Source organism: Camelus dromedarius, chromosome 3, assembly GCF_036321535.1.
Source record: "Camelus dromedarius isolate mCamDro1 chromosome 3, mCamDro1.pat, whole genome shotgun sequence".
Taxonomy (NCBI): domain Eukaryota; kingdom Metazoa; phylum Chordata; class Mammalia; order Artiodactyla; family Camelidae; genus Camelus; species Camelus dromedarius.
Window position 1 is genome coordinate 32115789 of NC_087438.1, and position 72089 is coordinate 32187877.

The 72089-nt window shown below is 35.4% G+C and overlaps 1 long non-coding RNA gene and 1 other non-coding gene across 2 annotated transcripts; both read right to left on the reverse strand.

The window, feature by feature from the left end:
- Positions 1 to 29065: 29065 nt before the first annotated feature.
- LOC135321047 (uncharacterized) lies at positions 29066 to 45916 on the reverse strand. The gene is made up of 4 exons (XR_010380461.1): positions 45831 to 45916; positions 45544 to 45614; positions 39760 to 39834; positions 29066 to 29139 (listed from the first exon to the last, which is right to left on the reverse strand). It is a non-coding gene; the product is annotated as an uncharacterized LOC135321047 (long non-coding RNA).
- Positions 39535 to 39608, reverse strand: LOC116152367 (small nucleolar RNA SNORD28). The gene has a single exon (XR_004136006.1). It is a non-coding gene; the product is annotated as a small nucleolar RNA SNORD28 (small nucleolar RNA).
- Positions 45917 to 72089: the final 26173 nt, after the last annotated feature.

The window sequence follows — 72089 nt, forward strand, 5'->3', positions numbered from 1 at the left end:
TGAAAGCACTTCTTTTTTTTCAGGTCTCTCTTTTCTCATGATAATGACCTTCCTTATAATACTGCTAAATATATCTCACAGACACCTTTGGGCAATGTTCATATATAAAGTGATTTTTTTTTCCCCTTTTACCTGGTACACAGAAAATTGGGAAGTAGGCCCTTAGCTAGCAAGAATTGAGAGAGAAGGCTATTCTGAGAATTTAAAAATCAAAACAAATCATTAAACTTCTATGTATTTTTAAGGTACACATTGAAAACATACTCTGAATTAAACTCATTTGGCCGCCTCTGTTTCCCGTCTGGTTTGGTGTGCAACAAACACATGTTCTCTTAGGATAAGAAAGTGCCTAAGCAAATAAAATAAATTTAGTTCTTGTAGACTCAGAGCAAATCCAGTCATTTAAAGGATTCTGTGATCATCTTTAGAGTAAAAATCTAAGAAAAATTGGCCTTTATAGGTAGAGTTTATAGTGACCAAATTATTGTTTTGTTTGGTTTTGGATACTTTATCTATTAGAATTTAGAAGAGAAATAAAATACTCATTCGTTATCTTACATAAAGATTCAGGGAATGGAAAAGAAAACACAAAATAAGTATGACATATTTTCTACTCTTTAAGAGTTTTAAAAAATATTTATAAGGCAAGTGTAAGGAGAATTCAGCTATTGTTTTAACCAAACACACTACATATGAGGAACCAGTAAGTACAAATTAGGTTTATCTAAATTAATGGTACAAGTACTGGGGTGACAGACTAGTCATGAAGGCTATCAGGTGGGTTTTCGGGGGGAATGTGTTTACTAAAGCTTAGGGTAGGGCTGTCTTGCAGGAGGGAGCACATCTGAAATAGCAACGGGCAGGACGAAACAAGCTGGTTGAATGTGAGAAGCAACTAGAATACTGGGAAGTGTATATTAATATAAGGCCCTGTATATTAAGAAAGATTCTCAAACTCAGTGGAGGGGAAAAATTTTTTTTAAGCAGCATGGGAATGTATCATGAGACTTTCGTAAAATGAAGATACTTCAAAATGAAACTGTCTGAAATGCCAAACCTTACATATTTTCCACCAAAATAGAGAAATGGAGATTCTTTCTAAAAGTACGATATCTAGATTTCTTTTAAAAAGAGAAAGCAAAAAAAGAAGGAAAAAACATTTTGTCAGGTTAAGTCAAGTATTTTGTTACAAAAATTTAGTTCAAGATTAGTGGTTATTAGAGGGGAAGGGGGTCAGGGAAGGTGAAATGGGTCAAGGGGGTCAACTGCATGTATGGTGACAAAATGGAAACTAAACCTTTGCTGGTTAGCACACTGTAGTGCATATGGAGATCTGAATATAATGTTGTACATATGAAACATATAATGTTATCAGCCAGTGTTGCCTCAATTTAAAAAAAAATCATCAAAAAAAGTGCCTCAGAGTATTTTTTTATTTCCTATTTGCAGAAAAAATAAACAATGCAACCACAAACAAACCTTAATATAAATTTTAGTTTCTTCCTCATTGCTTTATGCATAGTTTAATCAACTATCATCTATTCTACCTACAGAGCTGCCAAAATATTTTTTGATCTTTTTCCTAATATATTACAGAAATAATATTCTATTTGGGCTTTATATTTGATTGGCTGTATTTAAGTTTATTTTCCTTAAAAAAAATCACATATCAAAGTGTGAAAAACATCCCCTCCTTCATTACAAGCTAAATTTAAAATTGCCCAGGTGGTGCTACCATCAGCATTTTACCTATTCTTTATGCATATATGATAATCATTTTGTGTTTCTTACAAGCCTTGTAATTTTTCCTAAAATACTGATTTCCTGCTGAGATGCTTCAAGTGTGTATGTACCATATTTTTTTGTTTTCTTTCACCCTTCTGCTAATTGTGAACATCAAACTATAACTCATACCTAAATAATTAGAAGTAATGTCTGTACATAGAACTCAGTAACTGAAGACTAGAGGAATGATTGAATGAATGACGAATGAATGAATGTTAAATGTAGCCACAGGGAGAGAAAGGGAAATACTGATTACATCTGTAATTAATCTGAAAAGAGCTCAAAAGATAAAGTAAGTATTCTTGCTAAGATAAAACTTGAATCTCAGCCAGCATTAAACTAGAACTACAAGTGGAGGGTAGTAATGCTTGCAAATTTGTATCGCGTGTAAGTAATACATAAAAGTATTCTCTGTGTACAAATTTTTAAATTTTGTAGGTAAGATTAAGGTTTCTTTGAACACTACCCCATAGACAATACTTACATTATTGATTTGTGGATATGTGGGATTTTTTTCCAAATGAACTCTGAACAGATGTTTTGTATTATAACAGGAATGAGTGACAAAACCAAGGCAGACTATCCACACAGCAATAATGAAAATAGCTAATATCTCCTAAATTCCAGTCAGTTCTCTTAATGCTTGTGCACATGTTAACACACTTAAGCCTTACAATGACCCGGGGTCATTACCAGATTATTCCCATTGTGCACATGCATAAACTGAGGTATTCAGAGGTTGAGTAATTTCTCCAAAGTCATGGAACTCGCAGGTTGTGAAGCTTAGATTTGAATCAAATCTAGGGTGGCTCCTGCTTCTGTTCAAAACTACCACATTACATACAAAATATGTAGAGAAAAAGGGAGCCTATGATGGAGTGCTGAACATACAACCATTGCTGACATGCAGCCTGCATCTGCATTGGTACAAAACAGGCTCCCATCCAAGTTAATTCATGTTTCTCCTTTGACTGTAGGATAGCAAGTTCTAAGATTTATATTCCACTTTCCAATTGGTTGCTTTTCTTGTATATGGGAAATCTGCTTCAGTTCTCAAATGTATTTCTTCTTGATGAATAACTGAATCAAACTAATGAGTGGAAACTCAGATATTCCAAGGTCCTCTGGTTCCAACTCTGTGAATAAACATTAATATACTTTTGTTCAGTATAGATGGTCCCAGTTAAGCATCATTTCCATTAAGTTGCACATAACGTGTGAGGCGTTTCCACTGTGTCTCAAATGTCCCTTCCTTGTTAGTTTACATGTCAAATCCTATTTATCTCTCAAATTTTTGCTAGGGTGCAGTTTCCAGTGAAGTCTTCCTTCCCTGTGTTACTTCTGTCTCTTATACGTGCTGTTAGTACTGCACCATTATTTCGGGTCTTAATGTTTTTTACGTACCATTCTCATTCTAGACAATAAGGTATCTGAGAATAATCCCATATTTGGGTAGCCCAAACCGAGCACAGCACATTTTAGATGCATCTCAAATGCTTGTGAAGTAAATTGAAATGTGACAGTTACATCAGCATTGTTGCAATCTGTTTTATACAACTACCTTTACAGCTCGGTTTTTAGCCAGGGTATGAATTAACTCCAATTTGTTGAGAAAAATATGTTTCATATCTTCTGAGTATTCCACAAAGTTATAGTCTTCTGATGTCTTATCTTCCCTATTTTCTTGATATTCTTAGTAATATTTTACATTTGGAGAAAGCTTTTTAATTATTTATTTATTTATTAAATTTAGGAAGAGTTCTACCAATTCAAAGCTCCTATATATATATCTGTAGTGGCATTTAATGTAGTGCCCATTTATTTTGAAATTTAGTAGTATAGAAAACAGTATCTAATTCTACCAAAATGAGCTTACTAGCAATTGTTATTCCCACTAAAGGATAAATTCACTTTTGAAATAATTTTTCCTGACTGTACAGTTCTGTAAAATGCAACTCCTGTTTCTAGCAGGAAAACTAATTAAGATAACTTGAAACCCTACCACCACTGTGAATACCTAAATATGACATGGGATATATAACACAACTTATTTTGAATGTGTAACTAAGTTTTCAACAAAGAGGCAAATTGGTAGGTACCAGAAATAAAATGGAAACTGAAAACCAAATGGTAAGAATATGAGTGGAACCTGAAACTGTCCTGTGATGTGCTTTTTCTTCCCAGAACTTTAGGGACTCAAGCTGTACATCCCATGTGAGACTGAGACAGAGGATGTGCCCTTGGGCTTCCATATGACAGAAAATTGGAACTGAGGGATCTGAACAGAGCTGGAACCCCCAAATATCTATGCATTTGGTGGATGATTTGATTTTTTAAATTGCCCAATATCATGGGGAAATAACAAGAAAGCTTGTTTTCTCTCTGCCTCTGGTCTATGAGGAAAAAAAAATCCCAAATTAAGTGAAATTCTAGTCCTATGGCTATGGTGGGCTTGATGGTAAAATTAACATATATTGTTAATACATCATGCTATTCCTGAGACAGTGATTACCATTAGGCCACTTGGCAAAGCTAATGCAAGGCTGTTCCTTAAAGCTGTTCCACATGTATAATCTCACAAGAAAGAGAGGACAAAAGCCTCACTAGAATAAACTGACAATTAAAAACTAACAACACATACGGCAATCATATAAATAAATGGCCATGAAAGTGTTTGAGCAGACACAAAAGAAAGATTAGAGAGACTCAAGAACTTGAGCTACAGATAGGTAACTTAAAAGGGAGTATAAAAATAATGCATATCAATGTAAAAAAAAAACTTTTAAAAATACACAGGTGTATAAACATGGCTGCATTGACAGGAAAGGCAAGTAATGCATAGACCCTGAGTCCAAAGGTCTACAGAAAGGGAGCGATCAGACAGTCTAGATGGGGGAAAGGAGGATCCGTTTATGATAATGCTTATTCTTTTGAAACTATTCTAAAAAAATGCAGAGAAAGGAACACTTCCAAACTCATTCTATGAGGCCACCATCACCTTGAAACCAAAACCAGACAAAGATATCACAAAAAAAGAAAATTACAGGGCAATATCACTGATGAACATAGATGCAAACATCCACAACAAAATAACTAGCAAACTGAATCCAACAGTACATTACAAGGATTATACACCATGATCAAGTGGGGTTTATCCCAGGGATGGAAGGGTTTTTCAATATCTGCAAATCAATCAGTGTGATATACCACATTAACAAACTGAAGAATAAAAAACCATATGATCTTCTCAATATATGCAGAAAAAGCTTTTGATAAAATTCAACATCCATTTATGATAAAAAAAAATCTCCAGAAACTGGGCATAGAGGGAACATATCTCAACATAATAAAGTCCATATATGACGAACCCACAGCTAACATCACAGTCAATGGTGAAAAGCTGAAAGCGTTTCCTCTGAGATCAGGAACAAGACAAGGATGCCCACTCTCGCCACTTTTATTCAACATAATGACATATTCCAACAAAACTTTTGGAAGGCCTAGCCACAGCAGAGAAGGAAAAGAAATAAAAGGAATCCAAGTTGGAAAAGAAGTAAAACTATCACTGTTTGCAGATGACGTGATACTATAAATAGACAATGCTAAAGATGCTACCAGAAAACTACTAGAGCTCATCAATGAATTTGGTAAAGTTGAAGGATACAAAATTAATATACATAAATCTGTTGTATTGCTGTATACTAACAATGAAATATCAAAAAAAGAAATTAAAGTAACAATCCCATTTACCATTGCATCAAAAAGAAGAAAATACCTAGGAATAAACCTACCTAAACAGACAGAAGACCTGTACTCCGAAAACTGTAAGGCACTGATAAAAGAAATTGAAGACAATACAGATGGAAAGATACACCATGTTCTTGAATTGGAAGCATCAATATTGTTTAAATGGTCACACTATCCAAGGCAATATGCAGATTAATACAATCCTTATCAAGTTACCAATGGCATTTTTTACAGAACTGGAACAAAAATTTTTTAAATTTGTATGGAAACACAACAGACCTCGAATAGCCAAAATAATCTTGAGAAAGAAAAATGGAGTTGGAGGAATCATGCTCCCTGACTCCAGGCTATACTACAAAGCTACAGTAATCAAAACAGTGCAACAAAAAAACAGACACAGAGATCAATGGAACAGGATAGAAAGTCCAGAAATAAACTCAGGCATTTTTGGTCAATTAATCTATGACAAGGGAGGCAAGAATATACAATGGAAGAAAGATAGTCTCTTCAATAAGTGGAGCTTGGAAAATTGGACAGCTACCTGTAAAAGACTGAAATTAGAACATTCTCTAACACCATATACAAAAATAAACTCAAAATAGATTAAAGACCTAAATGTAAGACTGGATACTATTAAACTCCTAGAGGAAAACATAGGCAGAACACTCTTTGATACAAATCACAGAAATATTTTTTTGAACCAACTCCTAGAGTAATGGAAATAAAAGCAAAAACAAACAAATGGGACCTAATTAAACTTAAAAGCTTTTGCCCAGCTAAGGATACCATCAACAAAACAAAAAGACAGCCTACAGAATGGGAGAAAATATTTGCAAATGATGTGACTGACAAGGGACTAATTTCCAAAATATGCAAACAGCTCTTACAGCTTAATATCAAAAAAAAAAAAAAAGCAGCCCGATCAAAAAATGAGCAAAGGACCTAAATAGACATCTTTCCAAAGGAGACATCCAGATGGCCAACAGGTACATAAAAGGATGCTTGACATTGCTAATTATTAGAGAAATGCAAATCAAAACTACAAAGTATCATCTCACACCAGTCAGAATAGCCATCATTAAAAAGTCTACAAATAACAAATACTGGAGAGGATGTGGAGAGGAAGGAACCCTCCTACACTGTTGGTGGGGATCTAAATTGGTGCATCCACTATGGAGGACCGGACAGTATGGAGGTTCCTTAAAAACTAAAAATAGACTTACCATATGATCCAACAATCCTACTCCTGGGCATATATCCAAAGAAAACTATAACTCAAAAGGACACATGCACCCCAATGTTCGCAGTAGCACTATTTACAATACATGGAAACAACCTAAATGTCCATCAACAGATGAATTGATAAAGAATGTGATATATTTAGACAATGGAATACTACTCAGCCATAAAAAAGAACAAAATAATGCTATTTGCAGCAACACGGATGGACCTAGAGATCATCATTCTAAGTGAAGTAAGCCAGAGAAAGAAAAATACCATATGATATCACTCATATGTGGAATCTTAAAAAAAAACCAAAGGACACTATGAACTCATCTACAAAACAGAAACAGACTCGCAGACATAGTAAACAATCTTATGGTTACCAGGGAAAGGGGGTGGGAGGGGATAAATTTGAGAGTTTGAGATTGACAAATGTTAGCCACTGTATATAAAAATAGATTTTTTAAAAGTTTCTTTTGTATAGCACAGGGAACTATGTTCAATATCTTATAATAACATTTAATGAAAAAATATAAAAATGAATATATGTATGTACATGTATGACTGGGACGTTGTGCTGTACACCAGAAATTGACACATTGTAATTGACTGTACTTCAATTTTAAAAAATGCTATTCATAAAACTAATCAAACAGCTCCTTCTCCCCAACTCCCAGAAAATTATTCTCTAATTTAGATTTAAAATATTCCATTTCTTTCCTTATGTAAATTGAATACAAAGCAATAGCTATACACAATAATTATATTTTGAATGTAAAAATGCTGGAAGGGAATAAATCTGCTTAAATGTTAAAAATATGACAAATCATGGTAAAACATCTGCAAGTGGAACTTTTTTTTAAACAAGCCACCTGCACTTTGGCAAGTCACAGGATCAATAATCCCCCTGTGATAGTAATCAAAATAACTGATGGCAGTACTTTTTGTAATAGAAAAAAATAGAATAAAATCTGAAGTGTCCATTAACTGGAAAATAGACAAATAAATTATGATAGATTCATAAAACAGAATCTTACATAGTAGAGAGGACGAATAAATCCAAGCTATACAAATCCATATGGGTGAACCTTACAAATTTAATGTTGAAAAAAGTGCCAAAAATATATACAGTATGCTGCTCTTTAAATAAAAAATTTAACACCTCTCTCTATATATGTGTGTGTATGTGTATATATATGTACATATATATATATAGTCTGCCATGCATGGTAGTAATAAACAGCAACTCCAGGAAAATAGTAACCTGAGAAGTTGGAGGAAATGTGATGCTATTAAAAAGAGATTCATAATCAGCTTTAACTATATCAGAATGTTTTATTTCTAAGCTAGTGATTAGCATATAGATTTTTATTAACTTTTTGTTCTTTTGGAATGTATAAAATATTCCATAATACAGTTTAATAATTAAAAATTCATTGACTAAACATTTGTAGTTTCTCAAATATTTGTGTGGTTTAAGCATTAGTCAAGAGAGTATTATCTTGCATAAAAACCCTCATTAGTCTTTACTACTTTCAAGTTTGGAAATTACTTTCCTCAGTATTTAATTAACAATATGTCACTAATGTTATTAAGGGTTGTCTACCCAATTTCAAATCATAACTTACAGAGTTATACATGTACAAAAATCAGAATTAATAATTAGGTAAGAGACTGGTGTCATCTCACCTAGAGTAAGTATAATGATGACACAGTCTCCCTTTGTTATTCATCACCCATGTTTCGTCCCAGGAGGATCTACTAGCTTTTTCCACGTATGACTGAAAAATTGTACTGAACACTGGAATTTGAGACAACATTGTAAAATGATTATAAATCAATAAAAAATGTTAAAAAAAAAAAGATTTGTGATGTCATGTGAATGTGTATGCTGATGCATGTATGTGCACAAGAATGTGTGTGTGTATGTGTGTCCAGAGAAAGGTGTCTGTGATACAATTTTTAATTATGGAAGTTGCTCCAAGCTATAGAACACAAATTGTAATCAAACAGGAATATTCCATTTCTCTGAAACTAAAATATTGATTAAAGAGACTCAAAGAGACTGAGTCTTTGACCTAAAAACTCCTGCTTTGCCAACCTCAGAACTGAAATTATATATTCAGTGTAAACACTGTTGAGATAACTCTGAATGAGTCCAAAGAGAATATTTCTTTTCCTTTCATTGAATTTTAAGGTCAGATCCAGACAAAAATTGTCTTGCAACAGGATGGGCTTTTGGGAAAACAGAAATGTAGTTAGCCATACATTTTTAAAATTCTGTCCCTGATGATATAGTGGTTAACTACACTCTCAAAAGTCTAGACCTCCTTTGGTCACCGGCCAGTTTGTGACCTTACTTCTTGATATTATTTTTCTGTGTCTCTTTTTTCTCACTTGTATAAGTTATCTTGCATTACATTTATAACTACGTGATCCATACTGATTATATTTATTTATTATAAAATATTTAGTAGAATTCGTTTTCCCAAGGCAACCCATGACTTATGTGTGCTGCAGAATTTCCTCCTGAGATTAAAAAAAATTTTCCTAGTACTGCAAAAAATGAAACAAGATGTTTCTCTGGTTCATTCTTGGTAGAGAAAAAAAAAATTAAATTACTTGGAACCTGAAAGAACAAAGAAAATACGTGTAGATGTATTTTTTCTCCCCCCAAAATGAGGAGAAATAGGATGAAGGAAGAGAAGCAACATTCAGGTTTTACTAATGCCTGACCTTTTCTACTTTGCAAGGGACATGCAATTTTTCTTATATAACCGAATTTACTTTATCAAATTCTAGCACACTATATTTTAAATAAGTAAAATATTAATGACTCCATGTGAAAAATTTTATATGCCAGAAACTAGTTGTTTATTTTTGAGTGGATTTAGCTTAACATTTTACATGTTTAATTTATAAAAATTAAATCTTAATTTAAACTTTCGTGGACATTTGTTTAAGGTGGTGTTTGGCTTTATTTGAATTAAAATTTATATTAATTCTCATCTTGCATACATAAAAATGATGTTATGGTGATTCATTTTATTTTATTTTGTTTTATTTTTAATTAAGTTGCAGATGTGACCAAACTGGAGCCTCAGTATTGATCCTTGTAGATCAATGAATATTCGGAAACGTACAACTGTAGGTGGACTTATGGTAGAAATAAAATATAGTAATACCATCAAAGGAAATTTAATCTGTGTCTTCATGAGAAGTATTTTTTTTTTAGGATAAGAGCACAATTAGTTACCAAATATCATTATTAATTTGAAGTAGTAAACACCCCAAAATAGTCCAAGAGGGAAAATTTTCCTTTCTTTCTTTACCACCACCAAATTTCCCCCATACTTAAAGGACTGCAATTATAAAAGCTCATTTGGCTTCTAGTAAAGAACCGACCTCACGTACCTGCCCAGATGCCCACGTTCACATCTCCCCAACTAGGCTTCAACAGGTTGTTCATTGGAATACTCCTACTGTCACCACTGGTGCTTCATCTGCCAACACTTCTGGTGTCTCAGTCCTCCCAGGTGTCAGCTGCTCCAGCACAGCCTTCACGCGCTTTCCACAAGGGGAACCGCAGCAGCCATGCACCCAAGCCCATCCTGATGGGACCCAGAGCAGCTCTGGTTCTTCCTATCACGTCTAGACTCAGACAGAGTATTGTGTTGGGGGCCCCAGGACAGGGCCCCGCCAGCACCTAACAACACAGCTCAGAAGTGTAAGGGTTTAATGCCCCATGGACAAACTTAGACTAATTAGAGTCAGGAACTAGAAAGAGCCAGCAGATAAATTCCTCTCCTTTCCTTCTCTCTCAGACTGTTCTAAGTGGCAGGGGTTCCTTAAGACCTTTTTTTGAAAACTTCCTTACTAATTGTGAGAAATATATTGCACTTCCTTCTCGAATCTGTGGCTGCTTGGCAGTGGAACACTTTTCTTCCTTCCTTGACTCACTTCTTTTTCTCTCACTCTTGTTGCCCTGGCATTGACCCTCTCAATAAAGTCTTAGGACGTAAGCTCTGACTCAGGCTCTATTTTTCAGGGAGTTTTAAGACATCCACTTAGGGGCACATTTAATCTTAAACCTGTGAGAAATCTACAATACCACAATAATTTAAAATCTTTCTGTGAAACTTCCCTTTAATATCCATAGTTGTCATTCTTTAACACAATACCCCAAATTAAAGTAACAAACAAAAAGTCCCTCCCAAAAAACATAAGGCAAAGGTTTCCTTAATGCCAGTAAATTAACTGAGTTCAGGAAAAGATCCTATTTTTCTCATAGCTTTGTACCACATAATGTAAAATACTAATATATTTTTTAAAACTTCAGTTAGAACTGGTAAAGGAAAATAAAATAATAAAAAGTGAGTATTTTTAAAGAAAATACAAGAAACATGATTAGATTACTACAAAAAATAGATCTTATGAACAATAATAACGAACATCAACAAAAGCAAATTCATTCACTGTTTTTTCTTTCCCATGAACTTTATTGAGGTATAACTTATATATAATAAAATGTATCTGTTTTAAGTGTAAAGTTCAGTGAGTTGTCATAGATATCTATACCCATATTACCATCATCACAATCAAGATTTAGGGCATTTGCATCACCCCAAATAGTTCCCTCATGACTCTTTGCGGCAACACTTTCCCGCTCTTAGCCCCAGGCAACCATTGGTCTCATGGGCTTTCACTTTCTGTCACTATAGAGTAATTTTGTCCATTCTAGAATTTCATATAGATAGAATCATCACACACACACACACACACACACACGTTTGTGCTTATGTCTATGTCCAGCTACTTTCTCTCAGCATAATGTTCTTGAGGTTCATCCATAGAGTTGTAGACGTAAGCAGTTTGTTTCCTTTTCTTACAAGGAGAATATGCCATTATATTGATACATTTTAATGGACCTTTTCATTGTTTCTGATTTTTGCCTGCTATCATCCAGCTGCTATGGGCATTAGTGTGCAAGCTTTTCTGTAGATACGTATTTTCATTTATTTGGGGTAAATATCTAGGAATGAAATTGCTGTATCATACAGTTCAGTGTATGTTTAACTTTGTGAGAAACTGCCAAATTATTTTCTGAAGTAGTCGGACCCGCAAACAATGTGCAACCGTTTCAGTTCCATATCCTTCCAAACACTTGACATTGTCAGTCTTTGTAGTTGTAGCCATTTTAGTGGGTAGTGTTATCGCCTGGTAGTTTTAATTTGCATTTCTCTTCTGAGCAGGGGTGTTAGGCATCTTTTCATGTGCTCATGTTCTATCCTTTTGGAAAGCATCTCTTCAAATCTTCTGTTCATTTTTATTAGTGTGTGTCTTCTTATTCACTTTTAAACAGTAAGAAGCCTTCAGAATCCACTGAGGGGGCTTGTGATTTGTAAATATGCCAGAAGATTTTAATTAAATTCATGAAATAAGGACAAGTAATTACCTCATTTTCTGTTTTTATCTGCCTACCTCAGGAAGCTCCAGCCATTCTCACCTTCTGTCTGTGCTTAGAACAGTCATAATCTCCACCTCACTTTGCTCTTGCAATTAGCTCTGCTTGAAATTCTGCTCCCTTGTCCCCTCATGAGATTGGGTCCTTCTCATCTTTCAGGTCTCAGATCAGAGGTAATATCTTCAGAGGTACCTCCCCTGACCACCCAACCTAAAATAAAGCCTTTTATGCCATTTCTTATCACAGTACCCTGTTCCATCACTTCTCATAACCTGCAGTTATATATCTGTGTTTATTTACTTAGTTGTTTATTATTTTCTTACCCCCGACCTGTGCTCCATGAGAGCAGACACCCCAACCCTGTTTTCCAAGGACCCTCCAGCACATTGCAGAGTGCAAAGCCTACATTGGGGGTGGAATAAATATTTACTGCTGAATGAATTAACACCTCAGTTCTCCATGTGTCATTAAATTGAGGGTCATTATATTTAAAGAAATCATTCCCTAACGTTCCTGTTGAAGTTTCAGGCAACTATCAGTAAGTCATAATTGGGGACATCCTTGGAATCCCTTCCTACTCACCTATTCATCAGGAGTTTCCTAGGATAAAAGAGGCTTTCTGAGCTTTCCTACATGACTGTGTGGAACTGCGGGAATTCCAAGGAGCCACAGTATGGTTCTTGGCTTTTTGAGACTCCGTATCAGTGTTGAAACTTTTCAGAATAAGTTTCTCAAAATTAACAGGGTTATCCAAAGTCTATTGGACTCTTTCTGGGCTCACTGAAAAACTAGGTGAATCAGACAATGAGTAAAGCAGGCCAAATAGAAGACAACAGGAAGTGGTGAGTAGCGTGGTGAGCCCCAAGTCAAGTGTTATGCTAAAATGCAGGATCAGTGTTTCCCAATCTCCTAATTTATGAATGATTACATGAATGAAGACTTGGATTCACTTGTAGGCTATGTCTCTTAGTAATTATATCAATATCGGCATCTTACTTAATCTCTATTTTAGTTTCTTTATATTTAAAGTGGAGAGAATAATACCTAATGTGCAAGCCATTTTCTGGATTAAGTGGAATGCTAGTAGAGTGTCTACCACATAGTGAAAGTTTTATTTTGTTTTTTGTTTATTTGTTTCCCAATTTAAATCACTTAAGCTTACATGTATTAGAAAGCAAACATTTTTCAAACCCATACTGTATTCAGTTCTCTATTCAGATTGCTGCTTAATAAATATTCACTCATAGCAATAAAGACTTAATGCATCTAGGAACAAATAGGTAGCAATTATATAACCTAGAGACTGCAGCAGCAAATGAAATAGAACTCTAGTTTTTTTTTTTTTAAAAAAGACATTAAATACATATTACTAAGTGAAAGAAGTTAGTCTGAAAAGGCAACATACTGTATGATTTCAACTATATGACAGTCTGGAAAAGGCAAAACTATGGAGGCAATAAAAAGATCAGTGATTGTCAAGGGTGGAGGAGGAGAAGGAGAGATGAACAGGTAGAGCACAGGGGATTTTGAGAGCAGTAAAAATACTGTGTGATATAATAATAATGGATACAGTATATATATCATTACACATTTGTCCAGACCCATGGAATGTATAATACCAAGAGTGAACTCTAGGGTGAACTATGGGTTTGGGGTGATTACAGTGTGACAATGTTGGGTCATCCTTGGTTTAAAAACAAAAACAAAACGTACCATTCTGGTGAGTGATGTTGACAATGAGAGAGGTTATGCATGTGTGGGGGCAAGGGGTATATGGGAAATCTCTGTACCTCCCTTTAAATTTTTTTGTAAACCTAAAACTGTTCTAAAAATTTTTCAAAGAAAGAAAATAATTCAAAGAAAAATACTTTTCATAATCAATTTCATAGAGCAGAGATTCAGACAAACTTTAAAAATCATTTTTCAAGATAATTCTTGTTAAACATTCTCTAAAGAAATTTAGGTGCTTGACTTTAAAAAAAGATTGTAGTACATTTATTTGACAATATTATGGAACTAGATATTGTATTCTGGGTATATTTTCCAGACAGTCAAATCTTACCCTGTGAAATTTCCTCTAAAAATAATTTTGTCTAAATATTATGTTACTTGTATGTGGAATCTAAAACAAAACAAAACAAATCAACTTATTTATAAAACAGAAACAGACTCACAAACATAGAAAACAAAAATATGATTACCAAAGGGGAACAGGGAGGGAGAGGGATAAATTAGACGTATGGGATTAACAGATACACACTACCGTATATAAAATAGATAAAGAAGGATTTACTGTATAGTACAGGAACTATATTAAATATCTTTTGAAAATCTATAATGGAAAACAATCTGAAGTTGTATGCCTGAAACTAACACAATGTTGTAAATCAACTATATTTAAATAAAAATAAATAAATAAATAAAAATAACTTTAACTATAAATTTATAAATGTGATACAGGTATTATGTAGCAACTGGGTATCAGAGATTAATCAAACTGTACAAAGTTAAACAAATAAGTTGCTACTCAATCCTAGGTCTTTGAGGATAGAGAAGAGAAATTTGACTAAATAAAATAACTTCAGAAGCCACGTCTGAAGTCCATGGATATATAAGTAAAGTCAGTGCTTGTATACAGATGAGTCTCAAATCCTCCTGACCATATACCCCATCTTCATGCTGACCATGCTTGTATATGACCATATTTGTATATGCTGTTGTCACCTTACACTCAGCAAGCATAGAGGAAATGTCTTTATCTCTGCAAAAATAGTTTCACTTTCTCACTTAAAATCCATTTTATTTCCTCAGACATTAAGGCTTAAAAGTATCCATTTGTCTTTCGTCTTTATTTGGTTTTAAACCTCATGTCTAACCAGTTACCAAGTTCTAAAAATTTTTCTAGTGAGATAAGAAAAAGAATCTTTGGTTATTTCTTATTTCCTTTCTTATGCCTCACACCAGAAAGGGGAAAGGAAAGTCTACATGTAACAAGCATAGTTCAATCATTTGCTTATCATTGGAAGAAGGAGCCTGTGAATTTAAAAATAGCCCTTGCCTAGAGTCCAGTGATCAAAATCTATTCTTGTCTCAGCTACTAACTAGCCTGTGACATCAGATAAGACATTTCCCCTCTCTGCTTCAGTTACCTGATCTTCAAAATGGTAGGGAAGTGGGTGGTATTCTAAAATAGATTCTAAAATTCTATGTGATCCTCCCTCTTGTCATACTTGTCCCTTTTTTTTTTCCATCCCCACTGTAGCCAGTCCAAATATAGGCACTTGTTTGTAGATGTTCACATGACTTCAAAAATCACTGCAGCTCTTTGCCCTAAAACCCCCTCTTTGACCTTACTGACAGATTTAACTGTCTGAAATACCATTTTCTTTGTTATTTCTTTAGCCTAGCAATGTCAATTAAAGCCATATTCCAGATCTTTCTAAATCACCTGCCACTGAAATTTATCATACAAACTACTTACATAATCAACCTGGATCATTCCTTAGTATGAAAACATGAACCGAGCTTTCTCATTTCTACTCTTGCACTCATTTTATGTATACCAGTCTCCTCTACCTGGAATGTTCTCTTTGTTTCTTACTACCCACTGAAATCTTGCCCTCTCATGTTTCACATCCTCTAAAAAGTCTGTTCTGATTACCTCAAATCAAAACGAGTTCTCTTGCATCTGAATTCTCACATCAAATGAAAAACTTGAGTGTTAACAGGCTGGATGGGAGAGGGGGCTCTCAGGCCCTCGAGGATGGGGAGGCTTCCCAAGTTGCATGCCTTGTGGTGAGGGATCCCCTTCATTGTTCGACCCCCAGCAATCCTGCTGAAGTATTTAAAAAAAAAATGAGTAGATACTTCAGCACAGGCTGTTGGTGCCCTGCCCATAATTCATCTGTACTGTGTATGCTGATAACTGCTTCCTAGGAGCGCCTGGATTCTCTGGCTGATTCTTTGGCTCCTGGGCAGAGCTGGCCACAAGATCCAGGGAGCTAACACCCCCAAGAGAAACCCTCAGCAAATGAAAGATGAGAGTTCATGGATAAAAAGCCTAGTTCTCTTTGCCCCTCAAGCAGGATAACTCTGAGGGGTGCTCCCTCACACAGTCTTCCAGAGTCTCCAGTGAGACTGGGCCTCAGTTGCCCCCAGCAGTAACCTGTACAAGAACTTTCTTCCCAGTCTTGCTTCTCCACTACCCAATCAGTGCTTTGGGAGGTCAAGTTCTATGTAAATTACTTGGATCCAAATGTTTGTCTCGGGTGTCTGCTTCTGAGAGAAATCCATAGGTCTTCTATATGTTTTGTTTATTAATCGTTTTTCTTTTGCCTTCTTTTGACTTATGTAATTTAATCTTTTGAGAAAATTGTAATTTCATTTATACTTTCAAATTTGTTGATATTTATGCATTATGTTCTCCAGCATTATCTACCATGCTTGTAAGAATGTTTTTTCCAAAAAATTATCCCTTAGTTCTGTTGATCATCATCTCCAATTCTTGGTTATGATTGCTTCTGTTACTCTTGTCATTTTCTATTTTATTAGTGTCTACTTTTACTTTTGGTATTTCTTTCTCTATATTCCCTTGGTTTACTACATTTCTGTTTAAACAATTGCTAAATTTATTTATTCTCAATTTGTCTTAACTTTTAATTAACAGATATAAATTATATATTCCCATTCAAATACTGACTTAGGACCACTAGTTGGAAAATAAAGTGCCTTTTCTGTTTATTAATTTTAGTTATTTTTAAATGTCCATTGTTATTTATTTAGCAATGTGGTATTTTATTTCCAAAATTATTGAGTTTTATTAGGTATCTTTGGTTGCTGATTTCAGTTTTATTTATTTTGGCTAGAGAGTTGTGGACTGTTTAATTTTTTTTTTTTTTTTGAATCTCTTAAAACTTTTGTCTGAAGTAATGATTCATTTTTATGAAGTTTCAAAATACGTGCTTAAAAACATATACATTCTCTACTGAGTGAATAGATTGCTAAAATATCTATTGACTAAAAAAAATTAATCAAGTTTGGGCATTTCAAGACCTGCTTTCTGTCTGCTTAATCTATCAGTTTTGTAATTAGTTGGTTAAAATATCCTACCATAATTCTTGGATTTGAGATTTTCCTTCTTTTATTATACCACCCTTGCTTTATATATTGCAAAGTTCTGGTTCAGTGCACACAAGTTTTAATTGTCATGTATTGGTTGACTGTTCATTTTATCATTGTGAAATATTTCCCTCTGTCACTTTGAATGCGTTCCATCTTCTGGCTTCACAGATGGTTCCAAGTTATGGTTCCCCACTTTACCTGGGGCTCAGAGACTTGGCTCTTCTCTCTGTAGGTGCTGAGGCCTTAGCCACTGTGGAGTTTCTCAGTGATAGTCACTGCATGGCCTACTGGCTTCAAATCTGGCTTATTGCTATATGTCTCTTTTCTGTTTCTAGCAGCTAGACATCTAGACACTTTACTTTCTTGTTCTGATATTAAAAATTCTTTATCTATACAATTATCTATATATCTATCTAGACACTTTACTTTCTTGTTCTGATATTAAAAATTCTTTATCTATACAATTATCTATATATCTATCAATCTTTCTGTTTTGTGTGTGTGTGTATATGTACACACATATTATACATATACATATGTATGTATCCATGGCAGGAATAGATGCATATATGTATGTGTAATATATACAGAAAGAGAAAGAGAGAATGCACACAAGAAGTGGTGTATTAACATGTGTTCCCTCTGCCATCTTGACCTTGAAGTCTGTCTAATCTTTTCTTAAATAGAAAATGTGATTAATTGGCATTTCCATTGAACTTCTAGAATTGCAAATGCATTTCTTTCATTTAGAATTAATTTTCCTGAGCAATTTAGTCAATACCTTCATTGCTCTCCTGTGAAAGTTGCCCAAAAGATTTCAATAAAAGTTGCTAATAACTACTTAGTCCTTTCACTAGAAATGCACAGTTTGCCTTGAGCAATACTACTGATGTGCTTCCATAAATGCCTTGTTAAATGCCTACTCCTTTAGAAATGGTACCTGGGCTGATGCCCAAGCTTACATTAAGAAGGAAATGGTATTAATGTACCCTTTAAAAAGCATCTTTTATAGCCTAGCAGGAAGAAAAATCACTTTACTCTCATAATTTGCTTTATGTATTGCTGTTATCATTGCTAATTGCAGTATCCCAGTAAAGCATCTATTTATTAAGTCTCTTGAATTTAGTTTCTTCAATTAGTAAAATTTATTTTCCTCTCTCAATAAAATTTCTTTTTCCCTATTAAAATGTTACATAATTTGATTGGATAAAGATTATAGATGGATGATCAAAATAACTAATGGCAGAGAGACTGCTTAACGCTTTATTTGTTGTTGTTGTTGTTTTTAATCATTCTCCTCAGACTTAAAAATTTCAAGTCTTTTTCCTTTCTAAAGGTAAAAAACGCTTAAGGAGTTCTAAATCTCGTTTAGCCAGACAGATCCACTTATGTCTTTAACAATTTTGAATATGTTTTGACAGATTTTCTTTCTTTCTTTGCTGTCTAGGTTATAATTTACGGTTTTATTTCACAGCAGTTAAATATTATAGTCATTTTCAGGAAGAGAAAAAAAGTTACCATAATCTAGCTACCTTTATACTGTCATACATGAATCATTTAGAAAAATTTAGGAATCTATCCAACTGCATTTCTCATAAAATACTCCCATGTCTGACTACCGTGCAGTGCCAAGACTATATCAGTGTAGCTTTGAAAATTGAGCTAACTAAGTAAAACAAAAGAAAAGTGATTAAATAAAGCACATTTTGCAGTACCATTGTGACCATGCAACTTGAACAAAGCCTTTTAAAGCAAATTTTGTTCAAGAGCCTTTTCTTACATAACATTTACTAGCATTTTGTATAATATAAAATGAATTAAATATAAAATATGTATTTCACATGTAAGCCAAAAAAAGCTATATTCTATTGATTGTCAGTGACTGCAAGTTATAAAAAAGATATGATTCATTTTCTCATCAAGATTATAATTGTTAGCCCAAATATGACAAGATTTTTTAAAAGGTAAAATGAAGTAATTTATTTAAGATTAATTATAGAGTTATTGTAATAGCATAGCTTGTTTTTATTGTATTTTAAAATCAGATTTATACACATTTAAAAAGGGGGTTTGTGATTCAGTGTACTAGGTAATTTGGGTTATAAATCAGAAAAATCTTTCCTTTAGCACGTGTCCCTTCTGACATTTGGCCTTGAAGTCTACCTAATCTTTTCCTCAGCAGAACAAAGTAATTAGTTGGTATTACCTGATGAAATGATTATTAATCTATTAGGTTTTCTGATTTTTTTGTTTGTTTTTTACCTTTTGCCTTGGCTTGATTATTTTAATATGTTCTTTTGAGAAAATTGTTTCTTCATGTATGCTTTAAAATTTACTGATATGTATTTACTATGTTCTCTTTAAAATGTTTAATATAGGTTTAGTTTATTACCTGTTTGCATTTTCAGCAAAAATGGTTACTATCATTTGCAATGTGCAATAAAAATAATGACTTTGGTCATATGTTAGAACATAAACTCTTCCAATTGTATCACTGACTCTCTTTGATCTTAAAATTTTAACAGTTTCCACCATTTTTTATTATAAAATGTGTTTACTGAAATTAATTTTCCATATCAAAACTACAATGAGGTATCACCTCACACCAGTCAGAATCGCCATCATTAAAAAGTCCACAAAAGATAAATGCTGTAGAGGGTGTGGAGAAAAAGGAACCCTCCTACACTGTCGATGGTAATGAAGTTTGGTGCAGCCATTATAGAAAACAGTATGGAGATTCTACAAAAAACTAAAAATAGACTTATCATATGATCCAGCAATCCCACTCCTGGGCATATATCCAGAGGGAACTCTAATTCAGAAAGATACATGCACCCCAATGTTCATAGCAGCACTATTTACAATAGCCAAGACATGGAAACAACCTAAATGTCAATCAATAGATGACTGGATAAAGAAGTTGTAGTATATTTATACAATACAAAAAGAATAAAATAATTCCATTTGCAGCAACATAGATGGACCTGGAGATTGTCATTCTAAGTGAAGTAAGCCAGAAAGAGAAAGAAAAATACTGTATGATGTCACTTATATGTGGAATCTAAAAAAAAAAAGACACAAATGAACTTATTTACAAAACAGAAACAGACTCACAGACATAGAAAACAAATTTACGGTTACCAGAGGGGAAAAGCGGGTAGGTAGGAATAAATTGGGAGTTTGAGATTTGCAGATACTAACTACTACATAGATATACAACAAGTTTCTAATGAAAAAGAAGATGAAAAGGAATATATGTATTTATGTGTGTGACTAAAACATTATACTGTACACCAGAAATTGACACATTATAAACTGATTATACTTCAACTTAAAAAAGGAAGAAATAAAAAATGTTTTTGTATGAACAACAAAAAAAGAAATTAGTTTTCTATTTAATGAATGCTTTAAGAGCTTCAGATGAAAAGATTTGATAATAAAGCAGTTTCACTCTTTATTCATCAAAACTGTAGATTTCTTCTCAGATTAGTAAAATTTCTGAATGCATTGCTTGTTTTTTGTCAGTAATCATTTTTTTTCATAACAATGTATTTATAATTGCTTGAAACTATCATGGTGTTATTTTCTTCTTTGGGTTTCCCAATTTCTAAATTTTTTTTTTTTTGACATCTATGAGAACAATGACTCAAGAAGATCCCTCCATAACAGGACACAATTGTTCAGTGAGTAGACTCAAAGTGAGACAGTGAGTCAGGGGTTAAGAGGAAAAGATGAGCACATAGATATCTTTAACCATTGAGCTCCACAGAACAGTTCTGAAAGTCTAGATATATCCACAGTTTTGGGCTCAGTGGGAAAACGACATAGGGAAGATGCCTAGAGAATGAAGAAGGAGGAGGGGAACAAAGAGAAGGAAGAGGAGAAGAGCAGAAGGGTAAAATAGAAAGGTGACTGATGATCCCGCATAAATTCCTGAAATTGTTTTACAGAATTTATTTCAGTTGTGCAGGCTCTGTCTTAGAATGAATGCATGCATAACTTTGACAAAATGATAGCTTTGTAATTTACAAGTGAAGGGAAAGACATCGTACTTCATCCATTCTGAATTGCTTTCAACAGTAAGAACAGGCAGCACAGAGACTGGCAAATGTGGAAGCCACTGTGCACTCAATAGGCTTTGCCATTGAGCTTTTTCACTTTGCTTTATTTTTTGTTAATAGAGAAGCTGCTGGCTAGTGCCTGAAGTGTGTGTGTGTGTGTGTGTGTGTGTGTGTGTGTGTATTTGAATATAAATGAGGATGCCTTTGAATTTGAAACAGAGAATAGTCCGACATTGTGACAGACTACTCATTTAAAGCTTTTATAACTACTCTCAAGTAAGCATTTGAAACACTTTGCAATCTCAACATATTATTAAATAGTCAGGTTGATGCAACATATTTTTAAATAGTTTGACATTTCTAATGATTTGGACTTGAGCTTTAGGCTTTAACACAAATTACTTGGACATTGAAGTAATCTATGCCTGTCTTCCAATACAGTGTCTAGAGCAATTGTTTGAAAATATAAATCTTATTTTACTTCCCAACTTAAATCCTCTAATAGTTCTCCAAGGCCAAATTCCTTAACAAAATGTTAATAGTGCCTGACAGAAAGGTCCAGGCACATGGTTCTCCCTTACTCCCTATAGGCTAGCCACAGTGATCATGTTCTAGTTCTTCCAAAGTTCCGTAATCCATAGGTCCTCAGCACCTTTGTGCTGCCTACTTTTTGCTGAAATGTGGAATGTATCCACCATCCTTCCAGCTAAATCTTGCTTCTTGTGTGAACTCAAAATTTACTCCTGGACCCTCAGATAAGATCAGTTTCGTCTGTTCCATGCTCATCCAGGTCCCAATATTTCTTTTATACCACTAGCCACAGTGTAACATTGAATGACGATAACATTAATAACCACTGTAATATATTGCAGTGTAAGATTCATGAATAAAAATGGATCTTATCAATTTTACTCACCATTTTATCCTTACAGCCTAGCACTGTACTGAGGATTGAGTAGTTGCTCAAGAAATATTTTTGATTGAATGAATAAACATACAGCTTTTTAAATATATATTGATGAAAATATATTACAATCACAAATAAATAGAAATTTCACTGTTTTGTAACTTATATAGGTGAATTCAGATAATTCCAAGAGTCCTATCATGTACACAATGTACATAAGGTTCATTTTTCTGAAAATGGTGACATGTTCCATTTCTTCATTTTTTTCCTCTCCACTATATTTAGATATTTTAAGTTACATTAGAAAATATATATGATAACATGTGATAGTATCTTAGTTTGAGTCCCCCCTCCCCAAGTAAGCCCTGAAAAAGGAATTCAAGTGTACATAGTTCAGATAAGAGATGACCTAAGGAAACACTTGGGTAGCAGAGTGAGAAAGTGAAACAGAAAATGGAGACAAATTTAATAACATAATAACATAATAACAACACAGTAACAAGAGTGTGTTATTAAGAAAGTTACTACTTTGGGCTTTGGGACCCATTGTAGAACATGTACCTCTGCTTTATCCCAACTGAGGGGCAAAGAAGATAGGAGTTTTAAACACTACCTCCCATCAACTGTAGTTGAAAGATGTTCCTGAGGGATGCAAATTTCCTAGGACTTCAAGCCAGCTACCATGCCCCAGCATAGCAACCTCCCAACTGCCAGAGAAAACCCACAAAGAGATGTACATGCTGTTCTTGGAAGTCAATTGGCATGCACTACAATGCTAAGAACCTAGGGGACATGGCAGAGTTTGCCTAGAATAGGCTTCATAAATATTTCTCAGTACACTACACTATATTTTGATGATTCCAAAGACTGAAGAGGTCTATAATCTTATTTTAATCATGATATTCCTGAGTGAAGTGTTAAAACTGTTGGTAGTCCATTGTTAAATATAACAATAAAGAACATAATAGTAATGGACAGCTATAGATTATAGTGACGAGCAGCATTGCTAAACCTATACAAAAGCAGAGTAGCCCTTAAAAATACTTGGGGATTCATGTCCCACCAAAGTCGTCAAAAAAAAAAAAAAAAACACTTGGGAAAAGGAATTAGCACAGTATTCGAAAGGTTAACCTAAAACATGGTTGTAAAAATGCTTCCAGACATATGTGACTATAATTTGAAAAATAATTTGGCCATGGACCATTTCTTTTCTTGTCCTTTTTACCTCATATGTTGGAATTGACCAAAATTGCTCTCCAAGTGGAAGGAAACACAGGAAAACAAACAAGCATGTGGGTCCTAATGAGATAAAAAAGCTGAAATGGAAGAACATCAGAATAAAGATATTAGTCATCTTGTGGTCTTTTCACATAAATCTGATAGACCTTGGAATTATTGTATTGGAGTTACTCTTAGACATTAACTTTCCACCCTAAAAATAAACTACCGTAAGGGACTGTGTTAATGCCTATGGATGAATGTAACACTTACACTATACAGTAAAATAAAATATTGAATTTATCTTGTAATTTTTAATAAAATATAATATTTTACATATTTATTACTCTTACAATATCTCTAGATATTCAATACTGTTCTTTACTTATAAAGGATTTGGAAACAATGCCACAAAGTAAAAAAAAAACTTTTTGATTATTAAAAAGAATGTGATAGTATTCAGATTTACAGGGGTGTATCTATAGTGAAAGTAGTTACTGTGAACAGCACTTTCAGTTGTCAGTGCTCTCATATTCATTGTCGCTACTAATCCCTCAAAGCATTCCATTTTAAAGGTAGGAAATGAAGTCTAACATTCAGCATCTAATTATGATGTTTCCCACCTTCCCCCCCCCAAAAAAGCCATTGGATTGGACCTACCTCAGTTTCCCCAAATAAGTGCAACAATCATGTCTCCTCCATTCGTTGTCTTCTTCAAAGTGGAATAAAGAAGCTGACCCTCTTCCTTTTGAAACGAGTCCTTTCATTGGTGCTCTGAATCAATCCGTCTTTTGCTGTCTTAGGAAACTGACACTACCAATTATTTTTCTTCCTTTCCTCAACCACACAGCTTTTAAATATCTCCATGTCTTTCCCATATTCAAAACCAGTCAAAACAAACACAAACAGAAAACCTTGCCCCTTAGCCCTAAATACCTCTTCATCTATCCTTTCACAGCTAAACTCTTCTAGTAAGTTGTCCATATTCACTGCCTACATTTTCTTCACACCTATTCACTCCTCACTCCCTATTCACTCCCCTTGTTAAATGATTAACCCAACAGATGTTTTTTCAACCTCATTTTACTTAATCTCCTTGTAACTTTTGTACCTGTTGACCACTCCTTCCTTCCCTTCGCTTCCTTCATTGGCACTATTCATTCCCAGTCTTCTCCTAGTCTAGCTGCAACTACTCAACTTCTTTATTGAGTTTATCCTCCTTTACCCACAAATGAAATATTTCAAGGTTAGGACTTTCTTTCTTCTCTATTTTATCATAGCAAAGTATAAGATTACGTCTGGGGAACTTGTAATCAAGGATAGATGTTCAAGTAATTCCAACAGTGATGACTCTTCAGTTGTGAAGACATTAATTATGTGAGACATTGTAAGGACTATTAATGTGCCTGAGTTTTGTAGACAATACATTAGAAGAAATAGAAAAACTCACTGCCATCTTTTTTTTTTAAACTGTACACCATTCTAGAAACATCAGTAGCTACGTTTAGAAAACAACCCTTAGATTTACATAAGCTCTATTTTTTTTTTAATTGAAGTACCATCAGTTACAATGTGTCAATTTCTGGTGTACAGCACAATGTCCCAGTCATGTATGTACCTACATATATTCGTTTTGATATTCTTAAGAAAGCGCTAGTTTGTGGGAAGAGTTACTACCTTTCTCATTCTCTTCGTGGGAGTGGTCCTGTATTAGATGCAATCTGACATCTTAGCATTTCACCAAATGACTACTTTTATGATTAAATGCTGCTGCAGTGACAGAATACAGCTGCACTCCTCACCATGTATAAAAGAACAATCTTAGCCTCACTTCATTTTATTGCTGCCTACTCTGGAGACATCCCTCAATAGCTCAAATCCTGGTTATTCTTTATCTTTGCCCTTGAATTCCAAAATGTAAATCAAGTTCATGTGTATTACTTGTCTCATCTATGGCTGCTTTGCAAGCACAGCTTGGATTGCTGTACAGTACAGTTTACAGATATAAATACAACCGAAATCAGTATCAATTATTTTTCTGAGGAAATTAAGAACACTGAACAGGTGAATTGCTGCTGTATTTTTCTATGCCACAATGTATGCAGATATCACTGTTGTCTTTCCTTTGTTTTATTCCATACCAGGTAGGCTTAAAATTTTGGTTATTGCTGTAGAATGCTGGTTCATTTTTACTAAAGTTTCATTACAATATTAGATATTTAGAGAACTTGAGGAATAGTAATATATTAAGACATTTCTTTCTGATTATTGTCTGGTGCTAACCTTGAAAATAAACTGATATATTAATAAATGCATGATCTAAAGAGCTATCTAAACTTTAACAAAATATTACTTATACAAAGAATAATGCACAGAGATGCATACTTTATGCTGTTTGCTTTACTTAGTAATATAATGGACTAGGAAAATATTTAACAAATATTAATATTTATAGTAAGGCTAGAAATAAAAAATTTTAGCATGCCAAATTTCCACAAAGGCTTTTATAATTCTTATTGAGAAAGAATGATGATTAACTTTCACAAATGTAATCACTTAAACTAGACGTGCCTGATCTATTCTACTACCTAAGTTTTGCTGACAGTATTATTTCTTATTATTATGGTTATTTTGTTTGCACATTATCAGTAAAGTATAGAATCAGCTAGAAATGTTAAGTATGATTTTTTCTAAGACTGTACATCTTAAATTTATGAGTCCCATTAATCTCAATGTCAGCAATCCATAACATTCTCGTTTTTCAGTCTGTTTTCTAATTAAATGTTTATTTATATATCCTAAATATTTACCATGCTGCTACATGTTCTTAATAATTAAAGAATTAACTACCCCGAATAATGGTATTCTGAATAATATTAGAAATGTTGTTAAATATTCTAATAAAATTCCAGTAAATATTCTAATAAAATTAGAAATTTAACTGCCCTGAATAATGTTATTCAGCACTGAGCTACCTTAATTTGACTATATCATCACTCAACTTTTAGTTACATAGTTTGTTTCAATTTCTTTATTTGTTTGCTTTTCTGTATTAGGGAACATTAAAATGAATATTTTCCAACAAATAACTATTTAGAAGATTTGCAATAATGGTTTAGAAGATTTATTTGAATATGAAGTATATTTTAATCAACTTTACTTAGATATAATATATATAATAAATTGCACATGTTTTAAGTATAAAGACCAATGAGTTTTGACAAATATACACTTGCATATAACCACCAATACAGATGTATAAAATTTTCTTCAGCTTAGAGAGTTTCTTTGAGCTTCTTTGCAGTCAATCCCACCTTCTCCCAACTCCTCATCCCAAAGCCACTTACCAACTTTCTATCACCATATATTAGTCTGACCTGTCCTAGAATGAAATACAAAGTAATCATATAGTATCTATTATGTCTGGCTTTTTTGGTTCAGTATAGTATTTTTAAGATTTATCCATATTGTCATCTGTATCAGTAGTTTGTTCCTCTTTATTGCTGAGTAGTATTCTGTTGTATGAATTTGTTCATTCATTCATATGTTGAAAGACATTTGGGTTGTTTCCAGTTTGGGGAGATTATGAATAAAACTGCTACCAGCATCTTGTACTAGTCTTTTTGTGGACATAGATTTTTCTCTAGGATAAATACTTATTCTGGAATTTCTGGGTCATAGGGTAGGTATATGTTTAATTTTATGAGAAACCACTCAACCATTTTCCAAACTAATTGTACCATTTTACATTCCAGCCAGCAATGTATGACTTTTCCAGTTGCTCCACATTCTTGCTGACACTTACGACTCTTTCTAGTTATTGTAGGACTACAGGACAGTGAGACCACACAACTTCATGTCTTAGGGACCACAGGACTTCTGAGATCAGAAAATAGCAAAAATAAAGCACTTTTAAACTGTGAGACTGAAAGGTACTGCCCTGTGTTTCCATTTCCAGACCCAAGACTTGATTACTAGTAAAATACTCATGTAGTAGAATTAACTGGGAGAGAGCATTTTCTTTGCACTTGAGACAGCCTCAGACTCAAAGCCCTCACATCAGCTCAGAGGTTCAAAACCACTTGGCAGTCTTCTCTTACTCAAAGCAAAGACTGTCCTTGTTCTGGAGCCTTGCTCCTACACCTGTCTTGTTTCCAGCCTCAGCAACTGCACCAGGTAAAAGTGTTCTCCATCTCTTGCTCGCCTGTGAAGAATTTGTCTCTCTGGATAGCTTAGTTCTAGATTTATCTGAACTAAACAGGATTTTCACCAAATGGTGATTTTCAACAAATGCATCAATTTTTGGTTTATTGGGTAACTTGTGTGAGTAGGAGTGACTGTCTTTCATGTTCCTTTACTATCCTAACCATAAACAGGACTCTTATCAAAAAAAATCTTTATTTTTTTGCTAATTTGAGTGATTTCCTAAGGATGTATTCCCAGAAGAACATCATTAAGTCAAGAATAATAAATGTTTTTGTAACGATTGCCAAAAAGGATAATATGATGAGGGTTTATTTGTCAAAAGAAATCCTATGTTCCCTTTTCCACAGAGAATATTACTCCATGGATTTGAACAGAACTGTCTGAATTTTATTGCATTTATTTTGTTAAAATATTTATATATTGTTTTCAAACTTATTTGCATGACGTACTCTGCCCTCATCCACCGCTTGTTTTTTCAACACTCACTTATTCCAAGAGCAATCTAATGACTTTCCTCACTTTTACAAACAACATGAAATACATGAGAGTAACTGCTAATAGGTCTGGGGTTTCTTTTGGGAGTACCTAAAATTTTCTAAAATTGATTGTGGTGACGGTTGCACAATTCTAAATATAATAAAAATCACTGAATTGTGCATTTTAAATAGGTGAATTGTATGGCATGTGAATGTTATCACAGTAAAGCCGTATCTAAAAAACGAAATAAGGGAAGGAAATATGAATGCCAATATTGCTTCTGTGACGTGTGTTTCCAACAACTGAATTCTTACCCAAGTGAAAACCAAAATCAATTTTATGAGGCAAATTCCAGGCAGATTGAATAAAGAAAGAAAAAATTCTGACCTACCAGAACATCATTACAATAAATATAACAAGAATGTACTGAATTATTGTTTAATGTCAGGCACTGAGCTAAACATTTTATATGAATTCTCTCATTTAATCTATATGTTGATTCTAAAAAGTTACTATTCATGATTTTTTTGTGATAAACAAACTGATATTTAGATCAAAGAAAGTAACTTGAAAGAGCCAGAGTTCAAATCCCTAGTTTGTCTGATGTAAATGTTTTGAATCTGTTGCTTCTGAATATTAGAGCGTAACATTCAAGAAGATTCCATTACTGTTGATTGTGGCCAAAAAATCTACAAATTCAGATGCCCACACTCAGAGTCACACAAAAGCCAAAAAAGTGTTATGTACACGTCAAATTACCCTGCTCTGCTAAAAATCTAGACCCTAGAACCTGAAATCCTAAAACCCTAAATCAAGAAACCCTAAATTCTTTAGAGGTTACCTGGAAGCAGGGGTTCCGAACACGTCTCCCACTCACTGCTGTGCTCATGTTCAACATCAGTTTAAAATCTCATTGGTTATGTGTCCAACTGCAATAATAATAATACATAGGTTCTATGACATTTTATAGTCAATGAAGAGATACAGTAATGGTTAAGACAACTTACAGCCAGCCTTTTAAGAATTATCAAAAGTTTCACAAGAAATCCTTGAAATTTTATTTCATAGGGAAGGACACAATTCCCAGTGAAGTGGACTAAGGTAATTTTCCAAGGTAGTGTGACTCTTTGGAAAGAAAATCAGGGCACTATCTCAGATGTCTTGAGCCAGGCTCCAGGAATCCTTGTACCACATTACATTGATTATTACTGATAAATAAGTGTTAGTTCCCTTTTTTCTCTCCATTCCCTGCTAAATGCCCAACACTGGCCCAATAGCCATTCACCATGCTGCCTTCGTGATGTCTACTATAGTCTGCTCTCTGATTGCAAACTCTGGAAATAAACTTGGCATTATCCCAGACTCTGCTCCTGCCAAGTCCAGTTTCATCAGGGAGTAATAAAGAACAGCAATACACATTTTTACTTTAATGTTCAAAGAACACTTCTGGATCATTGAATTTTGGACAGCATTTCATCTGTGGGATGCAAATTATTCTAATTAGAACAAGTTTACCTTATAAAAAAGAACACCTGCTTTTTCAGGGTAACATCCCTTAAATAGTATTGAATGGAATAAAATTGAATTTTGCTTGCATTTAATAGTAGTTAGGAAAGGATGAAAAAGAAACAGGGAATTATGTTTGCCACTAGGGAAAGCACTGGATGGTTACAGAATGTTGTGGAAGGAATATTTTAGAATTTTATACTGGGTGCATTTGTACTGTGTACACTCAATAAAGAAAATATCCCAGATAACTAAGGTTTTCAGCTCCAAGATGAATCACTGTGTTTGTTTCATTATTCATAGAGTCTTAATGACTTTTGATGAGCATCCATTATTGAAATAAAATACTAGGACTGTATTTTAGGCTTTGTGTCTCTTCCTCTGTGGCACTGAGGAGTCCAAATTTACCAAACTTTTAGTATTTTTCATACTTCTAGTTGTTGATTTCCATGAGAGATGAAACCGGTAAGTAAACCTGTGGACAATTGTATGCCCAATAAATGAGACTCTGCAATATGTCCCTGTAAAGTGCCTGGCTGCTTGCAGGGACCCTGGGAGACTTTCAGTGATTTTAGGAGAACTTTGAGTTCACATATTTGCTAAAAGTTAGAGCTCCCCATGAATTACCAACAGTTAACTCCATTCTCTTTATGAAGTTGGCAGAAGAGAAAGTTGACAACTGTGCTACTTTGGCTGCCACAACAAAATACCATAGGCGGGGTGGCTTAAATCACAGAAGTTGATTTTCTCACTGCCCTGGAGGCTGGAAGTCCCAGATCAAGGTCAGGCAGGGTCAGGTGCTGGTGGGAACTTTCCTCCTGGCTTGCAGATGACCACCTTCTAGCTGTGTCCTCAAACAGCAGAGAGAGAGAGAACGAGCTTTCTGCTGTCTCTTCTTATAAGGACACGAGTCCTATCATAAAATGGCCCCACTTTTATGACCTCATCACCTTAGTTACTTCTTTAGAGGCCTCATCTCCAAATATAGTCATACTGGGGGCTAGAACTTCAGCATAAGAATTTAGAGGGAGATACAAACATTCAGTCTATAATAGGTGATTAAACTAAACAATCATATTTTTATTTTTCATATTATTTTGGTATATTTTTATATTATTATTTTATTTAATCAGGTTATTATTATACTAGACAGTGATGTGTGTGGAAATTCTTCTGAGATATTTATTTTAGCATTATTTGAGTATCAATTTGTAGTCACACTCAGAAATGGCGTCTATTTGAGTATCTTAAAAGAAGATATCAAAGTACTATGGCTGGCAGTTAACTTTTAGACTCAAGTCTTTTAGTTTTCATTATATATTTTGTTAATACTAGAGAAATCTATAAACACAGGAGTAACCTTTACTATTATCAAACACATTTGTCTCTCAAGGTCAGAGTAAAAGCGGTGTTAAGCATTTCTGTTGTGAGATTGATATTACTGCTTGAGGAGGTGAATGAAAGAGCAAAATGCACTGGCCAAATTTGTTTTTCAGTACAGTCTCCAGATAGGAATGAGACTTGGTTGCTATGAAGATTTCCCCTGGGTTTTCTTTAAAAGGTTATAATGTTAGTTTTCAATGACTGTCCTTAATACAGTAGTTGTGAAACCAGTCAAGTGTAGTGATCCTTCATCTGGAAGTTTCTCAGACTTCATCTAATGGATCTTTAAGTTGTTTGTACAGATCACGGGTCAATGAATTAAGCTACTGGTTTTGTTCTTGGTGGTGATGTTTAATGGGATGGTGCAAGAAACAGAAAACTCTATGACTTTTCTTCATAGGAAATTACTTTATGAATATTTTTCACTTGTATGCTATAATGATACCACTAGTCCTTCCTTCCAGCGTGACTATTTACTTGTCTTCAATCAACAGACAGCTGAGTGTACAGTGATTGCTAATCTAGCTGAGCACTTACATCCCCAGTACTTCTCAAACTACAATGTGTAAGTGAACCATTCAGGGATAACGTTGAATTGTCCTTTCTAACACTCAGGTCCAGTAGGTCTAGGGTGGAGCCCTAAGTTCTCCAACTCTAGAGGTGATAAATGGATGTTTCCAGCCCTCACCACACTTTGAAGAGCAAGGCTCCAAAAGGCCCTAGGCACAGTCATTTCTCTTAAAAACTTACAAAACATAAATTGGTACAATTGTTACGGAAACGACAGGCCAGCCAAGAAACAAGCACCACTCGGAGGGTTGGAGTACTCAGATGTATTACGCCGGCGGGCTCAGAGGGGCTTCCGCTCCAAAGCTCTGAGCACCTCCAAGATGTGCACATGAGGTTTTATAGGGTAAAGTACAAGCTTGGGGTATTCGGCCAATAGGCATGGAACAGCTTTAGCAGCATCATTATCACAAAGGTGGAGGCGGGGAGGCAGCAAACCAACATTCCAAAGCCAGATATATATCTTTGAAAATCCAGCTGGCTAGCAAAAAACATGAACAGCAAACCAACACTAATTAACTTAGATTTACAAGTTAGTCCAGCAGAACTCAGATCAGTATTCTGATACTTAGATTTGTTAGCCCAGCCCAGCCTCTCCTTCACATTCCTAGACTTGTGAGTTATCTTGTTAGACCAGCCTGGCTTTTCCTTCACACAATAACATTACTCTCCTCCTCCCTACAGGTGCTTTGAGGATTGATGAGATTACGTATGTCGAGCAGCTGCTACAAGATAGTTCAAAAATGATAAAACCTGCCAAATGAATAAACAAGAGACATTGTCTATTATACTTAATTTTACGTGGCTTTACTTACCTAAGGCTGTGAGTTTGAAGGGCATGTTATGGTAGCATGGGCATGTTGATATGAGTTTGTTGACCACGGTAAACTCTAGAAACGTGAGACTTTATTTCCGAAGTGGGAGTAAACTCATCAGTGGTGTTCAGTCACAGTGATAACAAAATAAAAGCAATCATTTCTTCTGGCAAAATTAAAGTCTTGGAAACCAGGGTGGACATTTTTGCAGTGATATAGATTTGACTTGACGAGGTCATGCAGGTAATAGTCGAAGTAATGAAAACGTGGAAAGAGAGACCTATGCTTACTGAGTGCCTACTCTCTGCCAGCAACATGCTTTATGTGACAGTTGTTGCATGTCAGAACCATCTGGGAGACTCTCAGATGCATGCACACATGTCCAGGTCTCACTCCCAGGCCTCACTAGAATCTCTGCAGGAGGGTCCAAGCAAATCTTCTTAACAGCTCTTGAAAGCCTTTCCCTCTGTTACGGCAGGTGCACCACCGTTTGCCTGGGAGACTTCCTCTCCCCAGAACACCTAGAGGGAGACCTCCACTCCTCCCCTTCCTCACTGCTCCTCCTCCAGCCTGGACACCTTCATGTAACATCCCCCAGGGAAGAGATAAGTGGTTACAGCAGACATCTGTATTCTGCTCCTCTGATAGCCTTCTGTTTTATTCTCAAAATTCTAGATTTAAAGTAAAAGATATTTCTAAATTAACTGTTTTTTGTTTTTACCTCTCTGCTCTACCTAATTCTTCTAAGGCAATGTAGATGCCTCTGCCTCCGAGGGGAATATTCAGGAGGTGCAGAAGAGGAAGAGGTGCACACAGTTCAATACTGCACGGTCCTTCTTCACTACACTAAATGGCCCGAGTCAGGGGACGATTCCAGGTCTGACTGAGTCCCAAGTACATATTATTCCTGCTCTGCCCTGCTGCCAAGTGTTGCAGGCTATCTAGGAAAAAGCAATTAAATTAATAATGACTTTTTTGTTTTTCCTTTTCTAAGGCAGGAAAGAAATAAAAATCATTATTTCATCTCAGCGGACCTGCACCCTGAAATACTAAGGTAAATTACAGTGCAGCAGTCACAGCAGTGTCTTCATCTTAAGCCGGGAGGCTCTCACCACAGGTCTCATTTTCATCACACATCTCCATCCTTGCTTCCTATTTTTGGCCCAACTCAGACTTTAAAAATCGAAGAGCATCCTTTCTTACAGATCTTTCTCTCCCACTTCTGCCTATTCAAAGGGTCTCGTGTGCCTCTTACCTGTCTGGACTGGTCAAATCTCCCTTCTATCAGAGCACAATTTGTAAACTTCTGGCTTCTCAAAATAGAAGAATTGAGTTGACCCAGTTAAAAACCTGTATGTATTAATAATCCCATGACAATTCTAAATCCCTGTTCAAAACTGACATTTCCTCACTATGTATGTTTCCTTCATCTGTGTTCTTTTAAAGTCTTAAATGCATATAGTATTGCATTGCTCTCTGTTCTTTCTCTGGAGCTTCTCTAAAATATGTCTATTATAATTTCCTGGGGACAGTGATTCTCAAGCTGTGCTCACACATTAGAATCTCTTGAGGGCTTTAAAAAATATTGTTGCTTGGGCCCAATTAAATCAGAGTCTTTGGGGTAGGATTAAGGTGTGAGTTTATTTTTAAATGTCAGAAATGAGAATTGCTACTGTAGGTCATGCATTGCTTCGAAAATGTCCCTCCTCTTTTCCTTGAAATTGCTAACAACAACAAAACAACCCTAGACGACAAGTTTAGCCAGAGGGAGCCCTAGCAAGGTTTGGAGGCCTAGAAACTGGAGGGCTCCCAAGAGACAAACTTGGAAGTCAAAGAAATGTAAGATCTAATTCAACCAAGGATATTTCCTCAGTCACTAGGTACTATATTCACAGTCCTTGTCTCAGCTAAATCTCCTTTGCCTGTAGGAAGTACGTCTTGCTCAAAACGAATGTTTTAGGTGATTGAAGATCAATGACTGTGTTTCTCTGGTCTGCACAGAAGCCTGTGGGGAGAAGAGCAGAGCCAGGCAGGCCTTAATTGTCTTCTCCACTCTGTCCCCACCTGACCCTTAAATTTTCCAAGGTAGACATGTTCTTTTCAGATGTACTAGTAAAAGGCCCAGAATTTCTAGTTAAACCCCTGCCACTGGGGCACCAGGCACAGAAGGAGTGTTGTGGGATTGGCTGTGGTTCTGAATTTGAGATTAGGCAACAGGCAACTCACTCATCATAATACTGCTTTTTATCTTGAACATATCACTAACCAAGCTGGGCCTCAGTTTCTTCACCGTCAAAAGGATATAAGCAAAGTGCCATACATATCTCAATGGATTTTGTAAAGTGAGACAATCATACAGCTAAGGGCTTGAAAAACTACAATGTACAATTCAAACAAAAAATGATTTTGATCACTGTGATTATGTATGAATGATGAGTTTTGTCCATGTTATTCCTTTTTTTTTTTTTTTTAGCCAATTTTTGTGATAGAATGAAGTTTGGAAAGTATAAACAAGGGCAAAAAAAAGCCTCACTATGGTACATTAAATGATATGAACACATAGAAAAGAATTTTTAAAAAAAGAAAAGAAAAGAAAAGGAAGACCTCCTGGGTGTTTGTGATGACAATGAAACTTTGGGGAGAATGAGGGAAAAGAGTATTTTTTTTAAATTTTGCTTTATTTCAGTGTTTACCTCCTGCTGAAACATACTAGTTCTCCCTTTAGCAAACCTTTAGCACTGTTTAGGGCAGAAACGGCTGACTTTTAATTTAAGTTGAATTCTCGAAACTTCAGAAGGAACTTTTGTTGCTTCCAAAGCTAAAATAAAAATTCCATCTTTACCCTTATTCCATTCTCAAGGGAAATTTCAGTTACTCAGGACAGCCCCCGGGACATGCTGCTGAAAAGCTGTTTGGCTGCTTTAGAGAAAAAGATCTCAAACGTCCCCCGAGATGCCGCTATGACTGCTCATTTCAGATATTTATACACAGAATGTTTTCATTCCCCAAATAATTTTTCAGAGACACATTTTCCAAAGAGATCATTAATATTAAAACCCAAATCAGAAATTACTTACCAATAAAGAGATTAACCTTATAACAAACCAGGAAAGTTGTGAAACCTTTTATGACTGACTACCTGAGGCTTCTGTCACAGACAAGAAAATGGTAATACCCAAGGGAAAATGTGTTCCAAAGCCATCAGGAAGAACTATGTTTCATTTAATTCCTGCCAGGGTTACTCCTCTATACTGTTTTATGAAATTAGTCAATGTTGTTTTACTTTCATGATTAACTTTGTAAGAGTGATTATAAAAAAAATCCATGAAAGTTGTTCCTCCTTTAAGGCAAAATCACACATCATTCAATATGCATTTAGCACTCTATAAATACTTATAAATTGTGTACTAATTTGAATCACGTTTTATTACCATTTTCATGAGTCAAGTATAATTTAGTATCAACAGTCTCATATGCCTAATTTCATACAGACTAACTCCTGTCAATCATTTTTTCAAAGATCAGGTTGTTTGTATTTCACTTGTAAATATCTAAAAAAGAGTTTTCCCATTTACGTCAGAAAAGGTTAGCAAAGTATTTTTCTGTTTAATGTAGACATTTGCACTTTATGGCAATTAAATAGTATTTCCCCATGCTCCTGACTCTTTCAATTCTTTAAAAAATATTTTTCTAAGTCAACATTCTTCTCTATAATTCATTGATTTTAATTACATTCCTTTGATATTAAAGGAAAATATCATATTGAGCCATAATGTTTCAACTTTTTTTTTCTTGGGTGCAATATATTATCTATATACATATAAGTCACAAATAAGCTAATAATATTCTTATTTCTTTAACATCATTTTCAGTTTGTATCTATCCAAGTTTGAAGGCAAATCCCTAAATTTCCACTATAATCTATAGGTACTTAGGCAAGTTTTTGTTGGTTTTTTTTACAATTTCATTTAGTCAGCCCTCTCTTTTCCTGCCCTTCTCCTCAATAGAAAAACAGTGTTTAAAAATGTATTTCACAATAGTAAATACAGATTTCCCTTTAAGTTACTGCTAGAAATCACAAACATTAATAATGTCTAACAAAGACATACTTAAGATGACTGCACATCTTTCAAACTGATTTTATTCAACTTTCATGGCTTTCTTCTCACCACTAAACTGACAAAAATATTAAATAGCAAAACGTTATAAAGACTGGTTACTCAAATTGTCACTGCCTTTTCCGTTCTATTTTCTAGCATGTAATTCGCATTTCAGGATCATTAGTCCACCGAACCTTGTACATAGCAATGCTTTCAAAATGCTGATATCCCAGAGAGCCCGCATTTCCCAAGGGATAACTGTAGTTGTTTCCCTTTACATTTAATAAGATTCTTTGTCAATATAACGAGTGCACTCTTCTCCATCCCAATTTTCTACCCCTTAAGTTTAGTTTATGCACATTTAGAGCTTGTTTTGCTCATTCTCTATACCCTTCTCTTAGGCAAATGCTTTTTTCCTTACCTAGGGTTTTTTTTTTGTTGACTTTTTCTAATAATCGCATAAACTCTTTCACATGCCAGTTCTCCATTGTCCTAGTTCCAATTTCAGCAGCCCCTTAAAGATGTTCTTCCACTAGTCTATTTCTTTCTTAAATAGTATAATCACTCCTTGATATTTCTTTGTGTGAATCTATTATCCAATTGGTCTTTCTTCGTGGGAGAGAGAAGAGGGGAGAATAAGTGGGAATATACGAAAAGTAAGGAAGACAGAAGGATGGAGGGTTGGGATGGGGAGGCCAGGGGGGAAGGATGGGGGACAGGAGAGCAGGACAAAGCTGGTGAGTTCGTTGCTTCCTCTGAATCTATTACTTACTAGAAGGACTTACTAGAAGGACCTTTCCAAAGGTCTTAAGACTAAGGGAAGGAAGGACATCAGAGTAAGTATTTGGAAAGTGGGGACTGAAATATCAGTGTTAGTCTGACGAAGAGCTACGTAAAGAAGATAATGAAAGAAGGACCTGATATTATGTGCTCAGTTCTTCACACTTTTAAAGGATTTCTTCTCTCTCCCTCCCACCCATGGCCCAGATTCGACTCTGGGTACCCGAGTACCCAGGGCTGGGTACTGGGTACCCGGGCTGCATATCTGATCAACTGTTAGGCTTTGTCTCCAATGTTTTTATTTCTTTTTCCTTTATATTGAAGCTCAAAACCAAACTCTAAAATAGTCTTACACTAGGAAACTATATTCAATATCTTGCAGTAACTACAACAAAAAAGAATATGAAAAGGAATATATGTACATACATGTATGGCCAAAACATTATGCTGTACACCAGAAATTGACACAACATTGTAAACTGACTATACTTCAAATTAAAAAATAAAACCTCTGAAGTAAAAAAAAAAAAATTAAAAATAAAATAAAATAAAATAGTCTTACACTAAATTGTCCTAGTCATTAATCCATGTCTTCACAGCATAATTTTAAATAACATCCACATAAATTTCACACTATTTTTCTGTTGATTTCTTAAATAAAGTTGGTTATCAACAGATATAGCTATTTTCAGAAGCTGTAACAGGAAAATTAAACTGGAGTTGGTTCTGTAGATGTGAAAGAGTAAAATCTGTCTGGGACTGAAGGACTGAAAATCAGCTTGGACTGAAAAAAAATAAAACAGTCCTGCCATTAATCAGGTTGGAGAACAGACACAGATAAAGCCAGTGGCAAAGTTAATAAGAAACATGGTTTCTTCCAAGGTCGTGCAGCTATTAAATGCCATCATGGCCCCCTCTTTGTGTGACCATTGCTTTGTTACCAGTGATGCCTCCAGCCCTGCTTTGCTATCCCCACCTATCCATTACTGGGAATACTCATTTACTCAACCACCCTTGCCTCATGATAGCACCCAATCCTTAGTTAATCCCTGCTTCTCCTAATCTTGCTGCAGAAAAAGAGCCCAACCCAGAACTGGTCTCCGTTCCCTGAGAGCTCCCCCAGAATCCTTCAGCAGGAATCTAGACCTCACCAAAGGTGGAGCCCTCCTTCCCCATGGAGAGGGCACCATCCGTGTTTCCTCTGCAGTGTGCTACCATGTTTGCAAGTCAGTAAGTATGATTTTGTTGAACTGTAGGTTTGAGTGTGGTAGACTGGTTGGTTGAGCTTTAACAGATATCAAATAAAAGTTGTAGAATTTGAATGATTTTCTTGGATATTTGGAGTTTTATAGTAAGATTTCCTAAATGCCAGATGTTGTTTTGGTAGCATATAAATTATAAGAAAAAAGTATCTTTAAAAACTCAAAATCCTTTGAGACATAATGAAATAAATATCCATGCGTGGTTAGACTTCATCTAAAGCTGACAACTTTCAATAATAAAAATTTCTTTCAGTGTTTGAGACATAACATTTCTAAAAGGCATGACAGTTGAGTAAGAAGGAATAAATTTCTGTCAAGTGTTTAATTTTTAACAAGTTGAATGAACTCTGGGGTTTCTCCTCTCTATCAAACCTTGGATCTCCTTGGCAAGTACCCAATACAAATATTTATTTGCCTTTACTCTTCAAACAGGTACTGTATTGTACATGTACAAGTAGTATTTGATTCGGAAGACTGCTCCAGGTATGACCAATTTCAGGCATATCTATTCCATTTCTTTGTTTTTTACATACTACTACTTCAGTTTTATGCATTGCAGCTTCAAAATACACTTTATATCTGATAGGAAAAATCCTTTCCCATCATGTACTTCTTTTTTCAAAATAGTCTAAATTGTTTAAACTGTTTATTCTACTAAACGCATTTTGTTAAAACATGGTTCAATTCCAAAAGAATATTATGTTAAAAATGTCCCCCATTGTAACTTTATCAAAATAACATTGAACTTCTAAATTAATTCTGAAATGATTGAATTTATAGTCTCCGGACTTAGTATGCTTCTCTTTTTCAAATATTATTTTGTTTGTCAGTAAAGTTCCTTTTTTATAGATATGTACCTAATAATTTTACTATTTTGAATACAAGGTTCATTATTTTTCATTAACAGAAACTGCCATTAGAACTCTAACATGCTATTAACTGTGGTACTGCACAGAAGATTGGCATATCAACCAAATTATCTGATTCATTATTTTTCTTTAATAAAGATACTTATGACAGAAAAATTTAGAAAGCGGAAAAAATATATATACCATCATACTCCTCATAGGCTGTAGTATCATCTTACTATCTGTAAATATTAACAATTATATCCCAGCTTCTTAAAAAAATCCTACCTTCTATTCTTGTTCCATGTTGTGGCAGGCAGAATGATGGCCTCCCAAAGATGTCCAGGTCCTGGTCTCTGGAACCTGTAAATATGTAAAAGGAAATTAAGGTTGAAAATGGATTAAGGTTGCTAATCAGCTGATCTTAAAATAAGGAAATCATCCCAGTGGCCCCATATAATCACATGACTTCTTAAAGGTAGAGAATCTTTCTCAGCTTCACTCTGAGAAGGATGTAATGACAGAAGAAGGTCAGAGAAATGAGACATAGAAGGGCTCGAGTGGCCACTTCTGATTTTGAGCCAAAGAATATAAGCGGCCTCTAAAAGCTGAGAAAGGCTTCTCCCCCAGAGCCTCCAGAAAGGAATGCAGCCCTGTCAACACCTTGATTTTTGCCCAGTAAGATCCTTGTCAAACTTCTGGTCTACAGAACTGTATGGTAATAAATGTATGTGTTTTGTGCCACTAAGTTTGTGACAATTTGTTACAGCAAAAATAGGAAACTAATACACATGTCTTTGCATTGATCTGAACAATATTGAATAATCATATCAAATTTGGGGTGAAGATAGTGACTTTTAGGTTAAAAAGAAAAAAACGAGGCTTTCTTCCCTCAGCAACAAATGATATAAGAATTCTCCTCCACCTCATTAAATTTAATTACATTTCTAATCTAGTTTTACTGATCTGACTTCTAATGATACATTTTAATACCTCATATTTTATTTTTCTGGTTTCCTTCATTGATTTTTATTTGTTAATTTCTTGACATATCGTTTTCAAAGGATTATACAGGACTTCTCTACATCCATTTCTTAAGGAAATTTAAGATGGCATCTTCTCTAATGGGTTCTTATTTGAAATTCATAACCTCCTTAAAATATTGGCCCCTTCTGTACATTTGCCATCATATCTGTTTATACTTGCTGTAACAAGACGCCAGTCTTATGTGCATATTCTTATTTTCATCTTTTAACTTTTCCCACATTTAGGCTCTGTTTCTAAAGATAATTAAGAAGCAGCATATATAGCTAATGACCCTGCCCCTTCCTCCTCAGTTTCTCTCTCTGCAGATCCACTAGTGGTGAGTAGGGTGAATATCGGTTGTGTCGTCCCAGCAGCCCTTTCTCCTCGTTTTTGTAATAGCACACTGGTCTTTGATTGTAAATCACAGTGGCCTGCTCCTTCCTAACAAACAGGTAGCAAATAAACGAAGATTCTTTCCCTCCTGGGAATCTGAATCTTGAATAAAATGCTATCGTGTTCTTGAAGTTGAGTTGTGAGCACTCAAAAGAAACTATCTCTAAATTTCTGACTAAGATGCCAAAAGCTGCCATAGTTCTATTTTTCCCCTGGTTATCCTGTTTTCCCTTCTACTGTGTGGGCTATGCACATCTTCCTTTTAAAGACTTTTTTCTTAACTTAATTTAACCAGAGCCAGTTTCTAATCAGCCTCAGACTGATACACAGAAGATAGTGATCAAGATGATACGTAATATTCTCACCTATTTCTGTGGATTAATGCAAAAGTGTTTCTTTGTGTGCTACCTGAGTTAAGAATCCTTTAGTTCTAGTGTAAGACTGGAGATAACTAAAGAAAGAAAATATATCAAATAAGTATGAAAATAAAAAAATAACACATTCCTGTAGGCTGTCCCCAGTGACTCCATTGTTACCAAATTTATGTCCAAGTAACTCCTGTTTTCTCCCAAGTGAGAGGTGGCACAATGGATGCTGGAGTGAGATTAATGGCGTTATACACCTTTTGCTTCCTATTTTGTAGTAAGGAGGTCAGCAAACCTCTTTCTCGAGTCAGTCCTATGTAACTCGAATTCAGTAAGTGTTCTGCCGAATGGTGACATATACATGAGGAAAACTTCCATGTGATGTGCTTAATGGTCTACATGGCAAACAAGGGCAAGACAGCCAATGGCAAGGAAATGAGTGACAATGAGGGCAGTCTTTGAGAAAAAAGCCAGAATGACATATTGGCACCAGACATGCTAAGTGATAGACATTAGAAAATAAGTAAGATTGGATTGTGAATCTGTTAGTTTGAGTTATTTTGGACAGAAGAACCTTCCTCTAAACCATTAGAACACCCACTATCTTGCCCCACCCACCACTGCCAGAATGAACATTTATAATTCTGAGTTGCCCCTATCCCTTTTACTGGAATTAATCTATAGGAGAAAAATTGCAGAGCCCAGAGACCAATGCATATACAGCTTCATTTGCCCTGAAGGGAGAATAAAAGAATTTTTGAAAGGTCATTCAGGCATCACTGAGAATCTAAAGAAAAGTTGGTATACCTAACCCAAGAATGTCTGAAACCAGGATGGGTCAGAGAGACTGAGAAGCAGGAGTTCGCATACCTTCCTTCTGTAGCTCAGTTTAACTTAGTTCACAAAGCTAGGGAGTTTCGTGATCTCCCTATGTGAGAAACGGATGTGAAAAGGCTTTGGAACAACAATCAGTAGGAGTATGTTTGGCAGCCAAAACAGCAGATGCTACCACAGGACCCTCACAGCTGTAGCATTTTCTAGTCTCAAGGTAGTGCTTCTTTTCTTCTTTGTATGTCCTCTTTTCCCATCTAACCTCCATTACTCTGATTGTCACTCTCTGCCTTTCGTTTTCTCTATTTGTTAGCTCATTCAGCTGCATTCTGTAATTTTGAAATTTGACTGTTTTCTTATTTTTGGCTTAATTTTTTTCTCTTAGACATTTTGTCATACTTTAAATTATTTTATTATTCTCCAAAATTTTAAAAGTTAAAAGGGATGGATGGTTTCCTTTCCAGTGTTACCTTTCTCATATATGTGATAAGTGAAGTTTAAAAGCAAGTTACAAAAACTCGAGTGAGTACATCTTATTTCTATAGAAATAATGTGTGTGTAATAAATTTGTACAGCAAGGTCTAGATCTAACTACCAAATTGCAAAAAAATTTAAAGGAAAGAGGAACAGAATGAGTCAAATGACCCCACAAAGGAAGCAATCAACCAAATCCAGAATGTGGTTAATTCTTCAGAACTATGGACCTAATTTCTTCAACAATAAATATCATAAAAATAAGTGGTGGAAAAGTGATTATAGACTTAAAAATTTGGTATGCCACAAAATCCTCCTCAGTATCCTCATATGCAAAAAACAAACAAATAGACAACTGTTAAAACACAATTTTTGAGAAAGTGAGGGAAATTATATTAAGGAATAGTTAATTTTATACATGTGTGTAATGGCATCATGGTTATAGGTTTTTAAAGCCTGTCTGTTAGAAATGCACACTGAGGTATTTTCTGGTGAAGTGTTGTGATAGGTAAAATTCGATTTAAAATATTCCAGTACCACCTGTCAAACTGTGTATGTCCGGATGGGGTGGGACAAGAGATGACAAATTGACAGAAGGCTGACAGTTGTTAAACATGGGTGATGGGTCCAAGGGGATTCATTATACTCACTCTCTGCTTTTATACATTTTTGGAAATTCCCATAGTAAGGGTGGTGAATTTACCCTTTTCAGTATTTTCTAATTTTTTACTATAATGAGTAAGTTGTACAACAAGAAAATTTTTTAATATTTTAAAGGCATGTCCTATATTTTAAATGTATCCCCATTGCTAATGGAATTTGCTCATCCTTTATGTGCCACTGCCAGTTTTTCAACTTTTGAGAAATGGATTTTGACATTATCAGGAAAGGTGCCATCTTCCATCACAAGGCAGCTTTGAAGTTCAACTGAGACCACATTTCTGTAAATCCAGTGTAGCCATCCCAGTATTATTCAAGTGTATTGTTATTTGTTATTGACTTGCTTCTTGCTTTTCTCTTTTTCCTTCTTAATCTTTTCTCATCACAATCCAAACTGTTAGCACATATATACAAATACATGGACTTTCATCTTACACTCTATCGTATTGATTGCTATGATTTGGCTTCAGAAGTGGTTTTACTGAGTGCTATTCTGTTCTCTTTTCCCTGAGATGCAACTAAAATCTCCTTTAAATAACTTCTAGATGCAGGGAAATTATCCTCAGATAACTTTTCATATTTTTCTTAAGGGTATGCCCATTAGAAATTCTCATACTCTCCTCTTAAAAGACAGCACCATACTCTCAAGAGGTAAATGTAAAATATCTTGGTGCATAGAAAATACTGAATAATCATAACAACAACAACAACAATAATAATTTATTTTCCCTTCCCCTCCCTTCAGTTCTCTCTTTCAGCTTCTTCCCTTGGACTGAGGTCCTCCTGTTACTGCCCTGCGGCTGTGCGCCTGCTTCTTCGAGGCCTTACTTGTGCTGCACTGGGCCTGTTAACCTTATGTCTTTGACCCCTTTCCTCTATTGATTTATCCATACCTTCTTTTCCTCTTTTGGCCTTTCCACTGCTGGACTTAGATAAAACCTCTTTCCTAAAAGAGAAGATCATTGAGGTGCTCTTTGCTTCATGCATACTGTCTCATTTGCAGCCATGTTATCTGTCTTCCTTATTGCCACCTCTATCACCAGAAATCTATCTTCTCTGTTTTCAGTCTCATTTCTGGAGCCTCTACTCACTGCACTGGACAGTCTCATGTGGCTTATTTTTAAAAAAAACAGTCATTTAGGCAGAAGTAGCCAATTTATTTCTCTAATTTCTCATTTTATTTTTTGGTTTGAAAGTGACCCGATTGTGTCCCTCTTATTTTGTTATGACCGGTTACTCCAAACCCATGGAGCCCACAAGGGATCCTGGGGGATTGTAAATCCAACTCCTTCAATCTAATGATGAGAAACCAGAAGCCCATGTTTCCTGATTTCTGGCCCAGTCCTGGAACTCTTCATGATACCTCAGTTCATCATATACTTTAATAAACTTAGTTTATATTTACATAATACTATTACCTTTGCAGTGGGCTTTCACATCTAACTCCTCATTGAATATAGTTTAAAAGCTACTCTTAACCACTACCTTCTAATCATATCAGCCACAACCCTGCAGTATTTCTGCCCTGTGACTGTACCTCCTTGTTCTGGGCCCTCGGGTAACAACACCGAGTCCTAAATTGTTTTCTCTAATGCTTTCTTACTCTCTGGAGAACAGATTTTGTTACGTGCTTCATTATCATGGTAATATTTGCCTCCAACCCTAAGTAGAAGCATTAAAAATGTGCATAATTACATATCCTTAAAAAATATTATCTTAATAAACATCACTTGGGGTGGAGGGGAGGTGATGAGTAAAGAAAGGGTAAACTTCCTCCTGAAAAGAACTATGAAGCAGTCTGAATGAAAGGTTCACTTCAACAACCGAAGCATCACTACCAGATACTCAATGTAACCTCACATTACATCTCTGTGGTGCTTCAGCATTTTCTAAATCTTTTCACACACTCTCTCTTTTTTACTTCTCTGGGGTATCACATTCTAGTCTACATATAGTTCTTTTTTTTTCCTGGAAATTAGTTATGTCCTTTTCCAGACACGCAGCACTTTCTGCTTTGTTGTTGTTTTTCTCTCTGACAGCTTGTGTCAAGAGGGACCGGAGGAAGAATAAACCTCTTCGGGTCTTAAGCCTGCAGAGTCAGTAGGAGCAGAAACGGTGTTTTTCACCTGGATATTCTTAGCATCGTGCACTGTTTCTGCCACATGCAGGTGTTAGGATTGTGTAGATCAATGAAAACAAAAGACTGTGGTGGGATTTCCATGGCATGCCCACTCTCCACACCCTCTTCTGCAGCCCACCTTCCTCTAAAACGTGCTGTTCTACCCGTTTAAGTCATTTATTAGTTGCTTGTAGACATACTTACTGTTTAGACTGTCTTGCCTTCATCTCAGCAAGCATCGATCCTTAAAACAGCCCCCGAAGGAAAGCAGGCAACTTCACAAAAGAAGTGGTTGAGAAAGAGAGAAATTAAGCCATTTATTCAGACATAACAAGTTGGTGACAAATCCTGAGCTGGACAGAACTCAAGTCTCTGGCTGAGAGTTCATTGCTCTTTCCGTTTAAACCACACTGCTTCGTGAAAGTAGACCTGCAGGAATAATAGAAATCCCTGTAGTGCAGTCTGACTAGGAAGATTATATGGAAACAGACCCACTGCACAGAAGACATTTGACCACGCGTCATCCTGGTCCCCCTCATGTCTTCTGTTTATACATTTTACTTGAGTAGCAGGCAGGTAGCACAACAACCGTCAGGATGAACTGAGGCCACAGGTTTATGGTGCTGAATGTGTTGAGTCATTTCCCTCAGTTCACACGTCTGCCTCACTCTGTCTTCTAAGTTATTATCATGGCTTTAATCGCTCCTTTATTTTGACGTTTGGGATTTTTTTAGATGTTATTCAAATGAAATATTGATTCTCACTTATGAGACCCTAGTCCTTCCCCCATGGAATTGGCTATTTATTTGATACAATAGCTAAACCAGTAGGATTGAAAACACTTTTACAAAGACATTAAAAAGTTGTTTACAAAAACGACAGTTAATTTACAGAAAATAGAAACCGAAACTTGAAATGATTGCCATCAGCCTTCTCTAATGTGTACTCAGCTTTTTCCCTCTATGATGTAAATTATTTTTTAAAAAGACCATTACCATTCAGGTGAGGAAAAAAAAAAAACAGCCAAATCACTGAATTAGTTGATAGACTGTGATTTCTAGTCTCCAGCTATTTTTATATTCTTTTGTAATACAGTCGTTATTTCTTCAGGCCTCTGTAAAATAGTAATTTAATCCCTAGGTAAGGAAACTCTATCTGATTTCTCTATTATTTATTATTCCCTGATTTTAATCTTTTATTTGATAAAACCTCAGCTTCTTCTGAATACACGTATTAATAGTAGGCTAAAAATGCTGCCTCTCAGTGAACAGAATGAATCAACTTGGGGCATCAGGGAATCACTATCAGAGAAATTAGCAAGTAGGAGGTGCCCACCCCGCTGGAGGGAAGGCAGGCAGGGCTGCAGCCTGAAAATATTGGAGAAGCTTGTTGGGAGGGCAAGACCTCATATAGCTGATCTTTACACTTGTAAAATATTTTGCTTCTTGCCTCTGCTTGAATGCCCTTTGTCATTTATTATGATTGGATTTATTGTTCCAATAAGGTTGTACCTGGAGTTTTGACCACAGTCAGAACAAACCAAATCACTGGATCAAGCTGAAGCCATAGATAAATGACATAGTAAGGATTCATGCACAGATTTGCTCTATTGCCCTCTCAAATTTCTCTTACCATTAATCCTTCCAGCAGGTGCTCTCTGAAGGTCATCAGAGGTCAATATGATTTCAATAAGGTTTTAACTGAAGAATGGTCTTAACATTCAGTGACCTGCAGCCATGTTTATAGCTGAGACGCCACTCCCCCTGCTGAATGGTCACCTTGTACGTGAGTCACCCAGTCTGTGTCTCATCTCCCAACACTGCTCGTGCTCTGATACGTTAACCACTGATTTCCATAAGCCCAGCTGCCCCCAACACTAACGATCCAAACGATCTGAATCATTTCCCTGCCTTTGTCAAAGCCATCTCACTTCCTGTGTTTTACACTTTTGCTTACCCTGTTTCTATCTGGAATGTTCATATGTATCTACTTCATTTTCCTCTTCATCATTCTATCATCTACGTGCTCTACAGATTATCTCATCAGAGCTGATCTTTGCTGACTCTCCACCAAAATACTTTCCCTGAACTCATCCTGAAATAACTTTGTTATCTGCTGAATTACCGTTTGCCATGCATTAGTATAGGCTTCTCTAACTGTCATGAAACGGAATAAGTGGGGAGATGGAACTTGAAACCTGCTCTCTTAAGGCAGGCTCTGGGGGAACAGGCCTGGCTGGAGGTGATGGAGTCTAGATGCTGTTTTCAGAGTTTGAAGATGGTAACAACCAAAAATCAGTATTAACCCAGGCAAGCTGTCAGTGCAGGGTCTAAAATCAGGTATTTCAAAGCATGGGTGAATCAACTTGGGGAATTGTTTTAGTAAATAGAAGGCAGGCTGGCAGGGGTGTGATATAAAACTATTGAGGAAGATAGCTAAGAGATAACAAGAATGACATGGCCTAAGTTGTTAAGTAATTAAAGCCTGTTACTGAGTTACTAAGTCATTTATGGGGTATAAGACAACATAAGAACATAGATTAGGTCAGGATTAGCAGCAAGGGTGAAACAATATTGAGTTCTGAAATAATGAGCTAGAAATACTTAAATCCTTCTTGCCAAAGGTAAATAAATATAAAGGACATTTATTGGTTCTGGGTGAATTTCAGTTCTTTTGTTAAGAAGGCTAGAACAAAAATATTCTCTTCCACTGAAAATGAACAGTGGAGCATAAAATCCCAAATATAGCTGCAGGTTCCATCACCTACTGATTGGTGTGTGTGGAGCATGAAAGGGAAGTCTCCAAAACAAAAGCAAATGGGAAAAAAGTAGAAATCAGCATTTACTTGCAAAGAAATGTAAGGAAGTCAGACTTCAGAAGATCCACCCCAACGAATTTAAAAACAGGACAAGTTTTTTTTTTAAAGCAAGCAAACATTATTATGAAGACTATCAAGTTTACATAGTGTGTTCATGATGGAAAACAGCAATTTTATCGTAGTTACCATATTCACAAACTTCATGACATTTCTTTAGACAATAACATTGCAAAAGTTGACAATAAAGTCATTCTCATTAAGAAGTTAGCAACTGAAAGGAAGTACTCAAGGTTTTATTTACTTGGAGGACTAGAGCTAGAGAGAGAGGTTCTTTTTTTTTTTTTTTTTTTTTGTCTCAGAGTGTGAAATGTGAGGTTTTTTTCTTCTTCCTTCAGTCGTAGGTTATGATGTATGTGTTTACAATGGTGGCAGTGCCAGGTGTCACTTCTGCTTTTACATCCTTCTTGTGGTCATGCTTCCTCCCCTCTAGGACACATTTGTCTACCTACATTTGCTTAACAATTTTCTAGATTAGTATGATTGATTTTACATTTTACTCTGACTCATCTAATTTGCAAGGATATAACAAGAAATGTTGATTAATATATAATTACCTCTTTATATGTTTTTTTGATGGGACAATATGATACTAAGATTCGAGTTTACTTCTGTCTATAGGGTAAAGCCCTATGGTTTTAATTTATTTTAATGCATTTACTAGCTCCATTGAGAGCAGATTAGCCTATCCAATTCTCTCCACATGATTTCTTCTGCAGTACTTGTAATTTTAAGGGTGTCATTTTTGTAAAAGATACCCAAATTTCTCAGTGTCTCTACCCTGCCAAAAAGTGACATTCCCATCTCCAGGGCTGAGACTCCCTATTCCAACAACAGAAGTTGCAGGTTCAAGGACCCTGCCATTAGGTAACCCCAGGTGGGCTCCCAACTCAATTCAGCATCCCAGCTGTGTTGGCACTACTCTGGAAAGCACATCTTCTAAAGGAACAAGAATCTTGCCCAGCCTCCTACAACTCCACCCCAGCCTATTATACCCCTGTGCCCACTTTCCCCACGAATCTCTCTGTCTAGGGATCAGGTGCTGGGGCTTAAGTTGAGAGCTCTGCTATGAAATGTTTGCGGCCCAGGTGCCACTACCAATGAGTTTCCAGCAGAGGTAGTGGAAACCTTGGCCCAGAGCAGCCGGCCACTCTCCCAGGGGGTTTATGGGTCTGGGCTTTCCCATTATCAGTTAGTGGGAAAAGTCATGTAAATGTGTCCCTACCTTAGACTGTACTGACATGTGGTTCTCCTCTTCAAGGAACATCAGAAAACAGACAGAAGGTGATGGAGCACTTCAAAGAGAAAAAAGGCATCAGATAACAGTTGCTCTACAAATGAAGAGGAAAGCCAATTATCCCAACTGACGGGGAAATCTAGAGCCTCCCCTCTGTCCCCAGAGGGTTACCGGCTTTATGACTGTAGTGTCCCATGACCTTTATAAGTTAAAGTACAGAAGTCGGAAAATGTTCATTCATTTTAGTCCCATGAGAGTTGTTACTCAAGGATTAGTCGTAGGACTTGTAATTCTGGGTGTTCTTCATACTGCATGTAAGAATTACGATAGACCTGAATTCTTTAACATAACCAAAAAATGAAGATGCTTGCTGGGAGCAGGAAGACAAGAAGGTTATAGAAACAATTTTTTATGGAGAATGAATTTTCAGTATGTAGTAAGTTACACTGCGGAAGTATCAGATAGAATTCTCATAGCCTTGGTATATGAAATCTCAGAGTTTTAAAGAAGTTAATTTCCAAATCAATGATCTTAATTAGGCTTAAAGCTATCCTTTGTTGGTGTCTTTCAGAACTTAGGACGTGATTTTCTGACTTATAATTTTTTTTACTTTAGACCAAAACTATCAAACCATATGCATTTATTCAAGAATTTCCCAAGATTAGAAATATTAGTAAGCTTCATTTTAATTAAATAGAAAAACCCTTCAAATTTGGTTTTAAAGTACCAAAGTCCTTAGCATTATTTGATTCCTTTCACTCACCTGCCTTCCTTTGTCTCACATAGCAATGAAGTCCATTAATTCAACTCAGAAATAAACCTCTATATTTTTTCCTCTTAGCTACACAAAGTTCAGGAAGTCACCTGTGTTTATATAGTTAAGCCAATGAAAATAGGAGCTTCATTAAATTTAAGAGATTGTTTAACCTAATTTATTAATTTTCTCCAGAGATAGTAAAATATATAAGAATTTGTCTGAAAGATATTTACATCAAATAACAGAAGGTCATTATCAAATTCTGGGCCAGTGATGATTTTCTCCCTATTTTATTATGTACCTTTATGTGCTGTTTATTTATAGTCATCCAGTCAGATGGTGAGTCAACTTAGGGACATAATTGTTGAGATTTAGTAATACCTACTGTTGGCATACAGAATATTCTTTGCATCTTATTTTGATTCATTTTTATATTTCTGTGAGATTTTCCTGTTTTCTTTTGAGAGGACAGAGAAAGCTATACACTTGAAATGCTTCAGAGTTTGCGGAAGGGGATGCAACTCCAGACAAGTCAAAAGCAACAATTCCCACTACAAAACGTATTCAGGCTCATCAAATGCTTGGTTTAGGCAAACCAAGCAAAACCTCTCAAAAGTTAGAACTCTCCATTTTACAAGCTATGTAAAACTGTCTTCATTAGCTATTGCTACAGCAGTGATTCAACTTCAGTGTGCATGAGAATCACCTGGAAAGAAGGCTTATTGAAATACAAATTCCTTGATACTCACCTGGCAATAAGTACTTCAGTAGGTAAGGCCTGAGAATTTGCATTTCTAACAAGTTCCCAGGTAATGCTGATAACACTGGACTGGGGACTACTTTGAGAACCACTGTCCTAGAGTGTTCACAAAATGACCAACTTTTGTGTCACATTAACTGTCCAAAGTTTCCTGACCTGGAGGGGAGGGGTAGAAAGGGTAGTAACACTTAAAAACAGACTGTAAAGGCTAATTAACCTTTTTTCATAAGAATAGGGAAAAACTTTCATTTCAAACCCGCAAAAAGCTTTACGATTTCATTCATCTGTCAAAAGGAAGCATAGAACATGACAATTCACTGACCCACATCTCAAAAGGTTCCAATGAGTGCAAAAATTTTGAGCTCATGTTGTGCAAAAAGGAAAATAACACAGAGGATGCTAGGAAGTATCAAAATCTTCAGTACACACAGACTCCCCAAAAAAGTGTAAAATGTTATTTGCTAGATTTCTCAACACTTTCACCCAAACGAGAATGTCTCCCTGACATTACACAAAATCAAAAAGCTGTAGCCTGACAACAAATTTCCAAGAGTCTTGGACACAGAGGCCCAAAATGAGAACGTCTGGATTATGCAGGCAGAAGTGGTATCACATGGGTGATCTGTAGTCCAGTCCATGAGCTCCAGGCCCTGCTGGTTGCACTGGTGTTTTGTTTTGTTTTCTCTGTTTTTGCTATTCAAGAATTCTAAAAATTTATAATTTCTCCCTTTTCTCCTAAGAAGACATAATATATTGAAACAGTAAAATTTTTATTCTTTAATAGTGAGTTCCTGGAATTCTTACTGGAGAGATGGTAATGTTTTGAAGACTGAAATTTCTTCATGAATGAATAGGTGTCCTCTGTGAAAGTATATCATCAGCTCCTGCATCCACTCACAGTTCCTCTTTCCAGTATTTGTACATCTTTACCATTTGTCTCTGTAAATTCACTCATGCTTCCCAATTGTCTATTCTTATACTTTGAATCAGTTTATCAAATGGTAGTTTCCATTTGTTTTTCCTTGGCTGGTTCAAAGCGCTTCATATAATTTCCTTTAAATCATCTTCCTCCCATCTCACTATGCTGCATTATTTCCAATAAACTTTTAATTGTCCATGCTCTGTTAGAACTAATAGGGTTAAACCGTGCTTAAGCTAATGGGTTCAGCTTCTTCAAAAACAAATCATTCATGAAAGCTGCTAACAAGCCAGAGTATTCACTGAATCTAGTTTCATTACTTCTCAGTTTCCTTATCTTTCTCTCTCTTATTCTCTGGGAAATAGTCATAACATGCTCGTGCTAATAAATAATACGATGAAAAGTAGAGTACAGGCCAAGGAGTCAGAATCTTCTGAAAGCTGATATGATGCTTTTTTGAACACCACGCTTCAGACTAAAAGCTCATAACTCTCCAAACTCATCTTCACCATAAGGCAGAAAACCACACATCTGATAATGTGTGGTTTCACCATTACTTTACACAAGCACTAAGGATGCGAAAGCCCTGTTGTGTCAGATACAATGATACAACATTTTTCAGTTGGAATTAATTTTTCCAGAGGGAAATAATTTCACTGTTATTTTTTGTTACAAAAGTAATATGTTCTTATCATAAACAATAAGTACAAAATGCCTTTTAAAAAGTTTTGGGGGGGAGGGTATAGCCCAGTGGTAAAGCTCATCCCTAGCATTCATGAGGTCCTGGGTTCAATCTCCAGTACCTCCATTTTAAAAAGTAAATAAATAAAAATAAATAAATAAACCTGATTATCTCCCCCCCAAAACAAAACAAACAACAAAAAATAAAACTTTAAAAAAATTTTAAGGGGAAAATTACCAGCAGTCCTACATCCCGAGATAATTACTGCTAACATTTAGATGTAAAATATCCAAACAGTTTTCCTATGGATAAAATTATTTTTGCAAGAAAGAACATATTAGACATGTTATTTTGAATAACCTATGTTTTTCTAATTGTGTATACCACAAAATAAATGTCTTCACATGACAGTATAAACCAATCCATTCTTTTAAACAACAAAATACATTTCATTGTGTAATATACATAATACAATATACCAGAAGATATTTATGGAGGCCTATGGATGGGAATTTAAGTTGCTCATAATTTTCCTGATCACATTGTATTACAAATATTATAAAAATAAAAATAATATTTGTAAAGATAGTTTTCTCCTGTATTATTTGTGCAGGAAAATTACTAGAAAGAATTTGCTACATCAAAAATTTATAATAATTTAAAGATACTGGGCCTAGTTGACCTTCAAAATATTGTGCTGAGTTGTACTGTATATTTGTTTCTTTTTCTCCATTTTCACTACAGCCAATTATTTCACTCTTTGCTAATTTCTGAAGTGAAAAAGACAAAAATCCAATATAATAATTTACAAGGGAGATGAATAGGTAGAAAAGGAAACACAAATGGCCAGAAGTAGTAAGAGATGTTCAATGTCAGTCAATCAGATTAGTGAAACTTTAAAAAATTCAATAATATTCAATGTTAGCAAGGGTATGTGTATTAGACATTCTCCTAAGATGTTAGTAGGAATATAAACTGGGGCCATGTTTTGGGAGTATATTTGGTTACAGCAACATAAAACGTTAAATTCATACATTCTACAGCAATTTCACTGACAGGAATTTATTGCACAGATAATCTTGCAAAAGTACACAAACCAAGATGTGTTATTAATATTATTGGTAGCAGATTGTTTAAATGAAATAGTCATACAATGCAGTTGTTAAAAGTAAAAATATCTTGAAGATAAATCATTGAACAAAAACACAAAGCCTTGGTAATCATTTTGTAATGTATACATAAATCATCAGACTGTACACCTTAAACCTACATAATGTCAATTATGTTTCAGTAAAGCTGGAGGGGAAAGCACAAAGCCTAGGTTCTGAACATCCTTTTGTGTGATTCTAAAAAGTAAAGTTATATTTTCTATAACTTGTTTAATATATACATTCTTTACTGGGGCTATGTGTTAAAATCGGGTTTAGAAAGGCACTCAAGAAGTTGTCAACAGTTACTACCTTCAAGGGAAGTTCTGGATGTCCATTGGCAGGAGACTAGAAGGGGAGAATTTTATATTTTATTTCTATCCTAATTGAATTCCTGGATTTTCTTACCAGGTGCATGAATTATATTTTTTATGTCAGCATGAGTTATCAGGTAAATGAAATAATGGGCAGTTTCTATTTTCTCCCATCTATTTTTGTGTGTAAATAAAGAAAAATAAGTCTTGTCTTTTTAAACTTGATAATTTGTTTATCACTTTTAGGAAACTACTCTGTCTTCCTATTTCCTTTCACAAAGACTATTTGTTTTGTACAGTAATCATTTTTTTCAAGACAAAGTTCTTATAAGGTAGATACAGAAAGTAGCATACACCTTTTGTATACATACATACATAAATTCACATTGTGAACAAAATTGTGTAATGTCATTTTTTCAGGCTTCTCTGATCTATCAATCTACAAAGTTAAATACCTGAAATCACTTCCAAAATAAGTCCTTTTGTAGTCAGCAAAATGAAGCAATTACATGAATAAGTTTTTCCACTTGGCCTATTTTTCTGCCCATGATTATTAATCAGTCTCAATGACTACATTTTCCATTTTCCATTCACTTTCAGTCACTATTCCAAGTGGCCGGACATTTCAAATTACATAAATAAAATAAAACAAAACCTTTGCCCATTGAACAAATGATGCACTTCATTCATATCTAACTCTTCCAGCCTCTTTCAAAGCACTCAAAAAAAAAAAAAAAACCCACAGTATTGTTTCTATAAAAGGACACTCAATATTTTCATTCTATTTGGCTAGCTGGAATTTAAGTGAAATTTTACTCCAGCCAATTCTAACCAAATAACCAATTAATTTAAATTGACACCTTGTTATCTACCAGCTTTTTGAGACATTTGGCTTGATTGTTTTATGGCTTTGCCTTGTCTCTTCTGAATTCAAAGTCTGGAGACTGTCTCTTCTGAAACAGCTGTTTCACATGACGGTTCTTTTGAATGCTGGCTCTTTACCCTGGCTGTGCATCAGAATCACTATTTCTAGACACAATCAGGTAGAGATCTGGATTTAATTGGGACAAAGTGGGGCCAGGGAACTTTTTTAAAGCTCCAAAGATGATTCTGCTGTGCCCATACCTAGATCCTGGACCTCAAACATGACCAAACATCATTCTACATTAATGATACTTACTCTCTTAAATTTAATTCAGTGGTCATCTTTCTTACCACTGATAGATTCCTGTAGACTGATCTGGACTAGTGATGATGTGGCTGTAACAAATCTACTTAAAACATCTGTGTTCCTCATAGGAATTGCAGTGTTTTAAGACTGATGGTTCTTAGGTCTGATGGTTCTTAGCTCTAAAAAAAGAACGATGCTTGTCCCACTCCCAAAGTCTAAAGTGATACTAATGTGCAGCCAAGGTTGAGAACCACCCTATAGGACCAAGATGCTTAAGAAAATCCAAGTCCTGTCTTGTCAAAGACAGTGTCCCTCTTTCCCAAAGAAACCGCAAGTATAATCTAACCACAGGATAATAACACACAAAGGGAAACAAAGCATAACCACTATGTGTACACATACTCTGTTCTTTGAAACTTCATTTAAAAATTCCTGTATCGCAGTTCATTACTAGAACTTTGATAGAAAATATATGTTCATTCTGCAATACAGGGCCAGTCCTAGGAAAAATAATGGGATTAGAAAAAATTTTCCATGGCCACCTGTCAATTTCTTTTATCAACGTCCCTTTTTTCTCTACCCCGGAACCTCTCTTATATGACAATGTCTGAGAGCTTGGCTCTCAGCTGATTAGCCAAGACATTAGCTTTCAAAGGCATAAGATATTTTCTCACAAGGACGGAGAGTATTAGTGTTTAATAGGGCAGGCTATGGGAAAATTTCAGTTCTCTTTCCAGGGATATTACATCTTCTCATTCTATTCATCAGAACAGTCAGGTCTCTAGATAAGGACAGAAATGCACAATTAAAAGTGAATTCCTGGTGTGTCCAGTACTATGTTGATATTAGCTATGGTCTGAATGTTTGTATCTTCCAAAATGTATATGTTAAAGTGATGGTGTAGGGAGGTGGGGCTTTGGGAGATGATTAGTTCATGAGGACAGAGCCCTCAGGAGTGGAATCAGTGCCCTTATGAAAAAGACCCCAGGGAGATCCCTTGCCCTTTCTGCCATGTAAGGACACGTGAAAAGACAGCTGTCTATGTACCAGAAAGTGGACTCTCAGCAGATACCAAATTTATGGGGGCCTTGATCTTGGATCTCTAGCCTCCAGAACTGTGAGAAATAAATTTCTGTTGTTTATAAGCCCAGTCTGCGATAATTTGTTATAGCAGCCCAAACAGACTGAGACAATGGCAAAGGTCACAATTTTTTTCAAAAATTGTATCGAGTGCATTACTCATTGCTGTTTTTGCATTTTTAAAACAATACATACCCATTATGAAGCATTGGAAATGTATATAAAATAGTGAATAAAACAAAAATCCTTGACAGAAATAGTCACTATTAAAATCTTAACATATTTCCTTTCAATATTCTTTCTCTGATTTATATTACACCTATTAATATCAAAAGAAAAAAAATCAGAGATTTCATTCTGTCCTTTGCCTCTGGACCATCCTGGACAAATATGTAGCTTAATTATCCAAGCTTCTCTTTTACAGACTCCATGCGTATTAACCCTCTTCTGGTGAGACATCATTTCCTGAGACAGAATAAATACGGTTGCTAATATATTAGCTTTCTGAGTTAAACTATAATTCAGTTATACTTCTCTAAGTTTGTGGTAGTTGAATTTTGAATGACCACAGAACATATCTTGGATGGTTTCTAAAGATGGTGGATATTTTCTTCTGCAATTTGTTTCTCCCTTTTTAAATTCACTGTTTGTAATATAACTATAATACGGGGTACCTTTTGGCTCATATTCATATTCTTTCTCTCTTTCAAAGTTTGTGTATATTTTCATATTTATGTATTTGAATACTGTATGTCAAAGTGTGCAAAACAATAATGGGATTGTACTGTACATACAAAATTGTATACTGCTCTTTTGAAAAGTGATTAAATACTGAATACATATGAAATAATATTCATAAAATATATATAAGATATGCACATTCATAATAAAGCAATAATGTATCCACCCTCAAGTTTTAAAACTAGGGCATAGAAATACCTTTGAAGCTCACTTGCTTTGACTAGCCCCTCTCTTCCTTGCTCTACTCAGTCATTTATTGGATCCCAAATTAGTTTGTTCTCAGATCACTTCCTGTCTACTCTGCTACTCTGTTTTGTATTTCAGGAAAATACATTTCCAGGCATCTTTGGCCTCCAATTTCTCACTAGGCTAGCCAGTGGAAGGCAATGGGAGAAGCCAGGGTGTCAGCTCTGTCTCCTATGGTATCTCCAGTAAAGCATGTCTCTTTCTGAGGGCCCAACTCCTGACAGATGTCTCCTACTTCCATTAAGCCAATTACACTAGAAAATGCTGATCTTCACTCTAGCACCTGCCTGAGATTCTGGGCTCCTGTCTCTGATAACACGGCTCCTAACACTACCGTTCTGGCCCTGGGGGCATTACTGGTTTCCTGCTCTCAAGTAGCTAACTCACCATGCCTGGTTTGGCTTCCATCATCTGTGTAAGCAATTATCTGCATTAAATCAGCTCTACTTGAAAGACCAAGAATAATTTCTGATTTATAAGTGGACACTAAAAGCTATTCTATTTCTAGTTTGCTAAAAAAGATTCATCAAGCATAATTATTTAATTTTATTGAATGTACTTTCTGCATCTCCCAAAACGATTATTTGCTTTTCCTCCTTTAACTTGCTAATGTGATGAACCAGATTCATACATTTTTTCTATTGTTAAAAATCCTTGCATTCATGGAATAAACCTAGTTTTTATACTATGTTATCTTGTTTCATAAATTGCTGGACTTCATGGGCTAATTTCTAATTTGGAATTTTTGCCATTAGGTTCATGAGGGAAATTGGTTATAATTTTCCTTTATTGTACATTACTTTTATAATATTGGTATCAAGATTGCAGTGGCCTCATAAAGTGAACTAACACATGTTCCTTCTTTTTCCATTCTGAAGTACTTTTTGTATGACAAAAATTATACATTTCTTGAAAACATTTGTTGGAATTTACCACTAAAAATGTCTGGTTGTGTTGGTTTTCTTTCGGAGGGAAGAATTTTTAAGTTCTAATTAAATATCTTTAAAGGGTTAGGAAATTTTTCAAGTGTTTTATTTCATCTTGAACATTGATAAATTTGAATTTTGAGAAGTTCTCATATATTCTTTCCATGAATATAACTTTTCCCTAATTCTCTTTTTCTTTGATAAATCTTATTAGATATATTTCTCAATCTCTCTTTCATATGTCCATTTTTCCTTTCCTCCCTGTGCTGAATTCAGCATAGTCCCTAATCTGCTCGATATTATATATTTTTTCTAATTTATATGCCTGACATACTTCATTGATTTCTAAGCATATTTAATATCATCTTTATGGTTACATAGTAGTTCCAATATCTGAAATCTTTATAATTCTATTTTACGTTTCCGCTCATGATGCCTATTTCCTTCTGAGTTTTGTGACAATCTTATTTTTAATGCCATGTTTGTTTCATATAATTTTGTCTGTGGTAATTCTTTGAAACTTGAGATACATATAGATTTCTCCAAAGATTCTTTGCTTTTGTTTTGGCTAGATTCTTAGAGATAACATCAACAAGGGACAACTATAAAGTAAATTTCCAATTGAGTTTTTTAAAAAATTGTTTAGATAGTGAAATTTTAAACTTCAAATTCCTGTGAGGATGGACTTGTGATTTTTCTCCCTCAAACTAGCACTAAGTTTGGGGCAGGAAGATTTCCTAGTTGGCCCCCTCTGAGAGGCAGTTTTTTCCTAATCTGCCACTTCACTGAAATTATAGTCCTTTGGAGTTCTGGCTTTAGCAGTTTTCTCTATAAAACCGCTACACTGAGGAGGCACTAAGCTTTGTCTCCCACTCTGTCATATCCCAGGTGGTGATAAAAAATGAGTCTCAGGGTTTCAGGGACAGCACTGTCTTATGAAAGTCTCTGGTTGTGGTGGTTGCAGATCTCTCTGGATTCATATATTCTTCTCATGTTTAGCCTATGGGATTTGCCTAAATTCCTTTGCAAGTTAGCAATACACATTTAAATTGACATTGGGGGAGGGTATAGCTCAGTGGTAGAGTATATGCTCAGCATGTACGAGATTCTGGGTTCAATCCCCAGTACTTTTATTAAAAATAAACAAACCTAATTACCCCCCCCAAAATAAATTAAATATAACATTTTAATAATTAATTAATAAATAAAATTGAAATGTGCATTTTATCTGGTATTTGTACATGTTACATAGTAGGGTGGAGGTTCAACAAATTTAGTCTACCATATTTCTGGTAGAAAAATACCTCCAGCTTTTTGAAAATACTACATCAGTCATCTTATTGCCATTTATATTTTTCATAAGTGTGCCTTTAAACAACTCCACAGCATTTTTATGTCTCTTTGTTGTCATATATTTAACTAATCTGCACCCTCCTCTCTGTGTTTTGGAAGTGAAGTTTATACTCAACTCTATTTTAAGCATGTTGTAATAAATACCAATCTATACATATACTAATGATTATTTCTTAGAAAGAAATTAGTGAATTATGGTAGATAAAGATTTTTGAAGGTTGACATATGTATTTTCAAATTTCATGCCAGGAATAGTGGTACCATTTTATACTTTGATCAACTGCATATGAAAGTACCCATTTCACTGCCTTCCTACCAACACAAGTCTCCGTGTTTTCACATCTATAAATCTGGCAAAGACCTGGAAGGCTGCTTATTATTTCACTTCGATACTGGAGTACTAAATTACTCAGTACTTTATTATCTATTTTCAAACACAACATAAACCATTTTTGTATTGTTTTTTATGTTAATATAAGCCCTTAATCACTACTTTCTTCATCCAAAATCATTTCCTAAGCAAAAATTTATGTGGCTCTATTTATGCGTTTTATATTAGATTATTCTCTTATATTTATATCCTGTGAAGTTTGTCAGCATTATATATTAATTATGAACAGTTGATCATACATATGCCTTCATTAGAAATACTTTTCTGTAAACCTAAATTTCATAAATCTTCCTTTAAAAAGCTTTATAGAATTTCTTCTGGTTTTAATAATTGTAGATAAAGCTCTTTTCATCCATTTCCTATTGCTTCTATTTGGTTGCTCTCTTTCCTTCTGTAAGATAAATAAAACTTTTAGTACCAGACTCTGTGATATATTATTTCTTACTCCCAACCTCCCACAACATTTTACAGATTCAAATTGACCTTTTCTTCCATTCTTCTTATTTCAAGTTACCAGTGTGTCAATACCTGGGAAATCTCATCAAGCGTTTAACAGTCCGTACCCTACTGACTCACTCTTTATTTCAATTTGATCTTCCTTATTCTCATTCAACTCTTTTTTTTTTTTTTAGTAATGTTAAGTTCTTCAAGCTTTTTATTATCTAATGCATTTCTCTAAATAGCAACTGTAACCCTCACTTGCCCTCATTCAGCAAAAAAATAAAATGCACTAAGCTTCTTGGAGGCAAACTATCATACCAATTTGAAAACAAGAAAATTGATGTACTGATAAACCAACGAGAACCTTAAGGTCATGTTCCTCACAAGTGGAGCAGAGTCAGGAATCCCTTGGACCCTCCTGGGTTTTATTTGAACAGGCTAAACATATCACTTATTAAAAGTTTTTCTACAGTTCTCAAATATTTCTCTACATTTGTCCATGTTTACACTTGTCCTATTTCTAATTCTCTAGACCTTGCTGCTCACAAAGGGGTCCTGGGACCAGCTTCACTTGGGGGCTTTTTAAGAAGGCAGAATTTCAGGCCCCTCCCAGAGCCATTGAGTCAAAATCTGCAATATGTCAAGATCCCCAGGTAATTTGTATGTGCCGTTCAGTTCAGAAGCACTGCTCTGGCAGACTGGAAGACTCTTCTATCTGACTCATCAGTTGCAGGAGGCATAATTAGTTAATCAAGAAAAAGATCACATTCCTAAATGAGAAGGAATAGGCACTGGCTGCATTTTGATTGTCAATGTGGTTTATTCAGTCCCAATTAGAAACAGAGATGACAGAGACCCAGACCAGGATTTTTAATTTAAGATATGCCTATGATGCAGTTATATTTGCTGAATGAAACTGCTTAAACTATTCGATGCAGGTTTCTTCTTTCTTGTCTTTGAGGCAAAGGAAGGAAACATGAGGCTTATAGAAATCAAGGAGCTAGAAGCCGTCTAGCAAAAACATGCTATCCAACCTACTCCATTTCACCATATTGCTTTCTTGATAACTTAGTACAGAGACAGTTGGCATTCAAAAAGTCAACTCTCCTAATTCTAAAAAAATTAAGTCATTTCACACTAATTTCACTTCAGGCGTTTTATAAAATACTATTTACGATTCTTTCCTTCTTGCTTCATTAAAATTTGATTAGCAGTATGTAAAAACTTCCACTTTATTATCAATCAGTAGCCTCTCTTCTGATCAGCATTATTACTGTTTTTTTCTATTAACTTTAGAAAATGAGATTCTGGGAAGTATACTTAAACTTTGTGATCCTAAGATTTTATATTTCCAAATTGAAGTTACTATCCTGTTGCATCACAAAAAAGTACTTAAGATGGTTTAGATTATATTTAATTGTTGTTGGATGAAATGTACTTAGTGACTGAAGCCAATTGTTATACAAACCATGTGTTTTCCATACCAAATTAAATGAAATGGAAAAAGACAACAGTTCTATCCAATATTACTGCCTCAATATTGCACAAATTAGGAACACACATATTCTATTATATATGTGAATTCTGGGGCTTCTCTTTTACTTAGAAATAAAATGATGAATAAATAAATAGTGTGTATACATAGTAACAAAAGAATGGCTAGATCTAGAAACCCACATTACCTGAATAGCCAGCTGAGTACTTTAAGCAATATGCATTTCTACTTCAACAAGTTTTGTCTTAAACTTCAGTGATAAATAAGCAGAGTACACTGACCATAATGAATACCTTTCTTGCTGAGTCAGGATTATTACAACGCAGTAACAATGTGATATAGTTTAGAGTTAAAAAGTGACTGCTCTGGGGGAGGGTATATATAGCTCAGTGGTAGAGGGTGTTCTCAGCATACATGAGGTTCTGGGTTCAATCCCCAGTACCTCCATTAAAATAAATAAATAAACCTAATTACCTACCCCCTCCCCAACAAAAAAGTGACTCCTCTTAGGACTTTTGAGGAATTGACAGATATCAATAGCATATGAAAAGAACAACACATTGATAGAATTTCATCTGCTACCTCCATGAGCAAGCTTTTGCTATTTCTAAATGTCAAAGATTCCCTTAGCTTTTGAACCACTTCCACTTGTGTTTGAATTTACTTGTAATCAGAGGGCTTGACAGTCTCTACCTTTCTAGTGCACATTGTTCGGTGAATACCTGTTCTCTGGTTTTATCCTAATCTGACCTATTTTGATTTTTTCACCTCTGAATCTTATTTCTATTTTATAGTAAACATTCATAACACATGTATAAATAAATAGAATGGGAGGTGGAAAACTTGTCAAAGAACTGTGTTTAACTTCATTCACAGACTAGACATCATAACACAGGAAAAAATTAGAAATGTGTACATGTTCAGTAGCTTTCCATGCAACTACACTGGTTATTCCAAAGTTTGCAGGAATCAACATTTGTTGAAGATTCACTTGGTCTGTGATGATTAATTTTGTGTGTCAACTTGACTGGACCACAGGGTGCCCAAATATTTGGTCAATCATTGCTCTGGGTGTATCTGTGAGGGTGTTTTGGGGTGAGATTGCTGTTTAAACTGGTAGACTAAATGAAGCAGATTGCCCTCCCTAATGTGAGTGGGTCTCATCTAATCAGCTGAAGGCCTAAATGGAATAAAAAAAGCCACCCTCCCTTGAGTAAGAGGGGCTTCTTCCTGCCTGACTGCTTTTGAATGGGGCCATCAGCTTTTCTCTGCCTTCCTGAAACATCAGCCCTTCCTAGTTCTTGAGTCTGCCAGCCTTTGAACTGAAACGATACCATTGGTCTCCTGGGTGTCCAGCCTGTGCGCTCATCTTGCAAATCTTGGGACTTGCCATTCTTCATAATCACAGGAGCCAGAAAGAGAGAGAGAGAGAGAGGATACATATATCCTATATATATATCCTCTATATGTATCCTATTAGTTCTGTTTCTTTAGGGAACCCTAATACAAGGTCCCTCACATAACTTCAAAATTTTGACTAAGAAATAATAATGAAAATGTACTTCTTACAGTATTCCTTAATCTCCTACTATTTCCTCTGCATCTGGTGTTCTCATTTGTATACATGGTTATAAGATCAGAGGCTAGCGGAGGTATTTGTCATGACCTCGTAACTTTTTCTAACATATTCAATTTCCTGACCAGTTCATGCTATCCTTTTGTCCATCTCTGCAAGATTTGGGGATAAGTAATAGATTAGCTCATGGTGGCTATATTAAAGATGAATTTATCTTCAATCAGTCCAATTTTTAGAAAAGAGACTAGTGAAATTATTTCAGATTATAGCTTCAAAATCATTGTATGGGTTATAGAGCTGGAAAATAGAGTTGACCCTCTCCATTCTCAGTTGGTTATAAGGAAAACTGTATCCACAAAGAAAATAATGGAGACAGAATCTCTGGCTGCATATTCAACAGCAATTTCCGGTTCCTCCTTGGTAACAGATCCCTCTAACCTGGTCTCGATGAATCATGAAGGAGTCTGAGTCAACAAGGTAATGTCATTTCCTCTTTGCTTGTGATTGTTTCAGAGGCAGGTCTGTGATCTATTTCTGACCTCTGAGCTGTAAGAAGAAATATGCTGAGGATTTCCGAGAAAGATTTTACCTCTAATAAAAAAAAGAGAAGGCCTTTTTTTGCCCCTTTCTCTATTTTCCTACTTTGGAAACTTTCAAATAAGTGGAGCTGCAAAGCTGTTTACAACCACGAGGTGATAAGCCTGATGATGACATTCAGTGCCCTGAGGAAGGCAGAGTTAAACAGTGGAGAGAAACTAGGTTTTTAGATACCACTGAGCCACCAAACCAACCCTGGGACCAAGTACCTTAAGACTTCTTGTTAAGTAAAAATCAAATGTTGCTATGTTAATTAGGTTTTCTATTGCTTTCAACCAAGCACAACTAAACTGGGATAATCTAACATGATGAATTATGTATTAAAATGTATGAAGCTATGTTTATTTTTCAGTTGTTTCTGATTATGGCAGTTTCATACTGAGTAGCCTATCTTCTCTTGCATTATACATAATTGCATTAGGTTAATTTCTCTTATGATGTTTTCTGTTGATATTCCCATTAATGTAATACTCTATGGTTGCTTTTGCATGTATAAGTAATCCTCAAACATATATTATTAGATATATATATTCTGGAGATCAAGCCTTTGTCAGTTTCATTTGCAAAAATTTTTTCCCATTCCGTAGGTTGTCTTTTTGTTTTACTTATGGTTTCCTTTGCTGTGCAGAAGCTTGTAAGTTTCATTAGGTCCCATTTGTTTATTCTTGCTTTTATTTCTTCTAGGAGAAAATTTTTGAAATGTATGTCAGATAATCTTTTGCCTATATTTTCCTCTAGGAAGTTTATTGTATCTTGTCTTATGTTTAAGTCTTTGATCCATTTTGAGTTGATTTTTGTGTATGGTGTAAGGGAGTGTTCTAGCTTCACTGTTTTCCATGCTGCTGTCCAGTTTTCCCAACACCATTTGCTGAAGAGACTGTCTTTATTCCATTGTATATTCTTGCCTCCTTTGTCAAAGATTAGTTGACCATAGAAATATAAATAAAGTATTTCCTTTACACTAATGGTCTAGGGTACCCCTCAGAAGTTCACAGAGTTTAGAGCAAAATACTTCCTTTTGGGGGGCAGAATACCATTTTTGTTCTTTAAAGAAACAGCCCTTGATTTGATTCTAGGGCATTGTAGAGAGCTGAAGTCCTATCAATGGAACCAACATGACAACATGAACTGCTATCATGAAATGAGTGCTATCCAATTAACTAGTTTCTCCATCAGCAGGTGGGAATATATATGTGGACTTAAGCCAAAACAGATTCTGAGGACACAGTAAGCTGCATGAGCTTACTCTGCACCGCTGCCCCTCCTTATTCTTCACCTATGTCTTCACGGGAAATTCCCTATGGCCAGCTGATCAATGAGGGGGAAACTGAGCCTGATTTACAGAAGTCGCTGCACAATATGTCAGCGCCAGACGAAAGTACATTGCTTAGGCATTATAGCCCACTTGGGTGTAATTTAAGAGAACTTTAGGCTGTACATTTGGTTGTTCACTACTCTTGTAAGGCGAGATAATACTGATTTATGCGTGGTGTCTAATAATTGCGCTAAATGATTAAGGACTTTGAAGGAACAAGATTAGAGAATTGGTAGCAATGAGTTTGGGGGAAGAAATATGTGGATGAACCACTGAGAATGAACCAGAGTATGAGAACATTTGTACTTAATATAAATGCTCACTAAACTATCGCCGAGAAGATTATCAATCAGATAGGCAGGTGTGACACAACCTCTTTCCCTAGGTACTACATGACTTGTTCAGAAGGCTAATGAACAAAGCAGGTATGATGGTGGCAGTAGAGAATATGCTCATTGCTCACAAAAGCCGATTTATCTGGAGGAGTATTAGGTGTCCAACATGCAAGCAGCAGGACAAAGCGTAAACACCCAATAATAATGTCTTCAGTGAACAAACCACTAGCTTTTTGGCATGCTCAGTGATAATCTTGGAACTACTCTATCACAGTGGCAGCAGGGAATTTCATTACTAAACTAGATGTTTATTCTAGGATTACATTGTCACTATCTGCATATTATGCTTCTCTGATTACCACTCTCCAAGAGGGTATTGAATGTCTTATATGCCACCATGATATCCAATTCTACATTGCTTGTATGTAAGGAACTTGATTTGTAAGAGGAGAGTAAATATTCACTGGACTTGCCTGTCTCACCTTTGACCCTATCACCCCAAAATAACTAATTATAGAATGGTGGGTATTCTATTAAAGACTCAATTCCAATGCCAGCTGAGAGACAATGGCTTGTAAGGTTGGGCTGATACTGGAGGATGTGGTGTGTGTTCTGAACTAGTAACCAGGTATGGGCATGTGTTATGTCTCTCATAGAGCAAATACAAGGAACTTTGATCTGGATTATGGATGTCAGAGTGGCATCCTTCACTGTTACAACTACTGATCCTTTTCAAATTTATGTCTTCTATCCCTGAGATTCTAGACTTTGCCTAATTGGTACCCAAGGGAAGATCCACAGCAATATTCCATTGACTTTAAGGGTGAGAGACTGCTATGTGACCTTCTAAGGCTTCTCATGCCTCTGGACATACAATCAAAAACTTAAGAGGTGGTTCTATTGTTGGCTGGCATAATAAACCTTGACTCGAGAGAGGAATTAAAATTGCAATTTCTGAGAAAAAAATAAAAAGAACCCAGGAGATTCCCCTTGGCTGGCTCCTAATTCTGCCAAGTCCTGTGGTAAAAAAATTAATGAAGGCTAATTGCCAAAATGTGGAAGCAACCAAGATATCCTTCAATAGGTGGATGGATAAATAAGCAGTGGTACATCCACACAATGGAATATTATTCAGTGATTTTTTAAAATGAGCTATCAAACCACAAAAAAGACATGGAGGAAACAAATGCATTTTGTCAAGTGAAAAACAGCAGTCTGAAAAGGCTTTATACTGTAGTATTCCAACTATATGATGCTCTGGAAACCATCCAGAGACAGTAAAATTAACAGTGAGTGCCAGGAATTGGGGAGAGGGGGATGAATACACAGAGTGTGGAATTTTTAGGGCACTGAAAGATTCTGAATGACACTGTAATGGTTGATACATGATATTATATGTTTGGCAAAATCCATAGATCTGTACAACACAAAGAGTGAACCTTAATGTAAACTGGGGTTTAGTTGATACTAATGTATCAATATTGGTTTCTCAATTTAAGCAAATGTACCTCACCAAAGCAAGATTCTAAACCTTCTTGGAACTCTCTGTACTTTCTACTCAACTTTTTAATAAACTTATAACCACTCTAAAAAATAAAATGTATTAATTGTTTAAAATAAAATAAGTTAAGAATGACGACAGCATACTCATGAAAGTAGATTTTGAAGGACGTTTCTGTCAGGAATAAAGATTTGGCCACCTTGCAATGTAAAATCCTGACTAGCAGAGACATTAGTTGAGGGCACATGGTCATAGATGCCAATAGTGACTGGTGACTATCCACAGAAGCAAGGGTCTTAACTTCCAGCCACACTGTCTTTCTTGTACTGTCTTCACAGTGTTTACCTCTTCTTTCCTCTCTTTTCTCCCTCTCTTTTTATATAGGGTATGGTAGGGGGTGGTTAATAATTTTGAACCATACATGACAAAATATCAAGATAGTATAGTGATGGACTTGGAAGAGGAATAGACATCACACAGAATTCTTGCATGTAAAGTAGATGCTTTGAGATTTTCAAAGCAGTAGACTGATGAGATTTTCAGACTGTTCCCTTGTTGAAGAGAATGTAGGTTAGTGTTCACTTATCAAAGAAATTGTTGCATTCTGTCAGGAAGAAGCATGGGCCTTTTGTGTTTAATTGGTAAAAAATGTATGTTGATATTGAACAAATCAAAGCAAATAATGATTTTTTTATTATTTGAAGTCTGTTCCTGTGTTTGAGGAAATCCCCAGCATATCAGTCTTAACGGTTGCAAGAAACTATCTCTTGTTTTAGAAGCTGAAACGCCAAAATTGTGCCTTCTCCGCCTCCTTTGCAGCTAGGGTGCCCGCCTATGATTTAGGTTCTGCCAGTATGTTTGCCTGTGCTGAATTTTGACTTAGAAATTAACTAAAAAAGAAACAGATTCAGTTAAGGTTTCTCTGTTTCTAGAGGAGGTAATGAAGCAGCTGTGTATTGTGAGGCGCCGGGTGGGCGTGGTGATGGTGGTTTAACAGTTGGCCTCGGATTGCACAACAGCCACAAGGTTGCTGCATTCTGCGTTCTGCGAGCTGCAGCGCTGGTTCTTAGTGGTGCTGGCGGCGGTTTCCTCTCTGGACCAGTTCCACAGCGTGCTTTGGGGCATGTTTCCTGATTGCTTAACTTTAAGTCTGGCTTTCCAGCCTTTTCAACAGTTTCACAAGCTCCCCAATATTTCTGTGATTAATTTATTTACTGTTAACATCACGCATGTTAGGCTTCTGTGATTTATATTTTAAAAAATCCAAGATATACAAATGTAAGAAATGCTCAGCAAACGTGTCTTTTTAAATTTAAGATATATTCTATGTCACATCAGGTAACATGAACAAAATTCAACAAACTGAACTGAGGTAAAGACTGAAGATATTTTAAGTCTAGCTGGTCTTAAAAATGTAACTGGGTAGATCTTATATATATGTAAGTTATATATAATCATAAACTAACACTTTAAAAGGTCTAGAGTGTTTGAGTCCAAATGTTCTGGCTAAAAATGTTGATTCTAATCTTGTGAGAAAAAAGGGATATGAAAATATACTGATAATCTGAATCAGTATTTTTCAATTCTAGGAAACAACTTTTTAAATAGATTTTTCAATAGGTATTACACAGAAGTTGAAATATTTGGTTAATAAATATGAAAACTGTAGGTATAATCATAATTAGAATTTTTTTGTTTTTTATTTCTTAAAATGTTTAATATGCCCTGTGCTTTGTGGATCTCTAAAAGGGTGAAAAATACAGCTCGATATTTACCAAGTGTATTTGAATATGGACTATTTTACTTAATAAGTTAGCAAGTAAGTATTCCCCTAAACACTCTTGCAAAAACTAGTATAGATCAATTATGATCTAACATTTCAGTGCTAATATATTTGAATAATTTTGGTTGCAAGTAACAAAAAGCATAATTCAAACTGGCTCTTATGATAAAGAAAATTTGAGATAACAGTAAAGACTTAAGCATAGTTTAATGCAGAGGTTTAACAGTGACACAAAATAAATGCTTCATGTCCTCTCTGTATCTCCACTTTACCTTTTTAGGTCTCCATTTTATTCTATGGCTTGAAACTCCACGTCATCGCAAAATAACTCCCTCATGCTTCCTCTGCCATGATCAGAGAGAGCTATTTTCCTCTCAGTCCGTGAATAAAAGAGTTGTGTTGCCTTCTGATTTGATTAGCTGAAAACAGATGCTCCTTCCTGCCCCAATTATTATGACCAAGTGTTCTTGGCATGGGGATCAACCCCCTCAGAGGTTGTCACGGCGGGGAAATTCACTGGTTAGGGGTGTGCATGGGCAAGGGATATTGAATGCTTAGGAGGCCACTACATGTATCGCCAACAATGGGTCACTGTGTGTATTTCATTTCAGCAAACTTTGCCATTAAGATACTGCTAGAACAGCAATTAGAGGAGTAGAGCCTGGAGCCCCCAACTTTGTTGATCTGACAAAATGAGGTTGCTTTCAACTGGATAGTTCTGAATCTTACCTATGCCCATACGTCCTAGTTCAAATTTATTAAACAGTTTTTAGACCCATATGTATAGGATATTTCATGTGTTTGTGTATGCATGTGTCCATTGTGTATTGTATATGATATATAGATTATATGTATAAATATTTGAAATCTATACACACACACGCCCCTCCCCACACACATTCCTACGTATAGTTTGGAGGCCTTCACATTAAACTGTTCTCCATAAAGTGTGAAGAAAACAAATGGGTGCAGAAGTAGAGAAGAAAAACTTTTACTTTATGTACATTTGTAGTATGTGCATCTAAACATTTTACATTATAGATGTATTAATATCATCATAATTTTATTTTTAATTATTTCTTAAAACAACAGAAATGTATTTTCCTCACAGTTTTGGAGGATAGGAGTCTGAAATCAAGGTATTACCTGGGCCACGCTCCCTCTGAAACCTCCCTCCTTGCTTTTTCTGTTTTGTAGTTCTGTTTTGCCGGTGTTTTAAGTTTCTTGGCTCATAGGTGCACCGCTCCAATCCTTACATAGACTTCTCCCTTTGTTTGTCTGTGTCTTCACATGGTAATCTCCCATAATTTTAAATATTACTTTAAAACAGCAGATGATTCTTAAATAAATTTGGCTCCCACCTAAAAGAAACCAAAGTATATGAGGGATGTGATTTGATTCTCAGTCTCCTCTATAGAAATTTAAAAGGCCCCTACTTTCAGAGGGGCCTGACATAAGTAATTGCACACATGCACCAAGGTCTATAACTGTCAACCAGACACTAATAGAGAAAGCTACAGAGTGCGACAGAGAGATGGCAGCTCGTGGGTTTGCGTTCGTTTCTGCTAGTTCTTTCCTCTGTGTCTGCCGTGTTTCATGTTACTGTTATTTAGCTACTGAGCTAATGTGCTTATATTTATAAGGGGTCTGGTGTGAACCTGTAAATAATCAAAGACGCATTAGCTCCCTGGAGGGCCAACATGATTCTCTGAACAAGCCAAGACACCTAGGGACCTAATCATGCAATTTCCCTAAGAAGCCCAGCTTCGAGGAAGAAGTCACATCACTCAGCAATGAGTATTATAATTACTCACAGCAGTTTGCCTGGTGCTATATAACATTCAATTTGCAGAATTAAAGGTAATGTAATTCAAAAGAAAAACGGTTGGTTTTAAACAATGAATGGCCACAAGTGTCTTTGGGTTAGAGCCTCTATATTAGCGTTTTACAAGGTTTAAACTTTTAATTAATATCTTATTTAGCTTGCTATAAATCCCATTAAGCTTCTCCAGGACAAAACAAATCGGAAGCTGATCTCTGATTATAAGCCAAAGGACAAAAAGCCAAAGAACCGAGACAAATTTTGAAGAGGTCTATCATGACTAATCTTTCCAAAAGGATAAAAACTAATCAAAGAAGAACCAGATATAGGACAAAAGCCCTGTGAAATGCACCAAGAAAAAAATAATTTAATTTTTTAAGAAAAAAGGTTTACCTGCCAGAGAAGAGCTAGCAGTTTGGGCAGGAAAAGATCGAAATAAAATGCCAGAGTATTACTTGAAGTCTAGAAGATGAAGCTTTAGATGTTCTCAAGAAGAACTGGGATCCTGAAAGATATAGTTCAGTTGAAAGTCATGACACATGACTTTCCTTTAGTCTAATCTTAAGTCAGTGATTTCTAACTTTTTAGGGTTGTATTATATTAATGTTTAATTTATATCCCCTGTACCTAAAAATTGTTTCATGATTTATTTTATCATGAAAATAACAAATGCTGTGGCATTAAATTTAAATAACTCATTTGGTTTAAACTGAAAAATAAATGTCTCCCTCTCCCCTAACTACAATTTTACCCAGAGGTGGGTGCTGTTAATAATTCCTTGGTCATCCTTGTATGTTACATTTCCTTCTTTAAAAAGTAGTGTATTATACTAGTATACATACTATGCATTCATGAACCTTGATTTTATCATTTAATAACATGTCTTAGAGTTCTTTTCATAACAGTATATATCTCTACCCATGCTTTTAGTTACTGCATAGTGATCATTCGGATATACCATTATTTATTTACCCTGTCTCTTTTTGGGGGGCAGGAGGGTAATATAGGGATCTTGTTTTATTTTGTGTGTCTTCTTAGTGAGGTTGAACATTTCAACTTATATGGTAATCATTTATATCTCTTCTTTTGTGAATTTCCTTTTAGTGTTCTTTTCCCATTCTTTTTTTTTCAATCATTGAACTATAGTCAGTTTACAATGTTGTGTCAATTTCTGGTGTACAGCATAATGTTTCAGTCATACGTATACGTACATATGTTCGTTTTTGTATGCTTTTTATTATAGGTTACTACTACCCAGTTTCTTATCAATGGTTATTTAGATTGT